At 43.2% G+C, this 72,089-nt stretch overlaps 1 protein-coding gene across 2 annotated transcripts; it reads right to left on the bottom strand.

Annotated features, from left to right (window-relative positions):
• Positions 1–458: 458 nt before the first annotated feature.
• On the bottom strand, positions 459–14,882 carry TP53INP1 (tumor protein p53 inducible nuclear protein 1). Of its 2 annotated transcripts, XM_059042918.2 has the most exons (5): positions 14,646–14,882; positions 8,095–8,355; positions 7,151–7,511; positions 4,663–4,700; positions 459–3,567 (listed from the first exon to the last, which is right to left on the bottom strand). In XM_059042918.2, exons 2-4 carry the CDS (start codon positions 8,204–8,206, stop codon positions 4,679–4,681), a joined length of 495 nt encoding a protein of 164 aa, XP_058898901.1. In that variant the 5' UTR covers positions 8,207–8,355; positions 14,646–14,882; the 3' UTR covers positions 459–3,567; positions 4,663–4,678. The 2 variants fall into 2 exon arrangements, with proteins under 2 accessions (XP_058898901.1, XP_058898895.1); XM_059042912.2 differs by lacking the exon at positions 4,663–4,700 and having other exon boundaries at positions 14,646–14,870.
• Positions 14,883–72,089: the final 57,207 nt, after the last annotated feature.

Genomic DNA, 72,089 nt, shown 5'->3' on the forward strand with positions numbered 1-72,089 from the left:
CCTCTTTTCTTAAAGAGTATATAAGACAATATATTTCCTTGAGGAGGAAGAGAAATAGCAAAGACACCCAGATTCAAGGAAGACATAGAGATTACAAACCAGTGTACTACACAGATCTGAGAAGTAAAAACATTAGGCAATGCTGAATGGCCCTCTCAAGTTTTAAGTAAACTGTCATCCCACTAGAATCAAAGTACTGATACAACACGGAAGGTATGTAAACAGGAACAGTTTGCATGGGAACTGAAAACATGCACAGGAAATGAATGTTAAAAAAGCTCCCTGGAACAGTAAGTAAAAAATCCAATCACTTTGCACCTTCTGCAAAAAATTCCCCACCCACCCAAACATATATTATAAATTGCCACAGAAGATAAATAACGGGTGGTTAATCTTCAACTTACGGTGCAGTACATAATCAAACTAAGTGAAGAAGAAAAAGTAATAAACATAGGATATACATGATAAAATGTTTTATTAACAAAAAACACAAACTTTGAGAAACATGGTGCATTATAAAAACTAAGAAACTCATTCATGAAACACTGCTGTGTGCACCACATATTCCAGACTTTTTCCAAGTAACGTTCTATATTATCAGTTTAGAAACAGAGCACTAAATTCAAAGGGGTCTTATTTCTCACTGCTTAAATTTTTAAGGAATATGCACTAAAGCACGTTGTAAACCACTAATATTTACAACAGGAAAAATAATAAACTTATAATAAGCTGCATTTCAGCCATGTTTCAAAGAATACTTAACAGTCAACATCACTCTCTGTTATTATTGGTCTTATGTCTCACACATAGTAGATCCCTAACAAACATCTAATGACCAAGAACTTCAACTGTATTATATAACCACTTTCTTTAATGCTTACATGTGCCAATTTTAGACAGAAACCTTAGATACTGATACAGAAACGACAGTATGATATCACAGATGGTGTGTGGTAACCCTTACACTGAAAAAACGTCGCAAAGACTGAAATCATTTGTTTTCCAGGTACAAAGCATAAAAAACTTGGCCCAAATAAGGCAAACAAAAAGTCAGTAACTAATAGAGATGTAAATGTATTTAAGGTATTAGGAAATCTGAAAAAATAATAGTAAAAAAAGACCATTGCAGTTTTATATACAAATCTGTTCATGCTGCCAAACAAATTCTCATGGCTGACCTTCTTTAACTCGTGAGGTACTAACAACTTGCATTTAATATATGAAAAAAGAGACCCCCATGTATTCAGAGGCTTACATCTATGCTCAAGTTAGCAACATACGGCCCTTTAACAGTCATGGTAGAAAACATACACACCGTCATGAAAACTCTACCTTATCTCCCAACTCTGGTAAACACAAATAGTAACAAAATAACTTCTAGCTCAGTTTGACAAAAGTTTACAGACTTGGCCTCTTATTAGAAAAATAAATAAAGGGGTAGCTGAAATGGAAGGGGGCTAAGGAGAGAAGGGGGATCTAGACTCTTGTTCTAAAGAGACATTTCTGGCCCTTCAGCACAGCCAGTGGACGAACAACCTAACACCACCATCTAAGCTATTTGAACCTCTTCTGACTCCACATACCCCAGTCTAGTCAGAAAAGAGCACAGCTCTTCGCTTAAAAAAAGTCTCCCATGGTTCCCTGCATCCAACTGCTACAGGGTTACCGAAGAATATACTAACACTTCATATAACTATATGCTGCTTCTGCCCTTGACAACACTGTATAGCCATGTACTTGCTTACTTAGGGTTGCAGAGGAGATGGAAAAATAAGCTATTTGATTATGAAGGTGATCGTACTGCTCTGTCTATGTAGAATGTGCTCTGGATTGTAAATACGTTTGACTTAATTTCAGAGGAAGCTGGTGAGAGTGCAGATGGCTCAGCGAAACCCATTACAGCTGCTAAAAAATAAAGTGAGCGGCTAGAGGTAAGGAAATCGATTTCCTCTGCGCTGAGTTAAGCGGCCTCTGTGAACGGAGCCCTGCCCCGGCCGCATCAGCATCGCCTCTGAGGAGCAGCTGTGGCAGAGGAGTTGCCACGGCCCCACCCCCATCACCAGACTCGGCAGAGAGGCCCCTGGAATTTCACGCAAGGATCAGTTCTCGGCAGTCCCACTTCAAGTCAGTATCCAGTCCTCCCAACAACTGTGAGGGCGGTACGTACCACTGCTCCCCCACTGGTGGAGGAAACAGAGGCCAAAGTGGTTAAAGATTTTGCCCGAAGCCCAAGTTAAAACAAAAATACGAAAACTCAAGGAAGCCAACCTGTCACCCATCATTTAGACGCTATGAAGAGATGTCACCAGGGACCCCCTTCACCCTTGCTTGCCACTCGGCAGGACAGTCTCCGTGGCAGAGGATCTATCACTGCATCAGAAATATAAAGCCTCTCTCTTCCCTTGGGCACATATAAACAGGAAGTCACTCAAGTGCCAGGACAAGTACTTCTGAATTTACAGCTGATGTGAGGTGGCGAGTAGGCAGAGCTGGCGGGAAAGAATCCAAACAACTTAAACAGAAGACCAATGGGTTAGTTATGGACACACATTTTTCCAAATATAATTTCACAGGTCTAATTTAATCCCTCTGCATGTGAGACGAGTGCTGTTGTCCCACGATGCCTGTAATGTCCGTACCATGTCACACAGTCACATCGGAATTACTGAATGTACTGTTCGCTAACACTTAAGGTACCTGAATTCCAAAATGAACTGTATGGCTAATCTGGGAAATAAAAAACCCATACACACAGAAATATATCAAGTTTTCTTCCAAAAGAAAGTTCAGCCATAATTCCATTATATCTGTGGCAACTACATCACTTGTTAATGCTCATGTTAGTGTGTAAAAATGTATTCGCTATATACAGAAAAGATTATCAAGTACTGGTCAATAAAGTGTATGGCTGACCCTGAGAATAAATTTCTGCTTACTCAAAAGATTAATTAATACCTAATAAAATGAAATTGAAAGATGCCTATTCTCGTACTTGGGAAGAAATCTCTTTAAATTGCTAACTTGTATACACCGTAATAGATTTAAAGACATCCCCAAACACTAAACACTGTAATTGTATTGATATGTTTCCAAAAATATTCTGAAAAAATTTACAAAAAAGTAAATGTTAAGAGCAAGGCATTACATGATACACAGCATGTAAATCTGGTCTTCAAGATAGTGTCTAAACATACCGATAAAACTGTGTGACTGGTCATCAGTTGTCTGTGAAGAGACAGCATATTCATCGTCCATACACACCCACGCACACACATATGCACAAACCAAGAGAAACCCACCAAACACACTTGAAATTCTTAGTAATTGTACTGACGTGGGCAGGGCTGATGGACAGCCCAGCCATTGTGCTTGATTTGCCGAGAGTGGCAATCCCTGGTAAGATTTTGGCGACGAAGGCTATTTCTGTTCAGAGACTGTCTTTCACTGTGTTCTTTTATCCACTGGGAAGGGCGAAAGCTCTTGGGTTGCTCCAGAAAAGCTGTATGAGCAGCGAGAGCTGCAACATAGCAATGAATGTGCTGCCCCATTTCATTCTGAGCTTCCACTCTGAAACAGAAAAAAATGGGGATGTATTAAGTAACAGAGTATGTTATTAATGAGACTGAAAAAGCTACCTGGCAATTCAATTTGCGACACTAATTTGTTTATGGTTGAATGAGAGCTTAGTGTCTCATGGCTGACAGACAAGTTTATATTTTGTGACCACACTGACTGATAATGGTAGAAAGGAGAAGCCAACTTTCTATCGAAATATGCCATAGAATCCACAGGTGGTTAATTAAGTGGGCTGTATTTTTTAAAAAATGCTTTATGCTTTGAGTGAATTTCAGTTATACACCAAACACATTTATATAAGCTTACTAGGAGGGGAACTAACGTGTTTTAATTCTCACTACAACCTTAAAAGGAAGCTATTTTAATTCCCAGATTTTACTGGTCAGAAAACTCAGGCTCAGAAAGGTTAAGGTCAAAATTATTAACTGACTCAACCAAGATTCCAACATAGGTCACATCCAAAGACCATGGTTATGAGGCAGGGTTGATACTGATGCACTGTGCCAATAGCACCTTCACAGATGTTTTCTGTCTATAAGTAAAATGTTCTAGGAAACAAGCCTTAAATCTGTATTTACTAGAAACATGCAGAAGGAAATTCTACTCATTTAAAATTCTCAGTGAGAAGCTACCTGCTTATTACAGAAAACAATTCTAAGTTTTAAATTTATATCATAACAGGGCACATTTTGTAATGGCATTTGCATACAATGTTATAAAAACCCTTAGGGAGAACACAATCTTAAAATATGGCTACAAACCATATAATTATGTTTTCTATATTAAAAGCTAATCAATAGATCTAAACTATATTTACACATGATGAAGAACTTCAAGATTTTTAAGGGTTATTTTACATAGGAAAGGCAGTTATATATTCTGCCTATAACCACTAGAGGAAAACACAATGATCTTTTAATATATTGTTTTTATTAAACGGTCAAATTAAAGCAGGTCACATTAATAAACTAATAGAGAGAAGTTAAAATAAAGACAGTGGTTTTTAAAAGGTGGGTGCCTTGAGTCCTTCGCCTCCCTGCTCAGACTGATACACATATCACACAGTCTCAAAGGGAATATACTTACTCTGTGCCAGTGAGTCTTATAAGCAGCTTTTCCTGGCCCTACAAATGTTAAATGGTGAACTATTAAATCACTAGTAAGGTTTAAAATGCTATTTAATTTTACTATAGTATGTGGTCAACTTTTCTTTATTATAACTGGTTTACTATGGGTCATTAACGGCACATGTATTACTTAATTCAAGATTATGATAGCACATAAACCTTCACAAACAATATTTATAAAGGCTAAAATGCAATAAAATACATACTCTGAAGCCCATCTTTAATTATGAAGCACCTTAATTTTATGTGCTTTATGGTAATCTCTTCAAGGATAGACAGGATGGAAACAATCTAACTTTTGAAAGAGATATAACTTATTTCTTGCTCAGAAAACACAAATATTTACTACAGAGCCATCCTCCTAATTTTGGTGACATTTTATTTCTATCTTGATTTAGTGGGCCTTTCTTATAAGAATTTCAAATCCACATATAAAGATGTTAAAAAAATTTTAATTATTATAAAACTATAATTTGCAGTACTTTCTTATGTTCAAAAAGAATTCATGTAAAATTGTGTTCATTTGATCCTTTATTTGTGTTTAACTACCCTATGTGTTATATCAAAACATATAGCAAGATACAGTAACAAACAAGATATAAAAAAATGAACATTCTCACTGCATCAAAATTGCAAACACATAACCAGATGCAGTGCGAGGTCCTGAACTGGATGCTGGTTTGGACAAACTAGATGAAATATTCTGGACTGTAGCGGGCAAATCTGAGAATGGTTTGTGTAGTTGATGAAGTAAAATTTTACTGGAAAAAAAAGGTAGAGATCATTGCCTAAGGAAGCAGATTATAAAATAGTACATACAGCTTGATGCCATTTAGGTTGAAATGGTGTATGTACCTGTGCATGGGCACATTCAGAAAAAACAATCTGGAAGGATATGACGTAGAGCCTAAACAGTATTCATCTCTTGGTAGTGAGAACGTCATTTAAAATTTTTTTGCATTTTCTAATTTTCTGTAGTGCCTATGTACTGCTTCTATAATAAGTTGTCTACAAAGGTGCTGAATACATATATGTATACACACACAATTTAAAAAAAATACTGAAACATAAATATACAAATGTTACTAATTTAAAGGGGCTATTAATCACGCTAAATTCTCAAGTGGAATTCCTCAGAGATGAGATCAAAATCAGGGTGGAAAGAATTTCTAAGAACTGAAGAAATTAATTTGCATCAACTGTAAAGCAATTAAATCAATACCACCTCCAAAAAATTATATTTTAAACTTTTGTTGGAATGCCCGCAACATTAACCTCTTGATAAATTTATAGTATGGAATAAAGTGCCAGTTAAAGTAACATTTCCCATCAAAGATCTTACCCAGTATAAAGCCTGGGTAACTATATAAGCAAATTGTTTTTCAATTTGGTACAAGTGTATGTTTATCCTCATTCAAGATCATCTACAATATTGAGACTTGAGAGTGCAGCAAACTCTGGTAAAGTTAACAAATTAATGAGCTGCCTGGGCTTTGTTTATATTTTGGCAAACAGGAAATAGAAGATATATACAATGGTCTAGTTAGCAGAGTTGGAGCCTGGACAATCCAAAAAGAGGCCTTTTGGATGACAGCACGAACCACAATTCACCTGTTACCTTGACAGGTACTAAGGGAACTAAGCCAGTACCAGCATCCTGCAAATACTTTATTACCATAGGAAACCTTCCACTAACATGCACCACGGACTAGCTGGACTTTGAGCTAATTAACATGGCCATGGGTTTTACTTCAGTGGGTGGGAGCGATCTTGAGTATAGTCTCTGAATAAACGCCACAGACTGTGAGTTTGTTTTGGAACATATCACTGACCAGGCACGCTCCCTGAACCTTTCCAGGCCCTCAACCTATCTGCCATTCGAGCCGAGCCTTTCAGACCACTTGGGACGCCCATATAACAGCAAAACATTGTTTGGGTATGAAATCTTTCCTCTGTAAGGCAGATAACTCTCTGAGCAAAATGTTTTGGTATATCTGCCATTTTACTTCTTGCTTAAGATTCCTCAGGTTTTAAGGTTAAGCGCCATTTGATGTGACCTAGTTAGGACTACTTGGAAGATCGTAAGAGATTTCTTTTAAGATACACTATTCTTGTCTAATTTGATGCCCCAAATAATCCAGTCTATAAAGTGCCAGAGTTATATTCTAAGATACTTAGCAGAAATGCCAGTCTTCTCTTTCCATTCAGTAGCATGATTTTATGAGACAGCTCTCCATTACGTAACTGGGGCCATGCTATAACTCACCTTTTTGAAAATCTAAAATGAATACGTTTTTTTCATACTATCAACCGCCTTGTGCACTAGGCATATACTTTCATGAATCTCTATAAGATTACTTTGCATCTTCTAAAAACTTAGCTTTGAACTGTATTAGAAATAAATAAACTGCATACTAAACAGACTGTCTGTGGAGAGAGCAACGTACCTGGGACTGCTTGGGTTATGAAATTCCTCAGTCCCACAGTGGGCCTCACTGAGGCTGGGGCAGGGGTTATGCACAGCATAGACAGACATGCTGGGGTGTTCGATGAGAAGGTTTTCCATAGGACTGGTTTCCACCTTGATAGTGGTTAATCCACCTGCAGTAAAACATGGGGGAGGGGTGATAAACCAGCTCTCCTCCATCGGACAGGACTCAAACTGGAGGAAGCAGGAATCACTTGTATCAGTTAAGCACTCAAGAGACGTGGGTAAACAGGAAAAGACTGAAGGGTGCTCGGTAGGTGACTCTTCACTGATGTCTTCTTCTTCCTCGTCTTCTGCTGCTGAGAAACCAGTGCAAGTGTCTAGATCGTAGTCCACACACGTCGTTGAAGTCCCAAGGGATAGGAGTATCACATTGATATCACACCAGAGCACAGAAAAAGAAGAGATGATGCTGTTAGCTGATGCTCACATTCCCCCCTTTACGTAGGTCAGAAACAAAACCATTCATATTCACTCATAATGATTATAATTTCTCAGCACCTAGTATGTGTGTGCATGTGTGTGTGTTGGGGGGGTGTGTATCACTGTATGGGATGGATTATGCTGGTTTTGCAGGAACAGTTTTTAAGACTGTTTCTATTCTGCTGAGTAAACACATAATGCGCCAAATGGATTATTGCTTGTCTAATATGAGGATTTTCAATTAAAGTGCCTCTGATTTGATCAGGGTGTAAGAGCTTCAAAACTGCAAAGTCTGACATCAAACAATTTCCCTGACCGATCATCTGGCACAGAATGCTTCCTGCAATTTTTTAAGACAAATTCTTGTTTATTTACTTTTAAGGCTTAAAAACCTTCAGAGTTACTGGTTTACTTATGCAAAAACTAGATGCAAGAGTTTCCACTTTTGCTGTAATGATTAACGGCTAAGAATACCCTTACCTATGAAGTCAACAAGAATCCATTCATCATCTTCTTTCTCACTAAATTCTGGTTCTTGGTTGGAAGAAGTATTGACTTCACCCACAAACATTTTATTCAGTCTCTGAAACATTGTTAAGGCAAGATTGAGACTTTGGCTGGATGTCTTTATAGCTGAGATTTCAAAAACCTGTCTTCTGTCAGCCTGATGGCACTGACAGGGGATTAAAGTGCACAAGTTGCTTATTCAACTTAGGCGAGAAGCACGAAGAGTCATTATCCCTAAAATAAAACAGAAGAAGAAGGTTATTTCAAATCAGCACATTTATGTAATGTGTATGTGGTTTTAAAATACACACACATATCCCCACCCTTAGAAAAAAGCACATGCCTTAGCCTACAGCTATGGCTCTTCCCTTCTTTCCAACACAAGATATGCAATATCTCTTTTTTACAAACATTATCAATCGAGTACTCAAACGCAACCTGTAAATATCTCAAAATGTGCAATAGAAGGGGCTGGTTCTTTTTCACATCTGTGCTTTCATAAGGGATAAATTTGAACAACGTATGTCAACTGAAATACTACTTTTCTGTAAGTAGAGCAAAGACTAGGTATTCATGGTCAACTGGCCAGAAGCTGCCAAATGAAGCCAGCAATAGAGGCCAGTGAGTGACCACTATCACGCCAGGCCCTCACCTTTCCCTGGCACCTTTTCTCCGCTCTGTTCTTGTATATGATCGTTAAGCACACCTAACTACATTTAAAATCTGTAAGTACTTCGACCTTCAAAACAATTCCTACAGCTGGCATGGAGAAAGTCACACTGTAGAAAACTCAGGTGAACAGCAACCAGAACTGGAAACGACCACTGTGCCTGAGTTCAAATGCTGGCTCTGTGGCTTGTGCCCTAAGAGTAAGGAAGTCACACTATTTCAGGAGGCAATGGTTCTACCTCATGGAGTTCTCGTGAGTTCTAAATGAGGAACTCCAGCCTCATCTGATCTTATTCCAGAGTTCCAGATTTATATATCCATTTCTGCCTGCCTACACGATGGGCATATCAAACCCCCCAAATAGCAAAGAGATCTTTTAGTTTTCCCCTACAAACATACTCGGGCACACTTGCCCTTCACCCCCTACTCAGGAAGGAGAGGCAGCAGCATCCAGAAGTTATTCAGGCCAAAAGCCTAGCCCTTACCCTCGACTCCTTTTGATCCTTACCCCCCCGCACCCCACCCCTCATCCAAACTCCCAGCAAGTCCTGCTGACTCTAGCTGCACACTTGGCTCGAATCCACCTACTTCTCTCCACCACTCTCACCCTGGTTGAAGCCAACTGGTGTCTCTCCAGACTTTGCCAATCACCACTCCTAGACAGTCTCCCCAGGTCCTAACTCTTGTCAAATGAGATAGTGCAGGCAACCTACTTAGCAAGGCGCTTGGTACAAAATTCTCAGTCAATGTCAACTATTAGTCACAAATATTTGCTGAGCACCTATTACGGTTCAGGCCGAGTGCTCAGCGCAACGGAGGCAGCAGTGGACAAGGCCCTCCCATGGCAAGTGCAACAAGCCAGTGTGATGAGTGTCACGTGAGAAGTGTACTGGCGCTCCTCAAATCCACACAGGCAGAGATCAGGGAAGGACGCCTGAAATCAATTACTTCAATCGTGAATGGCCGAGAAGCTCAAGAACGGAGGAAGGAGGAGAAAGAACACTATGAAACTGTGCAGAAGAGTGAGAATGTGGCGCCTCCTGTGGCTCAAGATCCAGGTGGATGGTCGTGAGAGTGGGCTCGGGGGCTAAGCGGGGACCAGATCCTGCAGGACCTTGTAAGCCAGAAGTGAAGGGGCGGGAAAAGTCAAGGATGCCCCAGGTTTTTGGCCTGACCAACTGGAGGGATGGTGGGATAGTTCAGTGGAAGAGGGACACTGCGGAGGTACAGCCTGTGCACTCTGGACACATGGAATTGTGGAAATCTGCAGATCCCACACCGGGGATGTCTGGAAGGCAGCCGAGTACAGGACTCTGCAGTCCAAGAGTGTGGTGTCTTCTGGGGGTACAGATTTGGGAGTTATCAACACAAAGGGGATGACAGGAACCCTAAGAGTGGGTGAGACCATCCAGGGAGTGTCAGTCTTGAATCCCTAACTTCAGACTCTTGACATTTCACTTTCAAGACAAACATCTTTAGCTGTAAATGTAGTTCGACTATCTGATGAGGCTCCTAGAGTTCAGTTCTTTATGTGCACACTGAAGGCTACTGCCCATGTGCAGTACTACAAATGTGTGCTCAAATAAACGGCACTGGAATACTTCTGTGGTCACAATCTGTCATCCTCAGACATTCATTATGAAAAGCGGGTAAACAGGAAGTGTCACTTGCATAACCAGTCTTCCTGAAACCCTTCTGGAAAGCAACATGGCCAGAAGTCTGGAGCTCTAGTATGAGAACACAAAGTCAGCTTTATGTTCCATGTAAGAGAATTTAGAAGAAAAGTGGGCTGTGTAATTGGCCTGACATATCCGAAAAGACGACCTATCCCATGTGTAAATAGCTGATGAGCTGATGTGTAAATAAAGGTTTTGAGCATATATGCTAGGAGGGAAAAAAGATATTTTCAAAATGTTTTCCCCGTTTCTCTTAAATTATGGAAGCAGGTATTGGCCCCAACTACAATTCTGTGTCTGCTGACCCGGTTGGGAGAATAATGCCAATTCTCCAGAGTACAGGGCTGGACTCAGCCCCTGCACCAGTGAGAGCTGCTGGGTGGGGAGGGAGCACCCACAGGAAAACCTTGCTCGTCTTGAATGAGCCCTTATCCCCCAAATGTGATGCCACATGAGGTAAGTCACTGGGGCCCAGGCCACTTAAGTGGCAGCTACAAGGCAGAAAACATGCTGGGGCCACTGTGGTTGGGCAGCTGCAAGTTCCCAACTGCAAACTGCACCCTCTGGCTGCAGCTCCAAAACCATAAAATGGAAGCCAGGTTTTGCCTGGAACACACGCAGCTCTGCCACAGGAAAGGTGTCTCTGGAGGAGCTTTCCATGGGATGGTACAAGTCAGTCTTCTTTTGGTTTCCTGAAGTGAGGTTGGTCTAACTTTGCAAAGTTCCTTTGGCCCTGCTTTCTATAGCTGTCACAAAGGACGAGGAGCTGTTGGAGAGACCCCAATACACTAAAATTGTTCAGTGAGGTGGCTGCCAGGAACATTAGGTGAATCAACATTTGAAATGTGACTAGTGTGACTGAGAAACTAAATTTTTAATCTTAATTTGGGATATATTAGGTTAAATAAAATATATAAACAAAATTAATTTCACCTATTTCTTTGCCCCTTTTTAACGTGGCTACTTAAAAATTTAAACATGCATATATATTTTTATTGGACAATACTGTTTTAGAAAAATCTTTCTAATGTCTTGATGGCCTATCCTCTCAATGACCCAGAGACTGTCGCTACCAAAGCACTGCTGCTCTTGACCTTGGCTCCCTCCCAGGAATGGAGGCTTTCCATGGGGCTGGTTCTATGTGGAGCTAAAAGGCAAAGCAGAACTTCAGACTTCATTCCTCACCACATATCACTAACGTTTTCATATTCACAACTCTAGGACAACGATAAAACTAAAGTGAAAAATTCCAGAGAAAGCAAGTGTCCTAAGAGGACAAATTTACAAATACAGCTCTGCAATTTAGGAAAGAGGTAGAGGAATGAAGGCTAGGTTAGGTGGTGCTGCTGTTCTCTGGGGCACCTGCAAGCCTGGCAGTCTCACCCCAGTGGAGAAAAGAGACCAAGCGTCTGGTCCCTAGCCTTTCAAGAAGGAAGCTTTGTCCCTCTTCTGCTTGGCTCAAAATACCTCCATTCCCTCTCTTTTAAAAAATGTCTTTTTCATTATAAAATGAACCAAACCACATTATAGAAAGTTTGGAAAGTAAATAAGGAAACTAGTTATTATTCCATGCTTTGTTGCAATTATTGTTAATATATTGTACATTTTCTTTTACAGTTTCTTTTTATCACAATTGTAGGCTAAGGCATGTGCAGTTTTGTATCCCGCTTTATTACCTAACATTTTATCATTAATTTTTTTTTTTATCATCAATGTTTTCACATTTCATGAGTAGAAATGCTCTGTGGGCAGAGAAAGATGGCTGAGTTTAATACTTATGGGGTACAGCATTCTAGTTTGAGAACTCTGAAAAGGAGTTACTAGTCTGAAGAGCTTGTTCATGTGATTTATTTTCTCATTTTTGAGACAAGCAACCAACCGAGAGGCCGCATGGCTCTGGAGTTGGCCTGCTTTGTTTGAAATCTTGACTCTGCTCCCCGGAACTTGTGTGTACTTAGGATATATGGTAACTTCTTGGTGCCTCAGTTTTCTCAGGGTAGTGCCATTGTGAGGATTAATATGTATCACTTAAAAGCAGGCACAGAGCAGCCACCTAGTAAATATTAACCACAAGTGCACTTCAAACCAGTTGTATGACTGTGAGCAAGTCACTTAGCATCCTTGGGTCTGAGTGTCTTTATCGACAAAATGTTTATATAATAATTAGAGCTACAGTTTACTGAATGCTTATTATATGTGACAGACTTGAGGTACTTATTTGTCCCATTTGACTAATGAGGAAACTGAGGCTCAGAAATTAAGTAACTTGCTCAAAAGCGACAGAGCTGGTCAGGGCTGGGGCCAGCATTAGAGTGTAAGTGTGTCTGGTCCCAAGGGCCTTGCTCCCCCTTGCCCTCCCCCCACCGCCCCAACCCCAGCACAGGATCTCTCTCGGGCTCCTTCCAGCCTCAACTCTGGCTCTATGAACTTCAGAGAACAGCATTTTTCTGTTGGTTTTGGCTGCCAGTAGGCGGCTCCAAAACAACATTTTAAATTTAAAAAAAAAAAAAAAAAAACCTCTGATGATTTAACTTCTATGTGTACAGCTGTGGCTTCTTGACAGTTTTGAAATATCAAGTGGCTAAATTAACACATCATCATCCAAAAGCAGCCTCAAAATGATCGTTCTCTCACTAGTTTAGAAAAATAAACATGCTGATTAGAGTGATTTTAACTAAATTTTAAACTGCATTAAAACCAAGCCAAGAAAGTTGTCTTTGCTTGTTCCACTCTACCCAGCCTATTCAACTGGCTACAAGGGGGTTATTCTCCTCAGGATCCACCAGGTTGGCTCTGAAGGCTGAATGACAGTGGACAAAGATAGCAGCAGTAAGTGGTAATTCCTAGCCTGTTAACCTTACATTTTGAAAGTGGGACCATTCCCAAGAGAATTATTAAGCAAGCGGTGGGGCAGTCACAAAAAGTGACAAAAGACAGGATGGAAAAACAAACGAGACCTTAGTCATAGAAATTAGTAAGGTCCTGGTTCCGGGCAGGAGCCTTTGAAAATTATGCTGCCAATTCAGGATTACAGTGGCTGTGACTTAAAAGCAAAAGCTTCCTAATGCTTTTCACATCTGCAGTGAAACATATATTTCAATTACCAAGCAAGTGATTTCAAGATCTTGGGGCACCTCATTATTACCTCTGTTCAATGATACCATGGGTCACTTTCCACTCCCTTTTCCCCAAAATACTTTGTATTCAGAAAAGTTTCTTTTCCGAATTGTATTAGGAAATACAATAAAAACAAGGAATCCCTAAGTAAAATTCATCTGCAACTTTTTCAAGAGAAAAACCAATTCCTTTTAACTGTCTGTGTGGTCTTGAGTAAGTTACTCAACCTCTCTGGGCCCTCAGGTTTCCTATGCGTAATACAGCCTACTTCAGAGGGTTATTGTGGGAATCAATCGAGACAGCGCAGGTAAAGTCCTCACATAGTATATGGCACATGAGAAGCACCCAATCAGCGCGAGTGATCAAAACGATGAGGGTTTTCATTGTGATGGGCAGAGAAACTGCTCTTTCCACACGTGCAACCTCAAATAGTGAAGTGGAAGATCAAGCAGGGTCAAGGAACATGCAACGGACAGGCGGGCACTCGGCAGGCACCGGTCGCCGGGTAACTGAGCCGCTGCGCTGCCGAGAGCGACCGTGCGCTGGGAGGGCTGCGGGAGGAGCAGCGGCGGCGCCGCGGGCCTGGCGTGGGGGGTGGGGGAGGGCGGGGATGCGTCCCGGGGCGGCGGCCGCGCTCGCTCCTCCGGAGCCGGGGGCTCCGACGCCGAGTCCCGAGCGGGCAGCTCCAGTCCAACGGCGGAGGGCAGGAGGAGGAGTGGAGAGGAGTGAGGAGGAGGAGGAGAGAGAGGAGGAGGTCCCGCCGCGGCCAAGAAAACAGGCCACGCTCGGGGGAGGAGGCAGAAACCGAACACCCAACCGCCGCCCCTCGCCGGGGCTTGGCCGGCCCGTGTCCGGGCGCCGCCTCCGCCCGCACCCCGGGACCAACGAGGGTCCACCGAGCGGGTGGGCGACCGGCCCGCGGAGGCGAGCGGAGGCAGCGGAGGCCGGGAGCGCACTGACCGCGGCTCGCGGGCCGGCCCGAGGGCAGGGCGCGCGGGTCCGGCAACGCTGCGGGGCGGCCAGACGCGAGCGGCCCTGGACGCCGGCCCCGCCCGCACTTACGTGGGCCCGACCGGCAGCCGGACGCGCGGCGAAGGCAGCAGGCGCCCGGCTCGGCGGGAACCGGCGGGAAGCGGTGCGCTGGCGGCGCGGGGCGGCTGAGGTAGCTGCGGCTCCCGGACGGCGGGCGCGGGGCGCGGGGCCGGTTCAGCCCTCCTGTGGCCGCGCCACTGGCCGCCGCCGCCACCGGCCCGTCTCGTTCCTTTTGTTGTTGTGCAGCTTCGGAACAGCTGATCGTCCGCTGCGCCCGCCCGTCGGGCCCGCCCGCCGGGCAGCCCCGCCCCGCCCCGCCCCGTTCCGTCCCGCCCCGGGGCCGCGCCAGGCCCGGCCCACCAATCGGCGGCGCGGGGGCCCCGGGGCCGCCCTGCTAGAGGTTGTCACTAACGCACGTGACCTGGCTCCGAGCCGTGCGACGCTCTCGAGTTAGAAACAAGCCCGGGCAACGAAGCCCGGTCGCCGAGGGTATAGAAGAGGGGCGAGCGGAAGCGGGGGTAGGGGCGGGTGGGGGTGGGGAGCTGGTACCTGGGCGCCTGGGAGAGAGGAGAGGAGGGGCTGGGGGCGAACAAAAGTGGGAACCCGCTGGAGTGTGAGGATGAACTGGAACTGTAAGGGGAGAGGAAGAGCCCTGGCCCCAGCTATCCCTTTGGCCAAGTGAGGGGCCGAGCGTTTGGGGCGTAAAGGGACACAAAGTGTTTTCTGCTCTGAGAGGAAAATTAAGGGCATTGAGGAGGGTGATGGAGGCCAAAGACTGTGATGCAGGCCCACTTAACTTCTTGGTCTTCTTAGGAGAGAAAGTCTGGGCTCCAGATACAGAGATGCCGCCCACCCAACCTCCTTTTTAAGACCTTGAGCCAGGCCCCACCTCGCTGTGGTAACTGACACTGGGAACTGACTGAACTCGCCCACAAGCTCAGGATTCAACCCACAGGTCGACGAGGCAGAAGAGGCCATCAGACCAGACCTGAAGGCAGAGACGCAGGAGCCTGGAGGCCCTTTGCTCCGGAAGACAAGGAGCATCCTGGAGGAAGAAGAGTTAGGAGAGCGGCTGCATCCAGGTTCTCCTGTGACCTAGGGAGCCCATGACCTCTGTTCTGCTGTTTACGCAGTACAAACTGTGGGCATTCACACGATGCCTACCTGCTCACCGGGTTATTTATAGTGAGGGGAAAGTAAGACAGTGGGCTTGAAAATACTTTCCAAACCAAAGCTCTGTACCTGTATAGATGGATTCACTGTCTGGCAAAGGCAAGGGAGTCATTTTGATGTGTCTCCACTCTTAGATGGATCTTGTTTGGACTGAGATGCGGTCCTCTGACGTAGGGTGAAATTTATAGCGACCCTCAACAGGTGTATCATACATTAAGTATCTGAAAGTATCTGACTCTCACATTCTGGCCCTCACAAGTATCCTGTGGTCAATCTGCTTCCAACAATACTGGTTTTAAAGGGTGTAAATCAAGGTGCGGGGGATTGTCTGACACCCAAAAGTAATAACCAAAATTCGGAGGCCATTTGACTTTTTCTCAGAAAGTAGACCAAACCTTTAACTTGGATTTTAGGTTTTGGCTAATCCTAATATTTTCTCTCAAATGTCACTGCTACATTAGGAGCCCCATAATCTCTTGTTTCTTCTTAGCAATTCGTGAAGAGACCATCTTCCCATTCAGAACCCAGGCATGATGATAATTTTAAGGTTCTAATTTTTAAAAGGTCACATTGAGACCCTCCCTTTTTCCAACTTGATAAGATTTATCACTATTAAAGACAATGTGAAAGCATACAATGCCTTGTTATGATAGAGAAAACAATGTGAGGTAGATGATTCCAAAGATGGTCACAACAATATCACCATCATGAAGTGAAGTCTATTTTTTTTTCCCGTTGAATCTGGGCTGGCCCTGTAACTGCTTTGGCCTATAGAATGTGGCAGAAATAATGTCTGAGGTCTCCCAAGATCAGACATTAAGCAAGCCTGAAAGCTTCTGCTTTGCAGTCAGGAAAGCCAGCCACCACATAAGAAGAGCCCACCATGTTGTGAGGAAGTCCAAGCTATGTGGAGGAGAGATGCCTGACTAGCCCCTAGATGTTCAGCCTGTCTCAGCTGAGGTACCAGACTTGTGAGTGAAAAAGCCCTCCAGGAAGGTCCAAGCCCAGCAGACACCGCATGGAACAGAGATGAGCCATCCTCACTGAGCCCTGCCAAAATTGCAGAATTGTGAGCAGGTAAATGATTGTTGTTTTAAGGCACAAGTGTTGGGGGGGGGGTGTTTAAAAGCAGCAATAGGACACCAAAACACAAAGCTAAACAAGAGAAAGGCCCATAGCATACAGATCAACCTTCTGTAAATGTCACAAAGCAGAGTTTTGGGGATAATTTTTTTTATCTTATCTCAGGAGTCATTTGCTTTCTGTTTACTCTCTTGCTGATTTATAATCGTCCCAGTGTTATACCAAGGGTGGGAGGAGGGGGCGTGGGAGAAGTCTGCTTCTATGAGGGAGGAGTATTTTATCACTGTACATTGTTTGGAACTGTTGGAGCATGAAAATAATAAAAAGCAAACTGAATTTTAGTCAGTTTTAAAATTCTATACACACACACAACACCCCCCCACTCCCCCCCCCACCCCGCCACACACACAGAAATTCACTGCTTGTTGCCTGCATGTAGAGTGGGTGGCTCCCATAGCCTTTCTCCTTGGTGTACCACTGGTTTACATACATACATGCAGTGAGACTCAGGAGTAATGTCATCTCCACAGCACAGAGCTGTCTGAACCCAACCAAATTGTCAAATCACACAGCTGCAAACCAGCCTCTTGTCTGTTGGCTGCCAAAGACTCAGCCAGGGCAGACCCAGTGAATCCAACCATCCTTTAATCCACAGGGTAATTCTCAGTGGGTTGCTATAGTACCCACTTCTAGGCTGACCCCCTGCTGTGGGCGTGACCCTTTCCCCATCTGTCAGAGTCCTCCTGTCTGTTTTCCATGGAGCTCAATACACTGCCTTATCTCCCAACAAAAGAGATTCAACCTCAAGTTTTGCTCTGAAGGACCACAGGGCAGGACCACATTTCTGCCAACATCTAGAAACAGTACAGCTAATACCCCTGCCTCCTGTTAACAAAGGGGAGTCTACAGCCATTACCCTGCCAGTTGCATCAAGGCTGCTGAAGAACGTTGTTTCCTACCAAGCTGCAGATGGAGAACCCCAGGCTGGCTGCTCAGGGCAACCTTGGAACAACAAAGCAACAAGTCATTCAGTCTGTACTGAGAAGACTCCAAAAATGAAGTGTGCCTAGGTAATTTTCAGTCCGTCCATCAACACATATGGTCTGCTGGGCTTCTACCATCCGACCAGCATGTTGTCAAGTATCTGGGGAAGACAGAAGGTTTTTTTTGTTTCTTTTGGTGAATTTTGAGAAAACAATCATTCGGAATTCCAGTAAAATCTATTGTCATAAGAGAAAGAAAGAAAGGGTCTGTTTTGGTCTCCGGAAAGCCTGGAACAGAAGGAAGCGAGAGGTTTGGTGAACTCCACTTTCTGAAATAAAAACAGGCAACAGATACCTAACTGGGCTGCCAGTTACCATCTCAGGAAGAAGTCAAATGATACTAGGGCCATTGTGTCCTAGCTTTTCAAGACTCTGGAACCTTTGTAACTGGCAGATTTGTTTTTTTAAACCCCGTATCCACATGATGATTAGAAATAAAATCCTTATAATGAAAAGGGTCTGTGTTCTGGCTGAGGCTCCAGAAAGGAGAAGGGAGGCCAGACCGCCTCACTCAGCAGCCAGTGTTTGCGGAGAAGAGCTCCCAAGAGCTGTGGTGGCATGTGCTGGATTGTGAGTGATTGATGACAGTTCCCCAGACCTAGTGTGCTTTCTCCAGTTTCTGTAATGTCCTGACTTTAAAGGCTTTTTATTTTCTAGGTGAATGCACAGAAAAGCGTCCTGTTATTTAAAATTATATTAAAACTCATCTCTCATCTTTACAGCAGAGCAGAAGGTGAGTCATCCCTTCATGGATGTGGCCTAGATCTATGGTCTAGAATGGCCCTCCATATGCCAGCACACACCCCAGGGAACCATGAAGCTGAAGAGACCCGCTGGGTGAGGCAGTCATGACCAGTCCCAGGGCAGTGGCAGCCGTTATCTGAAGTGTGTGAGCAGAGGTCCTTTGTAGCTTCTGCTGCTAAAGCTACCTCTTCACTCACACGGCTACGTCTGGGTCATTGCCCAACAGCCTGCATGTGCCAGAGGCAGCCCCAGGTGGGGTCTGTAAGCATGAATCATTCTGTTATGGGGACAGCTTGAGCAGAACGTGTCTTGCTGCCTTTCTCAAAAGGGTGACGCAGACAATGTGATTGCTACTTATGTAAGGTGCACACTGCCTGCATAGTCTGCCTGTTTAAGGAAAACTTGTTTATTGGGTTATCTTTTTGCTGGAATTAGCTACCTTAAAGATCCATTACATTTTGCAAGTTTAATTCGTGTTCTTAAATGTCCGCGTTTTTCATGGTTTTGGCCATGGAAATCTTGCTCATCAGAGGCAGGAGGGTTTTTGATTTCTATTCTTTTGGGGTCTCTTTTCCTGTTTACTTCTCTGGCAGGAGTAGTCATATCTCTCCCTTTGTGGCTCAGACAGTAGGGGGATGTGAATAGTTTAGCCCCATAAAGACTGAACATCACCCACCCATTCATTCAGGCCCGCTGTGTTTACAACATCCATCCATCCATTCATTCAGTAATTATTTAATGAGCACCTACTCTATGCTAAGCACTGGAGATACTGCAGTGAACAGTCTCAGCCCTCAGGAAACTTCCCTCTAATGGAGGAGATACAATCAGCTGATAAGTATGGAATGTAATGAGTGCTGTGAAGCAAAACAAAGCTGGATACAGGGTTAGAGAGAAGCTGGTGGGGAGGTAGGATGGACATACGGGCTTCTCTGCGGACAGAAGGACATGAGGGAAGAGGCAGCCCAGGCAGCCAGAAGAGCCAGTGCAAAGGTTGCAAGTAGAGAGTCCTTGTGTTCAAGGAATAGCGTTGTTCTCGTACTAAACAGTGTCACTGAGAATTTAGCACGATCTGGTATCTGACGGTTACCTGAGTTGAAGAGAACTGGCCCAGAACTTTAAATTCCTTTGTAGTCTTTTGGGTTTTGGCCACACTTCCACAAAGGCATATAGGTCCCTGAGAAACAATTTTTCGTGTTTATCATTATATCGTGGAACTAAATTTCAGAGCCCTAAGAACAAGTGTCACAGGATGGCTCTCAGGTAGTCAATTGTGTGGCATCTTGGGAAGGCAAAACCACTTTGGGGCATGTGTTGTCTGGTAAAGGAGGAAGGAACAGGAAATTGCAGATTTCCTGTGCTGTAGTGGGGATAGTTATCTTCTGAGTGCCTCAGTTTCCTCCATCATAAAAGAGGGGAAATAATACCTACTTAAGAGACAGTGAAAGCAGGAAAGTGCCTGGGACATGTAAAAGTTTTCGATAATGTTTGTTCTCATCAGCACATTGACCTTTTTCTAAGGATTTTACTTTAAGGATTTTACTTATAATCACCTTGTAGAAATAAGATTTTCTTTAAAAGAAAAAAACCTAAGCTTAAAAGCATTTAATAGCTTTGGAGAACTTGAGTGCCCCCAAACAACAAAGTTAAGAGCCAAATACCCTCATCTTCTTTAATAAGTCTATAAGCAAGAACCACAGAGGTGGTCTGAACCCATGTTTGAATTTGTCCCTATGAAGCCTGCATTTTGTATTAGCTGAATGTTTAAAACCAGAGTTTGGAAATTAAACCCTTCCCTAGTCCACACTGATACACCAGAGTTACTTTACCTCCTCAGACACAAGTGCAATTGAAACTAATTAATCCTGGAAAGTACACTCCTAGAAGCCATATTGTCCATAATAAAGAAAAGCATTTAAAGAAAGAAGCAACTGAATTTAATGGTTAAGAGCACAGTTCTGGAGTCAGACCTTAGTGCAAACTATATGATGTTGGGTTTGACCTCTCTTCGCCTCAGTTTCCTCTCCTGTAAAATGGGGATGATAAGAATTATTAGGTGGTTCTGAAGATTAAATGAGATCATGCATGTAAAGCATTTAATATAATGCTGGGTACTATAGTATGAGCTTATTAAAATATTATCAGTGTAACCTAATAACATGTTATTAAATGTTATTTGTGTAACATTGAGTTCTACAACCTTCAGGAGAGTGATACTGAGACAGTGGGTCAAGAAAGTCCTCTCCAGAATTTTGAGTCAAGCCCTGAGTGACGTAAAGGACAAAATAGGCTCTGTGAAGCTCTAACCAGTGACCCGTGGGAGAGGCAAGGGAACAGTAGGGGTAAAGGCCACCCCAGCTGTACGCAGAGGGCCAGCAGTGTGGCTGGACGGTGGTGAGGGAAGGAGCAGGGGAAGGAGACAAGGGCCCAAGAGTAATGAGGGAACGTGCCAGCAGGGATGAGAAATTTGGAGTTCATTCTAAATGTGATGGGAAATTAGAGCCTGGAGTTTCAGACATGTTGAGTGTGAAATGCTCTTGGGATATTCAGGAGAAATGTTCCAGACAATTGAATATTTGAGCCTGGAGCTCGAAGGACAGCTGGGGGCTGCTGAGGCAAATGTGTGACATGTCAGCTTTTTACTGATATTTTAGAGCTGAATGGAATGACCTAGGGAAAGACTGTGGACAGAGAAGAAGGCTGAGGCCGGCCTGGGCCTCGGGCATTTAGAAGATAGAAGGATAAGGACTATTCAGCCAAGAAGACTGAGAAGGACCAGCCAATGAGGTGAGTGAAAACTTAGAGTGAAGTATCCTGGAATCCAAGTGCTGAAAACGGTATCGGAAGGAAAGTGCAACCAACTGCAGAGAAGCTGAGTCTGATGAGGACAGTGAAGTGGCCTCTGGAGCCAGCAGGTTGGTGGCCAGTGGTGACCTTGGGTGAGCAGGCTGGTGGATTGGTGGCGACGGAACACTGATTGGAAGAGAAGGCTAATGAGAGAAAGGAAAATCACGAGAGAGAGCTAGGAGAGGAGGAAGCAGAGGCAGAAAGTCTTAAGTGTGTTAGTTTGCTAGGGCTCATAACGAAGTGCCACAGACTGAGTGGCTTAAACACCAGTCGTTTATTTCCTCACAGTTCTTGAGGCTGGAAGTCCAAGAGCAAGATGTCGACAGCAGAACTGGTTTCTCCAGAGGCCCTTCTCCCTGACTTGCAGACGGCTGCCTTCCCCCTGTGTCCTCACATGGTGTCTCTCTGTGTTGTCTGTGTCCTAATAGTCTCTTCTGGTGAGGACACCAGTCATACTGGGTTGAGGCCCACCCAGACTGCCTCAGTTAAACCTAATCACCTCGTGAAAGGCCCTTTTCCAAATGTGATCACATTCTGAAGTGCTGGGGGTTATAGCTTCGACACATGAATTTCAGAGCAGGGGGACACTTAACCCTAAGCAATTCTTTCTTAGGCATTTTGCTGTGAAGGAGAGTGAAGGACTGCACTAGAAGTGACAGGAGAGACAGGGAAATGTTGTCTTTATTTTGGAGTTGTGCTTTGGGAGAAATTCCAGCCTCTGGTACTGCTAGTGAAAAAGGCACGGCAGAGAAGCTGAGACCATGGTGCAGGAGAGAGGAAGGAGGTCATTACAGATCAGAGTCCTCCAATGCTTAGTGTCAGGTCACTAATGTAACCAGGTCACTAACTTGACCCTGAAACTCACTGTCTCACCAACTCCGTTTCAATACCAGCAATTACTGTAATAATTCCCCAGGAAAGAAGCAGAGGAAACACTATCACATATGGAATTACAGCTGTCCTGGCTACCTACTAGAACTGCACTCAGGGCTTTGCTGGGGTGAGGGAAGACTTGGGGCCACGGAAGGGGAGGGAGGAGAAATAGGTGAGAGGTTCTATTTGACTGACTGATGAACTGAAACACCCCCAGGAAGTCCAGTTCCAAAAGTGGTTGAATATTTGGAATCTGTGACCCAGCGTTGGCCTATTTATTTGAACTGAGCTGGGCTTCAGGTCACCACCAGTTTCGACTGGTTACATCATCAACTTTTCACATGCAGATTGCTACCCTCTTTCACCAGGCCAAGGAACACGTGGCTTTGTGATTTTGCTTCTATAAGCTCTCTTATCACAGCCCGTGTGTGTTGGAGCCCAGATGTTAAATCAATCAGTAAATAAACCTTGGCTTCACATTTTGTACAAAGTTAACTGACACATGGACACACAGTCTCTGAGTTGCTCACTGCCTCTGTGTCACAGGGTCTCTGACTGCAAACACTTCATTTTTTAAAAAACTGCTTTATTGAGATACAATTCAGCTGTCATAAAATCCACTCATTTAAATTGTACATTCATTGATTTTTAGTGTATTCACAGAGATGTCAGCACTTCCTTCTTGACACTGTGGTTTTCACCTGAGCAGACAGGTCACGCTCCCAGTGTTGGTACAGCTCTGCTATTTTAGTCATGGCCAGTTCCTAACCTGAGAATGTTATCTGAAGGCAAATGTAGATCTGACTATGACTTCCCTGGGGCCTAGTGAGTAGCTGATGAACTGGCCAAGTTCACCAGTGAAAACCACTCAGTGTCTGTTACATAGGCGACTGCTGTGGAATAAATAGACTGAGTTGAGCAGGTTTTACTATGGTGAGGGATGGACACTCTACTTGGAACTCAGACAATGGGGTCTTAGTATGTTTAATCCAAATGGTAGAACACCAAATCCCTTGTATTTCTTCCACATCTTCTTACCAACCCTTTCCCCTAAATGCTCCATTTCATTATCCTCCAAAGTATTTGTTTTGAAACCGCGTATGTCCTCCTTCCTCTCATGGAAACCACCTGTAGCAGCAACCACTGGGGCTGCTGCAAACATTTGTTTTTGATAACAGTGTATTTTGAACGTCTGTGGTTTCAATTTCTATTTTAGTCCCCTACTGTTGTAACTTCAATCTCTTCATACCTTTTATGGGTAGTTTTGCTTTTCCCAGGCATTTGCAGTCTGCTGAATTTGTCAGCTACATAAACAGTGAACTAAGAAATTTATAATTTCAAAATTAGTATAATTGTCCAATGACTTACAGCTCTCAAGACATTTTCATCTACAATGTTTAAACTGGTCCTTACAACAACTCAGTGATCAGAAAACCAACATTTCCTGGCTGGCCAGTAACAAAATTTATAGTAAAAAAAAATGGGTGATTTGAATTCTAGTCTAGGATTTTTCCCTATGAGACCATATATGACTATGGTTCTCCAACTTCAGCTGAATCAGAATTGTTTAGGGGGCTTGATATAACCCAGACTGTGAGCTCCACCCCCAACATTTCTGCTTCAGTAGGTCTGGGCTGGGGCCCAAGAATGTTCTCATTCACACCCAGGCTCCTCCACTTTCTCCTTCGCCTTCCCCTTCTCAGCTTCCCTTGCAGCTACGGGTGGTCATGTGACATATTATGGCTAGTGAGATGTGAGCAGAAGTCTGGGAAAATCTGTGCTCTCCTGATGAAAAGGGACATAGTTGGCTCTTCACCCTTCCCACTTCTTCTTGCCTAGAACTTATATGTAATGCTTGGAGGTACAACAGCATCTATGACCAACACTTGAAACTAGCAGGATAGGAAGATAGGAAGAGGCTGGGTCTCTGACAGCCCTAGGTTGCTTACCGCCAGACTTCTTTTCGAGTGAGAAAAGTAAATCTTTATTTAAGCCACTGTAGTTGGGTTCTCTGTTACTTGCAGCCAAATTCATGCCTACCTGATACAGAGAAAAAAGGAGGATAGAAAGGTGCAGGAGAAGTGGCACTTAACAAGCATTTGTGAGACCCTATTCTGTAGCTGACATTGTGCCAGGTGAATGAGACATGGGTCCCGCCCCTAGGGTGTTCATAGTCAAGGTGAAAAGGCCACCACGTAGATACACAAATAATAATACATGTGACAAGGACAAAGGTAGAAGCAAAATGTTGTGGAAACCCAGAGAAGGAAACGCTATCTAGGGAGGTCAGGGAAGTTTCCCAGGAGGTCACATTTTGGCAAGGTCCTGAAGGATGAATAAAGTTGCCAGATAGAGAAGAGGAAAAAAGAAGCTTTCTTCACTGTGTCCCTTCTCACTCCTACCCTTGGGGGGCCAGAGGCTGGCCTGGCTGGGGGCATGTTGGGACAAGCAGCCAGCGGAGTCAACAGCTATGCAGGAAACTCTTTAAGTCCAAAGAACCAGGAGGGAAGTTGTGAGGATTGGCAAGAACTCCTTGTAGTGGTCCAGGGAGCCAAAAATCTGGGGCTGAAAGACAAGAGCAAGAGATCAGAGGGCTCATGGGAAGGAGCAGGGCAGTAGTCCAAGAAGATGGGTGGAGACTTGCTTCTCAAGCAGGTAAGGAACTCAGGGCGCTATATACCCCATTTCAGGATTTCTTGTTATTCAACTTCATTTTCGCTCTCAGCTCCGCTTCTGTTAGGCTTGTAGGAAATTCAGTCTTAGTCCTTCCTGGGGCTTCCGGCTGCACCCAAGGTGTGTTACTTAGTCTGCAGGGCCCTGCAGTCCCCTGTGCTGCTTCCTCTGACACAGGAACCCTGGCTGGAGGATCCCATCACCCTGATGTATCATGGCTATTTCCACCAACTGCCTGATATATCTTCAGGTGCTTCTAGAAAGCAGGGCTCAAGTCCCTGCTTCTGGTGGGCCCCAGAGGCCATTCTTTCCTCTCCCCAGACCCAGGCATCTCTTCTTGGTTTGGGGAAATATCTCTCTCTGGTCCTGTTTCCACCAGAGATACATTCTCTCACCTCAAGCCCTAGTCAGCTCAACAAGCTTAGGGCTGGGGAAATACAAGCCAGGAAGGGAAGTGTCTCCAATCCAACTCTGCTGTCCACCTCCCCTGAGACTAGGAACAGATCCTTTTAGAATGGGTGAAGTCAAAAGGGGAAATGCAGGGAGAAAAGTTTAAACTGCTGGGCCACATGTTGGTGATGATGGTATGGTCTCAGGGACGGGGGTCAGCACGCACACATCCCAAGAGGTGTGAAGACAGAGTCAGGGAAGGCCTGATATGTTTGGAGAATGGTGAGTACCTGGGGACGGAGGAGCAGGAGTTGAAGGGGACAGCCTGGAGGATCGTTTGTAGAATTTGGATTTTATTCTGTAGGCAACAGAATTCAGGAAAGGTTGATATGATATGTTTAGACAAGATCCTGTTTTTTTTTTTTTAAGGGGCAACTCTGATAGAGGGTAAGTTGTGAAGAGCCTGTGGTTGATCATAGGAATAAACTGGACAAGGGCTAGTAAGAGTTTAAACCAGGGAGTAATAATGGAGATAGATAGAAAAGCACAGTCACAGTTCTGGGATAAAAGCAACAGAATTTGGTCATTGATTGGCTATGAGGGAATAATGGGGAATGACAGAGAGAGAGGCTGAAGGAGAGTCCAACATTGCTAGCTTGAGAGATAACGGTAGTTGGTAAAGCTATTTACCTGAAGGTGAGAGCACAGAAGGCAGAGGAGAGGGTGGAGGGGGTGATGGGGAGGAGAGAACTAAACATATTTAGCACTGGTTATATGCCAGGCACTCTTTCACATATATTTTTGTCATAAAAACCCTATGAGGGCTTCCCTGGTGGCGCAGTGGTTGAGAGTCCGCCTGCCGATGCAGGGGACACGGGTTCGTGCCCCGGTCCGGGAAGATCCCACATGCCGCGGAGCGGCTGGGCCCGTGAGCCATGGCCGCTGAGCCTGCGCGTCCGGAGCCTGTGCTCCGCAAAGGGAGAGGCCGCAACAGTGAGAGGCCCGCGTACCGCCAAAAAAAAAAAAAAACCCAAAAAACAAAAAACAAAAAACCCTATGAAGCGCAAGAGGGAAGGGATAGGGGATATATGTATACACATAGCTGATTCACTTTGTTATACACTAGAAACGAACACAACATTGTAAAGCAATTATACTCCAATAAAGATGATTAAAAAACTGATAAATTACAAAAAGAAAATAAAAATAAATGTCAAAAAAATACCCCTATGAAGTAGTATTATTATGTTCATTTCACAGATAAGGCTCAGAGACGCTGTTGCTCACCCCAGGTTTCTCGGAGGGTAACAGAGTCACGGTTGGAAACGATATCTACCTGACTCCACAGTCAATGCTGTCCCCTAACGAGCTTTTAAGTGCCACCCAGTGGGGATATCTAGGAGTCACTTTGGGAGCTCGGGAGACAGGCAGGAGGTGCAGGCATCAGTTTGGGTGTCTTTATTATGTAGATGGTTCCTGAAGTTGCGGGAGCAGATGAGATCAGCCAGGAGAAGTGTGTGGCATGAAAAGAGAAGACAAGGACAGACTCTGGGTTTAAGGGTTACATCAGTTACACTACAGGTGACAGAAAAAACAAGGAATAAGCTTAGGACTGGTAATTCTCTCATCACAGAAGTTCTGAGGTGGGGTTCTCAGGGTTAGTATGTTGGCTTCAGTAGAGAGCCAGGCTCTTTTCCTCACCATATTTAGTGTATGTATTTCCTCCTCAAATTACTTTAATCACAAAATGGTCACTTTAGGTCCCACCATTCCATTTCAGGCAGTGGGAAAATGGAAGAGGCCAAGAGAAAAGTGTATCTGCCCTCCAAGTGAGCCTGCTTTTAAGGAAGTATTTCTAGAAGACCCACTCCATAGTTTCTGCTTACATTGGCCAGAATTTAGTCACATGACTGATCTTCAAGGGCGGCTGGGAGATGTAGTTCTTTAGCTAGGCCCCTTACTTTTCCAACGAAATCGTGGTTCTTTTGGTAGAGAAGCAGGGAGAATGGAAACTGGGTTGACAATTGTAATCTGTGCCATAACGGGGTAGGCAGAGGAAACAAAAAGGTAAAGAAGAACATATGGGGGCAGGGGAGAAAATGATGCCATAAAAAATGTAATAGTAGTATGCTTTTAGTTTCAAGTTATTGAAAACTCAGCCCAAGCTAGCTTAAACTTTGCTCAGATGACCAAAAAAATTTGCAGGTAGGGCAGGTGTGTTAGTTGGGGCTCTGGTTTTGCAACTTTGCTCTTTTCCTGGCTCTGCCCCCTCTGTGTTGGCCTTGCTTTCAGGTTGGCTTCAAAACTGGTAGTAAAATGGCTGAAGTAGTTCTGGGACTCAAATATGCAAGCCACATTGTCCAGAGCAAGACAGACCATCTCCTTAGCACAAGTCCTGAAATTCATTCATTCATTCATTCACTCACTGAGAAACATCGCTGGGTAATACTATGTGCACTTTTCTAGATTTGGGGGGTAATGTGAATAAAACAAACCGGGATTCTTCCCCCATTGGACCTTGTTTTAGTCACCTATTGCTGCATAACATATTACTCCAAAACTGAGCAGCTTAAGGCAACTAACATTTATTATTTCCCAGTTTCTGTGGGTCAGGAATTTGGACATGGCCTGACTTGGGGACTCTCCTGAGACTGTAATTAAGATATCAGCTGGGGCTGCCATCATCCCAAGGCCTTCTGGGGAGGACCTGAGTCCCGCTCACTCAGGTGGCTGTTAGCCTCAGGTCCTCACTGGCTGTTGGCCAGAGACATCAATTCACGGCCATGTGGGCCTTACCATTTGGCTGGAGGTTACGGGGAGGTAGGATAGAAATTAGTCCTTCTGTAACCTAATCTTGGAAGTGGCATTCGATCACCTTTTCCAGGTTGCATTTGTTTTGAAGCAAGCTGCCAGGTCAAGCTCACACTCAAGGGGAGGGCATTACATCAGGGCATGTATACCAGGAGGTGGGGGTCATGGGGAACCACTCTGCGGCGCTCTACCCCAGAGCTATATTCTAGTCAGCGGAAACAGACAACAGACCTATCATATGTAAGTGACGATCAGTGCTATGAAGAAAAATAAAGCAGAGTGAGGGAAGGTGTCTCTCATGAGACGACATTTGAGTAGCATCTGAAGCAGGTGAGGCAGTAAGCCATGGGTATGTGTGGAGGAGCATTTTAGGTGGCGCGAAGAGCAGGTGTAAACTCCCTGAGGCAGGAGCTTGCTTGGTGTCTTTAAGGAAACACTCAACCAAAATGGCTGGAGCAGAGTAATCAAGGGAGGAGATAGGGAGGTGGGGTGGGAATCAGATTATGTACAGACTTACAGGACACAGTAAAGTCTTTATTGGAAGGTTCTGAGCCACGGTGTGACATGACCTACCTTACTTTTATTTTTTTTATTTTTTATTTATTTATTTATTTTTTAGCGGTATGCGGGCCTCTCACTGTTGTGGCCTCTCCTGTTGCTGAGCACAGGCTCCGGACGTGCAGGCTCAGCGGCCATGGCTCACGGGCCCAGCCGCTCCGCGGCATGTGGGATCTTCCCGGACCGGGGCACGAACCCGCGTCCCCTGCATCGGCAGGCGGACTCTCAACCACTGTGCCACCAGGGAAGCCCTACCTTATTTTTAAAAGGCTGTGGTGTGGGAAACAGATGATACAAGGGCCAAGAGTGAAAGCAGGAAGACCAGTTGGGATTCTACAGCAGTAGCCCAGGTGAGAGACGATGGAGTCTTGGATTGGGTGGAAGAGAAGGGATTGGATTCCAGACATTTTTTTTTTTTTTTTTTTTTTTTTTTTGTGGTACGCGGGCCTCTCACCGTCGCAGCCTCTCCTGTTGTGGAGCACAGTCTCCGGAAGCTCAGGCTCAGCGGCCATGGCTCATGGGCCAAGCCGCTCTGCGGCATGTGGGATCTTCCCGGACCAGGGCACGAACCCGTGTCCCCTGCATCGGCAGGGGGACTCTCAACCACTGCGCCACCAGGGAAGCCCCGCCAGACATATTTAATAAAACTTGCTGATAGACTGGATTTAGGTATGACGGAGAGGAGTCAAAGACGACTCAGGCTTCTAGTGCGAGCACCTGAGAGGCTGAGGTTGCCATTTGCTGGGATGCGGAGGACAGATCCGGGAGAGTAAATCAAGGATTTGACTCTGGTCTTGCGGCCACATTAAGTTTGAGATGCCTGTTAGATATCCAAGTGGACATGTTGCAGAGGAAGCTGGTGTCTGGAGTTCAGGGGCAAGGTTCAGGTTGGCAACAGAAATTGGGGAGTCATCAGCGTCAAGTTGACATTTAAAGCCAAAGGACTAGCTGAGCTTACTCACCTGGGGAATATGTCTTAATGGGCAAGAGAAGACATCTCTCAGAACTTTTGGAAACGGGAGGAAGAGGAAAATCTGGTGAAGGGGACTGAGAAGGAACAGCCAACAAGAAACAGTGGATGGTGCCGGCCAGGCAGGCAATGGGCTCTCCCTTTGAGGCCGTGGGGAGAGGTGCTCTCCACCTCCCAGATGCCTCCAGGGGCTCTTCTGGGGCTATGGGACTTGAAAGGTGGTAGAAGGTCATCGGTGACACTAGAAAGGGCAGTTTGCAAAGCGTCCTGGAGTCAAGAGCTGGATGATGGTGAATTTTGGAGAGAATGAAGTTTAGAAAGAGACCTAGTGGGTATGGGCCTCTCTTTTAAGAATTTCAATGTTAGAAACAATAAAAGCATGAGGGAAAACACTTATTAAGTTATTTAAAAAATTGGTAAATGTCTGTATCAACAAACACTATAACATTAAAACCCTTACTACAGGGCTTCCCTGGTGGTGCAGTGGTTGAGAGTTCACCTGCCGATGCAGGGGACACGAGTTTGTGCCCCGGTCCAGGGGATCCCACATGCCGCGGAGCGGCTGGGCCTGTGAGCCATGGCCACTGAGCCTGTGCTCTGCAATGGGAGAGGCCACAACAGTGAGAGGCCCGCGTACCACAAAATAACAAACAAACAAACAAAAAACCCTTACTACAGAAAGAGGGAAACTGTTCTTAGTAAATATAGCAAGAGGTAGAATCTTCAGAATGGAAAAAAACTCATGCAAATTGATAAGAAAAATATGAAGACCCGAATAGATAAATGGACAAAGGGCATGAACAGGCAATTCACAAAGGAGGAAATACAACTAGTAAACAAAGATAAAGAAAAATGTTTGGTGCCATTATCCAGGAAAGAAATACAGATTAAAGCCACAAGATTGACGTGTTTTAAACTATGAATTAGCAAAAAGCTGTTCATACCCTTTAACCCAGTAATTCCAGCTCAGGGAATCCTAAGAAACTAAGCCAAAATGCAGATGAAAGAGCTGGCCATAGATTTATTTATAATAGTTAATAAGAGGAAATAATCCAAATGCTGAACACCAAAAGAATGGCTTAGAAAATTTTGGTACATTCATAAATGGAATATTAATCAACCACATATACATATCAAAAATGAGAAGAATTTACAGTAACTGTGTCTTAGTCCATTTGGGCTGTTATAATAGAATACTGGAGACTAAGTAGTTTAATTCTTACATTTCTGGAGGCCGGAAGCCTGAGATCAGGGTGCCAGCATGGTTGGGTGAGGGCCCTCTGTGGTCTCAGACTTCTCATAGTATCCTCACATGGTGGAGGGGGCAAGAGAGCTCTTCAGGGCCTCTTTTATAAGAGCACTAAGCCCTTTCATGAGGGCTTTACCATCAGGGCCTAATCACCTCCCAAAGGACCCACCTCCTAATGCCATCACTTTGGGCATAGGTTTTCAACATATGGATTTTGGGGAGAGGGGACACAAACATTCAGACTGTAGCACACATGAAAATGCCTATATCATGTTAATTGAAAAAAAAAGTAGGATTGTGAATGGTGTCTTTTTTTTTTTTTTTTTCCGGTACGCGGACCTCTCACTGTTCTGGCCTCTCCCATTGTGGAGCACAGGCTCCGTGGCCACGGCTCACAGGCCCAGCCGCTCCGCGGCATGTGGGATCTTCCCGGACCGGGGCACGAACCCGCGTCCCCTGCATCGGCAGGCGGACTCTCAACCACTGCACCACTAGGGAAGCCCATAAATAGTATCTTATATTCTCACCTAAAGGAAAAACATTTATAGACAAGAGGAAACCCATCACAATGTTCCCTGCAGGTCACAGAGGAAGACTGGCTACCTTCTTTCCTGCAGCACACCTTTGTTGAGTTCTGTGCTGATTTCTCTGTGCCAAATCCTGGGACTATATACAAAGATAATTCCAAAAATTCTGCCCTTGAGTTTGCATCTAACTAAAATTTGAAAAACTGTTTTAAAATCTCAAAATATATAAAAATAATTGAGTGAATTCCCTGGCGGTGCAGTGGTTAGGACTCTGTGCTTCTGCTGACAAGGCCCTGGGTTTGATCCCCAGCCTGGTCAGGGAACTAAGATCTCACAAGATGCGTGGCTTAGCAAAAAAAAAAAATCACAGCAAAACTGAGCCCAGCCACAAACTGAACCTCAGCCACACAGCTGGGCCTTTGATGTCCAGACCTGCAGTCCCAGGGTCAAAGGTGACAGGGCCGTCAGTTGGAGACCCTAGTGCTGGAGTTGATGTGGCCTTGACCCCAAAGGAATGAAAGTCAAGGAATAGCTAATGGAATTGGAAAATGAAGCCGGTGTTTCTTAATGGAACTTGTGATCTAACTTCCTGCTGTAAGAGGTTTGGTGCCCAGGAGCACCTGAAACCAAAGGTGAGTCATTCTTCTTCTTCCTTCTGGGGTTGCTTCTCCATCCCACCTATTTGGCAAAGACTGGCTTGGAGGTTCCTGCTGTGCTGGCAGGGTCATTCCTGCTGGGAATGCTTCTGTTTTCAAGTTTCTCACGAATGGAGAAGACAGAGAACCATACCTTCTATTTCTAGAGTCCTTTACATATATTTCAGAGAAATTCTAACTCACCAGCAAATTGAAGAATGGTGTCATTGGCTGTGAAACCAACCGTGTTAATTATTTTCTGGCAGGGCCAACTCAACCTTGAGTCCTTTACCTATCAAATTGCAACTATTTGACAAATGCTAAAGAAGAAAAATAATGGCTCTGATAGCATCAGGGAGAAAACTCTCCTGGAAAGCTGTTTTCTGAAAAGGTGAAAGAGGTTATTTTCAAATGGTTAGGTATTTTAGTGAATGGCATAGCAAGACTGATTTAGAGAGCAAAGCATAATCTTGTAAAGAGATCCTAAAGGTCAACCTAAAGGAAAATGAGTTTTTGATTGTAAAAATAAGTTGTATTTAAAACATTCAATTCTCAGAAGGAACTCTCAGTAATTACCATGTAAGTAGGACTGCAATGTCTAAAGACAAACTGCCTGGGTTCAAATCCTGGCTCTTCCACTTCCTAGCTATGTGACCTTGAGCAAGTTACTTAATTTCTCTGTGTCTCAGTTTTTTCCTGTAAAATGGGGACAATGATAGAACCTACCTCATAAGGTTGTAACGAGAATCAAATGAGTTAGTATTTTGTAAACAGCTCTCAACAGTACCTGGTATGTGACACCCACTGTGTAAGTGCTTGTTAAATAAAACCATTAATAAACTAAAAGTAAATGCTATTTTTTCTTGCTATCACTTGTTTAAAAAAGGCCATCAGGACTTCCCTGGTGGCGCAGTGGTTGAGAGTCCGCCTGCCGATGCAGGGGACACTGGTTCGTGCCCTGGTCCGGGAGGATCCCACATGCCGCGGAGCGGGTGGGCCCGTGAGCCATGGCCGCTGAGCCTGCGCGTCTGGAGCCTGTGCTGCTCTGCAACGGGAGAGGCCACAACAGTGAAAGGCCCACGTACTGCAAAAAAAAAAAAAAAAAAAAAAAAAAGCAGTCACCACAAGTAAAAGCAAGCACATGAAATAGTTTGATAGTGACAATGTATTGAAGTATTCATCTAGGTTTCTTCTTCCTCTAGTGGTCCTGCTTTCCCCCTTTCAAGCAGGTAGCCATGCTGTCTTGTGTCTGTGTCTTGAGGGATTCTTTTGGAGCAGGAAGCCCATGGAAGCAGCAGGTGCCTGAAGCCGGGGGCTCTTTCAGTCTTTAAGGAAAGCCTAAGTCCGTTGAAGTGATGCTGAGTGTCCCAGGAGAGGTGGAGGTGGGTGAGGCCTATGAGTATAAGAAGAGAGGAGAGATGGGGAGCGTTCCTGAGAAAGGCTTAGGGCTGGGAGCCTGTGCAGGGCCCCAAGTGGCGGCAGCCCCTCAGAGGGATGGCTGTGCTGTGTGCTAAGGAAGGTAGCACCCATCTTCCCATGCCTTGCGGCCCAGAAGCAAGGAGCTCCAGGTGGACTAAGACAATGTCAGCCTTGACTATGAGAATGCAATGGATAGAGCAGCACTGACCAACAGGAGTATAATTTGAGCCACATTTGGAATTCCAAAATTTCTAGCTACTAAAGTCTAGTAGCCACATTAAAAAACCATAAAAGGACACAGGTGAAATTAATTTTAATAATATATTTTATGTCTAACATATTATCCTTTCAACAAGTCATCAATATAAAAACTTACTGAGGTATTTTACTTTTTTTCTGTATCAACTCTATGAAGCTTGTATGTAGTTCACACAGCGTTTCTCCATTTGGACTGGCCCCATTTCCAAGTGCTCAATAGCCACACGTGACCGGTGGCTACCATATGGGACAGGCCAGGCCAGAGGCTCTTCTCTTGTTTTCCTGGTTGTACATAGCCTTCCTGGATTCTAGTGTGACGCTGACTGGGAAAGGGGACTCCGAATTTTTTACCCAACAAATATTTATGGAATGCCTACCATGTGTTAGGCCTGTCATTCTCAAAATGTGTGTCAAGGCATCCTAGCAAGCTGCAGTGAACTCACAGAGGCTTCAAGGAGTGTTCTACATTTTTGAGGGAAGCATGTGTCAACCACCAGTCACTGCTAACTCAAGGAGGATCAATTTCAATACTAGGCCAAGCTACATTCCTCTTTAGATGCTGTTCAGCTTTGCGAAGCTGGGTTTGCAGCAGCTGCTGTGATAAAAGCTCAAGTACTACAGGAAAATCAATGTGGAATGGAAAGGAGGGTGGCAACGTCCAATCTAACTCCAAAGTTGGAGGAGTTTGCAGTGCCTGGTTGGTACACATGTCTTATTGGTAATTAACGGTTATAAAAAAGAATGAAATAATGCCATTTGCAGCAACATGGATGGACCTAGAGAATATTATACTTAGTGAAGTAAGTCAGACAGAGAAATATTAATAGTGTATGATATCACTTATATGTGGAATCTAAAAAAATGATACAAATGAACTTATTTACAAAACAGAAACATACTCACAGACTTAGAGAACGAATTTATGGTTACCAGGGGGGACGTGTGGGCGGGAGGGATAGTTTGGGAGTTTGGGATTGACATGTATACCTTGCAGTATTTAAAATAGATAGCCAACAGGGACCTACTATATAGCACAGGGAACTCTGCTCAGTATTCTGTAATAACCTAAATGGGAAAAGAACCTGAAAAAGAATAGATACATGTATATGTATAACTGAATCACTTTGCTGTACACCTGAAAATAATACAACATTGTAAATCAACTATTTTCCAATAAAAATTTAAAAAAGAACGAATTAAAAATATTTTTCTTTTAGTTTGTGTGATGGTTTCTTTCAAACAACTGCTAAGTTTTTAGAATATAATACTTAGAGTTTGGACCTAACTACTTAATAAAACAGAACTTTTGGGTATTTCTTTTGGCCTAGGAACTCCATGAAAAATCTGCTGAAACACCAGGGGTGCTGAGAAGGCCAGGAAACACTGTACCAGGTGCTCATGTCGACTCCCGGGATGCCTGGTGCACAAAACCAAAGATCCTGCTTTGTGGAGCTTATGTGGTGGGTGCACTGGCGGAACAGACAGTAAAAAAATTCGATGACAAGCAAAGCTTGAGTTGGGATTTCCTCTCAACCCAGCGGGACAGGGTTTGGGAATCAGATTTAGATTGATTTAAAGGGGATGTAGAAGGTGATATTTCTTATACACTAGACTTTGTAGACGTTGATTTATTTCTTATACACCTGGGCTGGGCTGTGTGCAGTTATTTTAAAAAATATTTATTTTTTGGCTGGATCCTGTCTTAGTTGCAGTGTGTGGGCTTCTCTCTAGTTGTGGCGTGTGGGTTCCAGAGCTCGTGGGCTCTGTAGTTGTGGCACGTGGACTTATTTGCCCCGCAGCATGTGAGATCTTAGTTTCCTGACCAGGGATTGAACCGGCATCTCCTGCATTGCAAGACAGATTCTTAACCACTGGACCACCAGGGAAGTCTCATGTGTGCAGTTATTTTAATAGAAGATTTCTTTTAAGGGTGTTCATGGAAGTGAGGAAAGCAAATATCTTCATGGGAACTCTGGAAAGCCCTTCCATCAGTCCTCAGGGTTAGAACAGGAACACTGGCGGCTCTGTACCCCGTGGAGACTGGTCATTGGTCAGGAACTGGAAAATCACTTGGGACAATGCTCAGCTCTCTTGACTGGGTCACCTCCTCGCCCCTTTGCACCAGGAGTTGTTGGTGCCCAGCTGGAGCCAAATGCATTTCTTTTCTGCATGTCTTTTGGGTCCTGTTCCCAAGACCAACTGCTCTCTCTACCATGCATGCCTCCTAGCTTCTGTTTTCTCTCTTTGTGTGTTTCTTCACTTCTGCTTCTACTATAGCCTGGTAACTCTTTCCACATATCTCCGGTTTAACTTTCAGAGAGGAAGAATCTACAAGGTTCATTTAGTAACTTGTCCCTACTGGGCAAGGCTCTCATTGGTGCCGACCTCATCAGCCATTGGTTGCCCGGGGATCAGTGATTCTTGTGCCTTCCCTGGCCCAGTCCTCTGTGGTCACAGTTGTAAGCAACGTGTGAGGAACCATCTAAGGATTCTTCTCAATAGAACTGTGGATAGAACATTGAAGACATGCTGAGCCTTACATTCTCAGAACAGTCACTAAGATCTTACCCTCTTCTGGTTTTATTTATTTTTTTTAAGGATTACTCGAATTATTCACCAAAATTAAAAATACAATATATCATTTACAAATGCTCAAGAAAAAAAGAGAGAAATACTTAGAAAAAAATGAACAAAACACGTGTAGGACTTATATCTTGAAAACTACACAATGCTGATGAAAGAACTCAAAGATCTAAATAAATGGAGACACATCATGGTCATAGATTGGATGACTCAACCTAGTAAAGATGTCAGTTCTTCCCAAGTTGACATACAGGTTTAATGCAACCCCTATCAAAATACCAGCAAGATGTTTTATAGATATAAATGAGATTATTCAAACATATGTAAAGGCAAAAGGAAATAGAATAACTACAACGATTTTGAAAAAGAAGAGTCATGTAGGAGGACTCAGTCTAACAAACTTCAAGGCTTATATATGGGTACAGTAATCAAAATTGTATGATACAGGTGGAGGGATAGACACGGAGATCAGTGAAACACAACAGAGAATACAGAAACAGATCCAGACAAATTGGTCTAGCTGATTTTTGTGATGAAGATGCGAAAGCAATTCAATTGATGAATGATCCTTTTCAACAAAGGATGCTGGAACAATTGGACATCATGAGAAAAAAACAAAAACAAAAACACCTGGGTCTATGCCTCATACCTTGTACAGAAATTAACTCAAAGTAGATTATGGGCTTAAATGTAGAACGACAAAACTTTTAGAAAAGAGCATGGGAGAAAAATCTCAGAATCTAGGGTTAGGCAAAAAGTTCTTAGACTTAACACCAAAAGTAAGATCCATAAAGGGAAAAATGGGTAAATCAGACTTCATCAAAATTACAAACGTTCTGAGAAAGACCTGTTAAAACAACGAAAAGAGAAGCTACAAAATCAAAGCAAGTATTTGCAAACCGCATATTGTATAAAGGACTAGTATCTAGAACATATAAAGAACTCTCAAAACTCAACAGTAAAAAATAAAATCTAATTAAAAAACGAGAAAAACACATGAAGATATACCAAAGAGGATATACAGATGGCAAATAAACACATGAAAAGATGTTCAACCTCATTAGCTATTAGGGAAATGCAAATTAAAACCACAGTGAGATATTACTTACTACACAACTTTCAGAATAGCTAAAATAAAAAATAGTGACAATACCAAATTCTGGTGAGAATGCAGAGAAACTGGGTCACTCATACATTGCTGGTGAGAATGTAAAATGGTACAACCACTCTGGAAAACAGTTTGGCTATTTCTTTTAAAATTAAACATACAAAAAAAAAAAATTAAACATACAATTGGGACTTCCCTGGTTGCACAGTGGTTAAGAATTCACCTGCCAATGCAGGGGCACAGGTCCTGGAAGATCCCATATGCCACGGAGCAACTCACTAAGCCCGTGCACCACAACTACTGAAGCCTGCGTGCCTAGAGCCCATGCTCTGCAACAAGAGAAACCACCACGATGAGAAGCCCCCACACAGAAGAGTAGCCCCCGCTCGCCGCAACTAGAGAAAAGCCCGCGCACAGCAATGAAGACCCAATGCAGCCAAAAATTTTAAAAAGACAAAAAACAAAAAACTACCATATGATGCAGCAATTGCACTCCCAGGCATTTATCCCAGAGAAATGGAGACTGATGTTCACACAAAAACTTGGACATGATCCTTTATAGCAGCTTTTTTCTTAATAACCAAGAACTGGAAACTATGAAGATGTCTTTTTTTTTTTTGGTGGTACGCGGGCCTCTCACTGTCGCGGCCTCTCCCGTTGCGGAGCACAGGCTCCGGACACGCAGGCTCAGCGGCCATGGCTCACGGGCCCAGCCGCCGGCATGTGGGATCTTCCTGGACCGGGGAACGAACCCGTGTCCCCTGCATCCGCAGGCGGATTCCCAACCACTGCGCCACCAGGGAAGCCCCTGAAGATGTCTTTTGATGAGTGAACTGTTAAACAAACTGTGGTACGTTCATACCATGGATACTACTCAGCAGTAAAAGGCAACAAACTATTGAAACAGGCAATGACCTGGATGAATCTCCAGAGAATTTTGCTGAGTAAAAAAAGCCAACCCCGGAAGATTACGTATGGTAGCACTCCATTTATATAACATTCCTTTTTAAAAATTGAAGTATAGTTGATTTACAATATTGTGTTAGTTTCAGGTATACAGCAAAGTGATTCAATTACATATATATATATTTCAGATTTTTTTTCCATTATTGGCTATTACAAGATATTGAATATAATTCCCTGTGCTATACAGTAAATCCTTGTTGCTTATCTATTTTCTGCATAGTAGTTTGTATCTAATAATCTCATACTCCTAATTTGTCCCTCCCTCCCACTTTGGTAACCGTAAATTTGTTTCTGTTTTGGATATTGACTCATTTGCATTATTTTTTTTTTTTGCGGTACGCGGGGCCTCTCACTGTTGGGGCCTCTCCCTTTGCGGAGCACAGGCTCCGGACGTGCAGGCTCAGCGGCCATGGCTCACGGGCCCAGCCGCTCCGCGGCATGTGGGATCTTCCCGGACCAGGGCACGAACCCGTGTCCCCTGCATCGGCAGGTGGACTCTCAACCACTGCGCCAGCAGGGAAGCCCTGCATTATTTTTTAGATTCCAAATATAAGTGATATCATATACTATTAACATTTCTCTGTCAGACTTAAACTTCACTAAGTATAATATTCTCTAGGCGGCTTCCCTTCCCTGGTGGTGCAGTTGTTGGGAATCTGCCTGCCAATGCAGGGGACACGGGTTCGAGTCCCGGTCCAGGAAGATCCCACATGCTCCCCACACGCAGCAACCAAGAACCCAATGCAGACAAAAATAATAAAATAAATAAAATTTTAAAAAATTCTCTGGGTCCATCCACGTTGCTGCAAATGGCAATATTCCATTCTTTTCTATGGCTAAGTGATATTCCATTGTGTGTGTGTATATATATATATAACGTATACTACATGTTCTTAAGCTAATTGTCTGTTGATTGGCACTGGGGTTGATTCCATGTCTCGGCTATTGTAAATAGTGCTGCTATGAACACTGTGGTGCATATATCTTTTCAAATTAGAGTTTTCATCTTTTTTGGACATATGCCAAAAAGTGGGATCGCTGTATCATATGGTAACTCTTAGTTTTTTAAGGAACCTCCATACTGTTTTCCATAATGGTTACACCAATTTACATTCCCACCAACAGTGTAGGAGAGTTCTCTTTTCTCCACACCCTCTCCAGCATTTATTATATGTAATTTTTTGATGATATTTATAAAACATTCCTGAAATGATGAGAATGAAATTATAGATATGGAGAACAGATAAGTGGTTGCCAGGGGTTAAGGAGGGGATGGAGGTGGGTATGGATTTAAAAGGACAACAAGAGGGACCCTTACTTATGGTGATGGAAATGTTCTGTATTTTGACTGTCTCAATGTCACTATCTCAGTTCTGATATTGTACTATAGTTTTGTAAGATGTTACCATTGGGGGAAACTGGTAAAGGGTACCTGAGATCTCTCTGTATTATTCCTTAAAACTGTCTGAGATCTCAAAATTTAAAAGTTTAAGTAAAAAAATTATTGCAAGGAATGTCTGCTATACTTTCAGATAGAAGTCTCATGCAGATTAATAGGTTATCAGTGAGGTCCCGGCCCAGGATCCCCCAGATGCAAGTTTACTGGTGGATGGAACTATCTTTTTCAGAAGGTCTTGGTAGATTGAAAGTGCTAATGGCCTTCCAAAACTAAATTTACTGCTTTTATCATTGGCTAAATTACACCCAAAAATATCTGGAGAAAGTTGAATAAATTCAGATGATTTTACAGCCCTAAAAGTGGGTATCAACAGGGTAGTGGTAAATATGCAAAGTATATGTATGTAGCAAGAGCGCATGTTTATAAAATAGTTTGGAGAATATATCACCTGTGAGTTTCAGCTCTCAGTTCCTAGAGGGAGAGAGAGCAGCTTCTGGTTAGTAACTGAGACTTGGTCTTAGTGGCTTGTTCCTTTAGGAGGGCAGATGGAGTGACCATCTGTTGAGCATCTCCTCTGCACTAGGGGCTTTACATTATCCAGTTTAATCTTTAGCCCTATACTAGGGGGTGGGTAATATTACTCCCAGAGCAGACACTGAGTCTCTGAGTGCCTCAGTGAAGACATTTGCCTCAAGAATTGACCTGAGATTCAAACCCAAGGCATTATAGGCTAAAAAGAAGTAAGTGCCAGCCAGGAAGTCAAATCTAGGTCTGTCTCCAAAATGCCAGCTCCTTGCTGCTACACTTCCTGGCCCACCAAGATCACCACGTGCGGTGTTTGCCAGCCCCAGCTTTGTCATCCAAATGCTGAATTGCCCCTAGGAGAGGGCAAGTCTTTCCCTGTCCTCGCATAGCTTCTGGGGTCAGGCAGAGACAGGAAGACGGGTGGGATGGAGGGCCCCTTTCATTCACACTCTGCAGGTGGCTTTCTTTTGTTTTTTTTTTTTTAACATCTTTATTGGAGTATAACTGTTTTACAATGGTGTGTTAGTTTCTGCTTTACAACAAAGTGAATTAGTTATACATATACATATATCCCCAAATCTCCTCCCTCTTGTGTCTCCCTCCCATCCTCCCTTTCCCACCCCTCTAGGTGGTCACAGAGCACTGAGCTGATCTCCCTGTGCTATGCGGCTGCTGCCCACTAGCTATCTGTTTTACATTTGGTAGTGTATATATGTCCATGCCACTCTCTCACTTCGTCCCAGCTTACCCTTCCCCCTCCCCATATCCTCCAGTCCATGCTCTAGTAGGTCTGTGTTTTATTCCCGTTCTACCCCTAGTCTCTTCATGACATTTTTTTTTCTTAGATTCCATATATATGTGTTAACATACGGTATTTGTTTTTCTCCTTCTGACTTACTTCACTCTGTATGACAGACTCCAGGTCTATCCACCTCTTTACAAATAACTCAGTTTCATTTCTTTTTATGGCTGAGTAATATTCCATTGTATATATGTGCCACATCTTCTTTATCCATTCATCTGTTGATGGACACTTAGGTTGCTTCCATCTCCTGGCTATTGTAGATAGAGCTGCAATGAACATTTTGGTACATGAATCTTTTTGAATTATGGTTTTCTTGAGTCGACTTTTCCTTTGAAAGCTGTCCAAATGGATCGTTTCAGCCAGATTTTACCTTCCTAGGGGGGAGTTGGGGAAGGAAAAGAGAGAAGAAGAAGGCACAGTGAGATGTCTACTGAACTATTCCTTCTTCCAAGTTCTCCCTCTCCAGGTGTACCCTCATACAAAGTTCCAGGTGTGCCTCCCAGGCCCTGAGTTCAAATCCTGCCAAGGCTCAGGCTGGATGAGCCAGGGCAGTCAGAAGGAGCACATTCACAGAACTCCCGGGACCTGCAACTGCTGGTCTCCTGGAAAGTTTCTTTTTTGATCTTTTCTGTAGACTTTTGTATGGTGCTCTCTGACTACATTTACAGGTTATAGGGCTGGGAATAGAGAAAGTGAGGGAGAGAGGGCATGTGGGAGGAAAGAAGCTGAATGAATTCTGGGAAGTGACACATCTGAAGAGACTGCCTTCAAGGTCATGTCCAGTCTGATATTCAGGCCATTATCAATTTTTTTCTGTCAACAATGATTTATATTTTACTTTCATCATCTTTAGCTGATTCTTTCTTAGGATCATGTATTGTGTTATAGCGTCTTGTTTTCCTTTCATGGAAACGATTCCCGACTGAAGAGCTGAAATCAATCTTGGCTGCACACTGGAATCACCTGGGAACATTAAAAAGACTGATGCTTGGATCCTATCCCAAGAAATTCTGACTTAACTGGGGCTAGTGAAATCTGGGGAGCAGTCTGGTCTGGGGATCAGAGGGCATCTGACTTGTGAAAGCTCCCTGGTGATTCCAGCATGTGGCTAGGACTGAGAACCATTGTCTCTGAGGATCTGAAATCCCTAATTTTCCAGTTCTCATTGATCTGGTAAATGTCTTCTCAGGTGCAAATTCCTCCTTGTGCTGAGATTTTTGGATGGTGTTGGCCTTTTTCAGAGGCTGGGTGAGCTCACCTTCTGCCACCTGGGCTACACCTCTACCTACACCCAGGCTTTTCCTGTGGCCTGGCTGCACTTATTCCCATGTGGATGCTATGACACGGGGTGTCTCGGCTTACCACATGGTTTCCGTCTCCAGCCATAATGGAGAGTGCCCTTTCTCACTTTCAAGAGTGACTATATGATCTTTCAGTTTTCTCCCTTCTCTTCCCTCCCTCCCTTCCTGCCTTACCTCCTTCTTTCCTTCCTTTTCATATCTTTAAAAATCTCTTCTCAGGGTCTTATGAGGAAGTGGATTTCAGCATGAGTTTAGTCCACATTCTTAAAATCTGGTGGTTTTACTTTTTAACCATACACACTTCTGTGTTATGTGAATTATTTTCCCACATATGTATTACTCTTGTAATATTTAAAAAAATATTTTTTATGGGGCTTCCCCGGTGGCGCAGTGGTTAAGAATCCTGCCAATGCAGGGGACACGGGTTCGAACCCTGGTCTGGGAAGATCCCACATGCCGCGGAGCACCTAAGCCCGTGCGCCACAACTGCTGAGCCTGCGCTCTAGAGCCCATGCGCCACAGCTACTGAAGCCCGTGTGCCTAGAGCCCGTGCTCCACAACAAGAGAAGCCACCGCAATGAGAAGCCTGCACACCACAGTGAAGAGTAGCCCCCCACTCGCCGCAACTAGAGAAAACCTGCATGCAACAACAAAAACCGAATGCAGCCAAAAATAAATAAATAAATTAAAAATTTTTTAAATGAAAAGTTATTATATTCCTAAAGTCTAGGTAATAATCTGGAAAAACGTTTATGATAAATGCTAAGGAAAAAAGTAGAAATATATGCAGGAGGATGCCAACAGTGTAAAATAAGACAGTGACAAAAAACAAACTATTCGTGGAAGAGAGAGTGAGATGAAATACATAAAAATAGTGGATTTATTTACATGGTGAGACTGTATAATTACTTTTTTGTTCTTCATATTATATATATATATATATATATATATATATTTTTTTTTTTTTTTTTTTTTTTTTTTTTTTCGGTACGCGGGCCTCTCACTGCTGTGGCCTCTCCCGTTGCAGAGCGCAGGCTCCTGACCCGCAGGCTCAGCGGCCATGGCTCACGGGCCCAGCCGCTCCGCGGCATGTGGGATCTTCCCGGACCGGGACACGAACCCGTGTCCGCTGCATCGGCAGGCGGACTCTCAACCACTGCGCCACCAGGGAAGCCCTATATATATATTTTTTAAAGAGCATACTTTTTTCATAATGGGTGGGAAAATTGAATCACTCATGTTAAAGGACTTTAGTCAACTGCAGAAAATGCCCACGTTAAGAAATTGTTTGTGGGAGACACCCAATCTCAAAGAAGCTGACTGGGGTGTGCCTGGAAGAAGAAGAAGCGCCTGGAATGTGGTTATTGTTAGAAGAAAACGAACACTGTCACCAGTACTGTAATATATCAGTCATGAAGCCCTGGTTTAGATATTTGTTTACGTCTATTCCCCATTTTTTCCAGCAAGAGTGACTTTTATGTGTTTGGGCATCCAACCCCTCAACAACCCATGAAGTGTCTGGGCTCCACCTTTGCCTCAAGAGCCACAGCACATGATCTAGGCCTACAGCAGTCAGCACATTACATTCCTTTTGCCTCATGATTGGCCAAAAGTGAGCAAGTAATTAAGACAGTTAAATTGAAGCCACTACCAAGAGGCTCTTTTTTTTTTCATGTTGTACTTGAACTTACACCTTGTTGCCTGGTGTGGCTGTAGCCGTCTTGCTTTCCTGTGGAGCCTGAGAATTCAGCAACATATGGAGAGGAGCAGATGATCTGAACCCCAGGCTGGCCTTGGTGAGGCCAGGTCCTCTGCCATTAGATTTTTCATTTATGTGAGCCAACACACTTCCTAAGTCAGGCTGAGTTGGGCTATTAGACACTTATAACCAAAATAGTTCTACAAGCTGTGCTTATGGACATTCACTTTAAAAAAAATAATTTATTATTTTGTTTTATGTTTTTGGCTGCGTTGGGTCTTCGTTGCTGCGTGCAGGCTTTCTCTAGTTGTGGATAGCGGGTGGTACTCTTCGTTACGGTGCGCAGACTTCTCACTGTGGTGGCTTCTCTTGTTGCGGAGCACGGGCTCTAGAGCGCAGGCTTATTAGTTGTGGCGCACGGACTTAGTTGCTCCGCGGCATGTGGGATCTTCCCGGACCAGGGTTCGAACCCGTGTCCCCTGCATTGGCAGGTAGACTCTTAACCACTGTGCCACCAGGGAAGTCCCTGGACATTCACTTTAAAAGGAGGACTAGGGAATAAGAATGTGTTGCCTTTTATCCACTGCTTTCTTAATAGAGCTGATGCTCTGATTCCTGACCTCCACTCCTATTCATTGGGCAGATGCATTAATATCTCTCCCATGGAGAAACAGTCATACATTCGGTTAGTCTAGCTTGATGAAAATGTATCACCATAGCACCCAACTCCTATTTCTGATTCCAGGTTTACTAAACTGTCCTCTGACCTGTCCTTTAGCCCCTTGACTGGGTTGATGACTAGGTAGGCACCCTCCCATTGTCCATGAACACACTGGCATGACGTGTGCTTGGTCAGCCTCCTGTGAGTTTGGTTAAGTAATTAGTTGCTTAGCCTTGAGTTTCTGACTACAAAGCTAAGAACAGTTCCAGGTCCATGGTGTCCCACCATGACACAGAGAAGCCAATCAACTTAAGTCTCCTTATATCTACTGTATAGCACAGGGAACTATATTTAACATCCTGGGCTAAACCATAATGGAAAAGAATATAAAAAAGAATGTATATATGTGTATATAACTGAGTCACTTTGTTGTAGAACAACAAAGTAGAAACAAAGTAGAAATCAACACATTGTAAATCAACTATACTTCAATAAAAAATAAATTTTAAAAAAGTCTTTTTATATTTCTTTTTAACTTTGACAAGGTCATTCACATAAAAAGAGGGTTAATAAGGGCAGACTGTGCACATCCAGTACGTGGTCCTGACAATACCAGTGAGCTCTGGGACATGGTAGACCTGGGTTTGATTGCACCTGTTTTGGGTATAGTCTTGGGCAGGACACCGTCCCCCTAAACCTCTGTTTTGATTCCTCTACTATAAAGTGGAGACAATAATACTTTTCTCAAAGGGTCATTGCAAAAACTAAATCGAGCGATATACACAAAGCCTGAGCACAATAAAAGAACAGCTACTCAGCAACCGATTTTCTAGGAAGCTAATAAAACTTCAGGGCCCTGGGAGGGACTCTGGTAATGCGTTCACATGGTCATATGTTTTCGTAAAATTTGCAAATTTAAGATATGTTTGCAATTATTTATCTTAAATCAGGCACCCCAAATCTTGTACTGGTATTATCCCATTTAAACCTCACCCCAATGCTATGAGAAAGGTACTGTTGTTATTATCATTTTACAAATGAAACTGAGGCTTATGGCTATTAAATAACTTTTCTCAGACCACACTGTGAGTGGTGGAGCCAGGATTCAAACCAGGCAGTCTGCATCCAAGGGTGTCTATGGTCCCTGGCTTAATGGTTTTACCTGGTTTCCCAAACTTGCCTGGATTGAAGAACCACCAGGAAACCCTATTAAAGTGCAGATTCAGGGCTCACCACGGAGCTACCAAAATAGGATCGATCTCTAGGGGAAGGACTTGGGAATCTTTTTTTTTTTTGAATTTTATTTTATTTATTTTTTTATACAGCAGGTCCTTATTAGTCATCCATTTTATACACATCATTGTATACATGTCAATCCCAATTGGGAATCTACTTTTAATATTCCTCCCAAATGAATTTGGTGAGTAAGCAGATAATTGCTTTTCAATCTGTTGCCTCCATATAATAAGGGTTCAATACAGGTTGGCTAAGATTGTAATACAAATAGTTTTTATTATAACAGCAACCTCAACCTTGAAGGTTTCACAAAGGAGGCAGAATTTAAACTAAGCCATGGAGAACAGACAGAATTTTTCAAAGAGGAAACAAGGGAGGAAGCTCCACTGTGTATATCTTGTACAAAAGAATGTGATAAAATGCAACCTCTGCAGTTCCCTGTTTATGAACTGAAAATGCATTTTACTGAGAGCACTGGAGCAGTTAAGGTATCTCACTAAAACAATTTTGCTTAATTTCGCTACTGGTGAACTACTATTGCCAAATTTTGGTGTCAGCTGAGTCAAAGTTATTATTAGTTTTAAAAATGATTGTTCTCTGGCTTATTTGAGCAAATGTGGAACCCGCCTGACAAAGACCCAAATAGCCAAGGAAGTATTGAATATCTAATCAAAGAAAGTAAGGGCATATCAAAAATGAACTTTACCATCACTGATGAGCTAAGTTCCCCCACTACATTGGCACTCTTTTGTCCAAAGTAAATGGAAGACTGAGGCTTCATTGAGTCTGGGGAAGCAAAGAAGAAAACCGTACTAAAGGGCCTGCAGATTTTGTGTCTAGATTGAGTGGAAATTAATTTCCCATATGTAACATCCCATTTGAATGTTTACTGTGCTTTCTCCTAAATTCATAGCGTTGGCTTCAAAGTTTCTGAACATGGAGAACCATTCATTTTTTATTTTATTTATAGAAATGCTAAACATAGACAAAAATAGAATAGTGTAATGAATTCTCATGTACCTTTCACCCAGCTTCAACAATTATTAACATTTTACTAATTTTGAGAAGCAGTTTAAAAATCCATAAAGATTTAAAACAGTTGTTCAAATAATTGGGGAGAGGAAAAGTAATGATTTTTAGGTAAATTTCTTTCATGATTTGGGTAAGAAATCTTTTTTATAGTTAAAACAGTGTAAAATAGAATAAAGATAATGTTAACCTTTAGGACAGCTCTTTTGTAGAATATCACTTTATTCAAATCCCCCCAAGTGAAGAGAAATGTTTTCTATTACACTTCCTTCTGCAGCCCAAAGGGCAACATGGTTCAATTCAATTCACCAGACTTGAGGCTTTGCAGACCCTGTGGTAGACCCCGTGAGGAGTTTCCTAGCTATAGGAGACTGAAAGAAGAGTTGGGAAGTTTGACAAGTTATTGGGAGGCTCTATTGAGACAGTGGTGTTTGAGTGGCATCTTCAAGAGTAGGCTCTACATCTAGATGCAGATGTGGAAGGAGACAGAATCCCAGGCTAAGTGAACTGTGTGTACAAAGATGGGAGGTAGGAAAGTTCAGGGTGAGTTTGAGGGTGTAGTTATATTATAGTGTTTGCAATGGAAGGCAATTTAGAATTGGAAGAATCTTAGAGTTGACATCATGGGACAGAGGTTAAAGGCACAAGTTCTGTCTGCAGACAGACCTATTTGGTTACCTTCTGCCTTGCTTGACAGTGCTGGTTGCCAACCCAAGAGTCATTCCCAATATGTTTTCCTTGCTAGTAGAACTGCCTGCCTTTCTAGAGGCTGAAAATGCCAGCTATTCATTACCAGACTCTCTTGCAGCTAGGGCATGGTCATGTGATACAACTCTGGCCAAAGGAACCCAAAGGGAAATCTGCAGGGAGACTTCTGGAAAGAGTTTCCCTCTTAATAAAAAAGACTCTAAAGAAAAAACTTTTTTTTACCTTTGAACACAGTTGTATGACAGTGTGAGCTTTGGAGCTATGGCAGCCATCCTGTGACCAGGAGGGCACAAGTCGTGGATGAAAGCCAAGGTACTGAGGATGGCAGAGGAGAAAGATGAAAAGTGACTTAGTCCTTGAAGACATCATTATGTCACTCTGGCTATGCCACCCTATACTTGGAACTTTATGTTGTATGAAATTAACACATTTTCCTTATTGCTTAAGCTATTTTGATTTGCTTAATCCCTGGGTTAACATCAGCCCAGAAATCAGGAAAGAAAATACAGTTGCCCTTCGTATCTGTGTGGGATTGGCTCAGGACCCTGCCACTCCCCCACCCCCCCCAATCACAGATACCCAAATCTGAGGATGTTCAGATTGTGTATAACCTACACACATCTTCCTATGCACTTTAAATCATCTCTAGATTCCTTATATTACCTAATACAATATAAATGCTGGTGTATGGCAACTTCAATTTTTGCATATCTCGGTGGACATATAGTTAAACATTTTTAAGCCAATGCAGTAACTTTTATTGGTTACTCTTGGTTCGTTCACCCTTACAGGTGCCCTTGGTCATTCATCCCTCCCAAATCAGAGGTGCAGTTCTTACCAGTACTTAATTAGCATGTGAAGTCTTGCTTCTAGTTCCTTTCAGAAATTACAGTGGAACACTGTGAGATAATGGAAAATATACAATGGTCTGTGCTCCTGGCTCCTGACACAGAGCTCCTGAAATATTATAGTTTCTTGGGTGAAAGGAGTATTTTTTGCTATAATGAGGCAAGTCTGGATAGGCTCCTGGATGGCTCCTGGTTGAGGGCTCGCCACCAGAAAGACCAAGTCCTGATTAGAAGCCTGGAAGTTTCAACCCAGCCCACCTCCCACCCCCATTCTCTTGAGAAGGAAGAAGGGTTGAAAATGGAGTTAATGATCCATCATGCCTACATGTTGAAACCTCTATAAAATTCCAGTAGGACAGGGTTCAGAGAGGGTGACATACTCCAACTCCACAGGGACAGAAACTCCTGTGCTCAGGGCCCTCCCAGACCTTTTCCTACGTGTCTCTTCATTTGGCTGTTCATCTGTATCTTTAATAAACTGGTTAACATAAGTGTTTCTGAGTTCTGTGAGTCACTCCAGCAAATTAATTGAACCCAAGGAGAGGGTCATTGAAACTTCCAGTCTACAGCCAGTTGGTCAGAAGCACAGAAAGCACCTGGACTTTCAATTGGCTTTCAACTGGAGTGTGGTATAGGTATGTGTGTGTGTGTGTTTGTGTGGGTGGGGAAGGGGGGGCAGTCTTGTGAGACTGAGCCCTTAACCTGTGGGATCTGATGCTCTCTCTGGGTAGATAGTGTCAGAGTTGAGTTAAATTGTAGGGCACCCAGCTTGTGTCGGAGACTTTCTCATTGTTGTGGAGAAAACCACACACACATTCGGTGACCAGAAGTGTCAGAAGTGAAGTGTTTTGGGTGAGTAGTAAGAGAAATACACAGGAGACAGACTGAACTGAGATTTTCCCTTAAAACAGGAGGAAAAGACTGGGATTTTCATTTTAGACACGCAAACCTCCCCATAACCCCCCACCCATACATACCGTTCTCTCCTCTTCCTTGGAGTTTTCCTCCTGAAGGAGGTCCATTGTCCAGAGGTGCTTATCTGTGGGACGCAGGGTGTCCCTAGCCATGCCAGGACAGAGCATTACATTAGGAGACGCACTAGAATCAGAATAGGTGTAAAATTAGATCTTGGTACACACATTTTCACAAAAGGAGCAGTGGCCACCGTTGACTGGAACAGTCCTGGCTGGTGGATCTGCCTAGTTTTAGGCTGGTTAGCTAACTGGGGTCCTCAAAGAGGAAGCCCCGATCTCTCCGATGAAGAGAGGAAAGCTGGAAGCAAAAGAGGAAGTGAGAGATGAACTGCAAAGAACTCAATGAGGTTGAAACCTCAAACTGGTATTCTGCATAATAAGGTCTGACAATGTTTTCTTGTTTAATTTATCAGTCTCCTTCTCTTAGCCTGGCTTACTAGGTTGGTATTTAATACTGAATCTTCTGTGTTAATTTATTCACCTTTATTAGCCTTAGTATATGGTATAGACTGACTGTTTGTGTCCCCCCCCCCCAATTCATATGTTAAATTCTAATTCCCAATGTGATGACATTTGGAAGTGGGGCCTTTGGGAGGTGATTAGGTCACGAAGGTGGAGCCCTCATGAATGGAATCGATGCCCTTATAAAAGAGACCCCAGAGAGTTCCCTTGTCCTCTTCTGCCAACTGAGGGCACAATGAGAAGATGGCCATCTATGAAGCAGACAGTGGATCCTCATCGGGCACTGAATCTGCCAGCACCTTGATCTTGGATTTCTTAGACTCCAGAACTGTGAGAAATAGATTTCTGTTACTTATAAGCCACAGAAAATAAATTTCTGTTATTTATACCATAAGTCTATGGCATTCTGTTACAGCAGCCTGAACATATCTGCATAGTGCTGTGATTAATGCATCCAGATTGTTTTCTTAGTATTTGCAGGTTAGAGCCTGTGGATTGTTTCATTTATATATAGATTGGTTTCCATAACATCCAACATTGGTTAACTGTTTACAGAAGACTCATCACCAGGCTAAACATTGCTGCATGTTACAGTAAAGCTGTCTGGAGAGAACACAAAAATGATTTTGGCACACCGTTGGAGAAACCATTTGTAAAACTCAAATGACCACATAAAGCTTATCAAGGACTCTAGGTTGGTTTTGTTTTATACCATATGGGATGAAGAAAAAGAAATGTCAGTAGAGCTCATTGTGTGCTCTTGCCAGCTGCTGAAAAACAGGAGTTGGCTGCTCTTGGAATTTGGTTTAAAGATGGATTTGCTTTGTTTAAAGTCATTTTCTTTTAAAATTGAAAAAAAATCTCTATACAGAAAAAAATTATTATATTATAGTAGCCTCCTTTAGGATATCCCCCTGCTAAGGGCCTTATCTAAGTGTGTAAAACTGTTAGAGAGGCAAAAGTAATCAGGATGAATTTCATAATATTTGCATATGGCCTGTGGATTCTGGAGCCTGTGTGTTAGCAACTGAAGCTGAGTGGTGATGGTTGTCAACTTCTGGTGTACTCCTTTTACTTTTTATTTATTTTTTTAAAATTTATTTTATTTTTTTTTTTGCGGTACGCGGGCCTCTCAACTGCTGTGGTCTCTCCCGCTGCGGAGCACAGGCTCCGGATGCGCAGGCTCAGCGGCCATGGCTCACGGGCCCAGCTGCTCCGCGGCATGTGGGATCCTCCCGGACCGGGGCACGAACCCGCGTCCCCTGCATCGGCAGGCGGACCCTCAATCACTGCGCCACCAGGCAGGGAAGCCCCCTGGTGTACTCCTTTTAAATGAGGACCTTACTCTTCCTCTCTCGGCTCCCACAAGTCTGTACTAATGACCCATGACTGGTACACAGACAACAAAGAGAGACACAGAATCAGAGGAAGGGACAGGGGCATCGGCTGGGGTTAGGTTCTACAAAGAACCATTTTTTATTGACTTCTTTTTCACTCTCAAAATTCTTTTTTTCCCTGTAAAGTGGGAAAAAGCTTTAAATAGCAATAGCAAATAATGAGGAGACTTCCTAGATTTCCTAGGAGGCAGTTAGTTCTAGAAGCCATGTTTCATTTCTTAGGTTCATTCCCTGTTCTAGAATTTCTTAGGTAAGTGTATTTTTTTTTTTTTTTTTTTTTGCTGTATGCGGGCCTCTCACTGCTGTGGCCTCTCCCGTTGCAGAGCACAGGCTCCGGACGCGCAGGCTCAGCGGCCATGGCTCACGGGCTTAGTTGCTCCGCGGCACGTGGGATCTTCCCGGACCAGGGCACGAACCCGTGACCCCTGCATCGGCAGGCGGATTCTCAACCACTGCGCCACCAGGGAAGCCCAGTAAGTGTATTTTGAAAATAGAAATGAGCATGTACTTTTTAGTTATGGGACCCAGTGGATTTAATAAAATGAGCACTGGATCAGGAGCCAGGAGACCTGGCTTTGAATGGTCTCAACTCAGCCATTTTTTTGGCCTTAGTTTCTTCAAATATAAAGTGAAATACAGCATCTGAAGATGAATGGATAAATAAAATGTGAAATATCCACATAATAGAATATTATTCAGCCATAAAAAGGAATGAGGTACTCACACATTCTACAACATGGGTGAGCCGTATAGGTGAAAGAAGTCAAACACAAAAGATCGTGTATTTTGTGATTCCATTTATGTGAAATGTACAGAATAGCTAAATCTATAAGGACAGAAAGCAGATTAGTATATTAGCTAATGGGTATGGGGTTTCTTTCTGGGGTGATGAAAATGTTTGAAAATGGATTGTGGGGATGTTTGCTTTCACAACTCTGAATATACTAAAAACCACTGAATTGTACACTTTAAATGGTAAGTTGTATGGTATGTGAATATTTCAATAAAGCTGTTATTAAAAAAAGCAAAAAAACCACAATAATTTCTACCCAACTCAGATATATTGTGAGGCTCAAATGAGTTGTTTTATAAATAAGAAAAGTATGTCAAACTATACAATGATAATTAATTTTAGACTTCATTATTTCCTTAAGTTAGGAGCTGATATACTAAAAGAGTTCTCCAGTGATACCTGGCATTTATAGAGACCAGAGAGGCAGAGCTGCTTACAGCTCTGTGCATGAAGATCAAATAAAAGGAAGCAGTTTACAGTTCATGAGAGTGACAAGGTGAGGGAACAATCGCTGGACTGTATGCTCCTTGAGGTCAGGCATTGTTTCTTGTTCTCTGTTGTAATTCCAGTGTCTAATACAATGTCTGGCTCAATAAGTGTGAATAAATGAATAAATGAAGAATAAATGATGAAACTAATGAACTGAGGGTCACTGAATGAATGATGAGACACCTTCACTCAGCCAATAAACCATTTTACCAGGCAGCACATTCAGCTTCTTGCTTTGATACTGACAATGACTGGGGATTTGGGTATTGTATTTATTCCATTGTCAAAGGAGTGTTCATTCTCTTTCAAGAGTTACAAATCACAATAGTTCTTGTTTCTCTTCAAGACTTCAGAGAGGGAAAGTTTTACTCTATAAAGATTTTATCAGTGTCATCGCTGAGATTCACTTTATCTTCTATTAGTTGTGATGAGCCAAGGAGAGGATTGGTCTCCAGAACAAAAGCATCATAAGGTCTGGTCTATTATGCTGGGAGCACCGAGGCTTATGGGGCAATTTGGGAGGCCTGCTTTGCTGCAAGACGAGGGCAAGGCATTTGCAAGGTGGGTTGGAGTTAGGACAACAATTTTGGGTGGTCCTGGCATTGTGAGTCACTGTGATGGGGACAAGAGTCACCAGCCTTGGGAAGAAGCAACTATTCTATTTTTCCATTTTTACCAGTTGGGAAAAGGCTTGTGAGTTTGGCCCAAGTTGGCCTCATGGCAAACCAGTGTCCCTTGCAGCTGAAATCAAGGGGGAAAGTAATCCAAGGAGAGAACTCTCCATTTCCTGCTATGTTTTCTCAAGACTCCCCTCTCTCTTTCTCATTAGAACTCCCAAAGTTCCAGTTAGAACCTCTCTGAAGGACCACTCAGGTCTTACACAAAAATAACAACCATGAACATGTAACTGAAGGACTTTAGGATCTGGACTGCTCAGAGCAAGAGCCACTACATTCAAGGCCTGGACATTTCCATTTAGAAAATAAATCTAGCTTAAGAGAATTTCCTTATAACAGGGCAAAAAAAGATACAGTTAGTTAAGAAAAGATCTAGAACACACAGTGTAAATTAACTGGGTGCCAGAGCCTTCTCACAGATAGATGAACTCCAGATTTTTCCCTTTATACTCAGATCCAGGAGACTTGGCAGCAGTGATAGCAGAAGCCTTATCCAGGAAGGGACTTTCCTTCATCTTTTATTTCCCTTCCTATACCTCTAGTCACTTTCTTGGACAATATGTCCAGGAACTAAACAGCATAAATCCTGAACTTCAAAAGCCTCAACAAAAAATCACTTGCCTAAGGAAACTGTATGTACCTCATAAAGTAGATCATCTTCCCATCCCCTCCCCTCCACTTATTTATTCCAAAATAGACATCTGAGAATCCAGGAAGCCAACAAAGGAACAAACAAACACAAACTGCCTGGAAAACCGTTACACTTAATAAAAAATCTCTCCCCATCTCTAGCCCCTTATATTTGTAGAAACACCTTAAAATATGTTTGGCTATGACTTTTGATTATCCTGCCTTAGATGTCTTTCATTTTAGATCATACATCTGAAGATGGGGGGGCCCATGTTTATTCAGGGTACAGTCTGAATGATGTTATAGCATGGACTTTGGAGTTAGGCAGAGCTATGCTGGAATCAGCCTCCATGTTTACCAGCTGTGTAAGTTGGTAACTGGGCAAGTAAGTGACTTAGTCTTTCTAATCTTCATCTGTAAAATTGGGATAATAATACTTGCCTCAGATCTAAGGACACTGTGTGTAAAAATGATAAAATAATCTAGAATAATCCCACCTCTGTTCCTGTCTACACCCTTCTCTCCAGATAACCAATTCTGTTTGTTTCTTATCCCTCCAGAGTGTTTTATGCAAATATATGCAAATGTAAAATATATGCATAAGTGTATTCTTTTTTTGCCTCCTTGCTTACATAAAAGGAGCATACAACTGCTCTGTACCTTGTTTTGTTTTTTTTTTCACTTAATCTATCTTGGAAATCTTTCCATATCACAACAAGGAGATGCTCCTCATTCTGTTTCATTTTGTTTTCTAAACTGCAGCATGGAGATTCCATTGCGTGACTATAGCACAGTTTATTTAACCATCCTTTATTGGAAGACGTTTGGATTATTTCCAGAAATTTCCCGTAACAAATAAAGCTACAGTGAATATCTTTGTACATAGTGTCATTTTGCATGTGTGTGAGTATATCTGGAGGGTTTATGCATTTGTAACTTTTTAAAAGAACTTTACTCAGGTACAATTATTATTATTATTTTTTGCCAAATTGCCCTCCCAGGGGCTGTGCCAATGTGCACTAAGCTCCTAGAAATGAGTACTTGCAGAAAGTAGGGGTGGAAAGTCCAGAGAGCATTTTGACTTTCTTTCTTTCTTTCTTCTTTCTTTCTTTCTACATGTTAAAGTTTTTTCACATATGATATATCTTCATGGTAAAATATTTTAAGAAGTAGAAATATACAGTAAGAATGTAAAGTCCTCCTTGGCCAACACTCTTTTCTTCCCTGCAACCAATGGCCATTTCTCAGTCCCCAACCTCCTTGAGATTTCCAAAGATCTCTTCCTAAGATTCTCTCCTCCTTTGGCTTCTGTGACACAAACATTCTTCTGGTTTTCTCATATTTCTCTGATCTTTCACCACCTTGTCTGGCTTTTCTTTCTTCTCTTGCTTTGAAAAACAGCCTAAAAATAGGGAATATTTATTGAATGTTGATGATGCAGAAGAACAAAAGAATCCCAAGCCAGAGGGAGCTTAAGGTCTTGGGGGTGGGGCAGATTGTCAGAAAAGGTAGCTGCTGCAATTCCTCCTTTCTTTTTAAGTGTGTGCATCTGCTAAAGCTGCCATGACAAAATACCACAGACTGAGTGGCTTGAAACACAGAAATTTAATTTCTCACAATTCTGGAAGCTAGAAGTCTGAGATCAAGGTGTCAGCAAGCCTGGTTTCTTCTGAGGCCTCTCTCCTTGGCTTGCAGATGGCTGTCTTCATGTTCACATGGCATTCTCCCGCTATGTCTCTATGTATGTCTGGGTCCTAATCCCTTCTCCTTGCAAGGCCTCCAGTTGTACTGGGTAGAGCTTACCTTGATGGGAAGGACATCAAAGTCACATTGTAAGCGAGCATGCTTACTGTTATGGGCTAAACTGCGCCCCCATGATTTATATGTTGAAGTCCTAACCCTCAGTACCTCAGAATGTAACTGTATTTGGAGATAGTCTTTAAAGAGATAATTCAGTTAAAATGAGGTCTTTGGGCTGGGGGCTCTAATCCAATGTGACTGGTGTCCTGTAAGAAGAGGAGATTAGCACAAGACATACACAGAGAGAAGATCATGTGAAGGCATGGAGAAGGTGGTCCTCTACAAGTTGAGGAGAGAGACCTCAGAAGAAACCAACTGTGCCTACACCTTGATCTTGGACTTCTTGCCTCCAGAATTGTGAGGAAATAAGTGTTTGAGTTTAAGCCATCTACTCTGTGGTAGTTGTTATGGCAGCCCTAGCAAACGAATACAAAGAATTATGCCATTTGCTTTACAATAAATCAAGAAAAGAACTTATGTTCAGAAACACGGACCAAAAAGGGCCCATCTCAGGGACCCTGTTTGAAGTTGAACTCTGTTTAGAGTTCATCCTCTGTTCTGAGAAGAGGAACATGGCAGATGCAGCAGAAGGGAGTAAGTTCCCCTGTGTTTTCACACACTGCCTCAGGGAAGGCCCCAATCTGGGGCCAAGATCACCCTTGCCAAGATTTCAGGGAGCACTTCAGCAAAAAAAAAAAAAAAAAAAAAAAAGAAAAGAAAAAAAGAAAGAAAGAAAGGAAGGAAGAAAGAAAAAAAAAGAGAGAAAATGCAAGAGACAGATTTTGAACATACAATGTAAAAGGGAAAACGATCTTTTCTTTCACTAACAGACATACTTGGAACATATATTTTGACTTAGAATCATTTCAGTGACTTTAACAGAGGACGTTTTGCTGGGTTTTGAAAAGTTTGCAGATCTCCATAGCCATTCTTGTTACAACATGTAGGGTACCTGGCTTTCAATTAGTTGTCTTATTAAAAGGATTCACAGGGCTACCTATTATTAGTGTATATTATTTTTCTCAATGCCTCAGACACTTTGGCATTTATTTTACTGTTGCCATAGAAACCCAAGTCTGTAATAAGCAGCTTTTACAATTCTGACAATTAGGCTTATATAAAAGAATATTTTAATGAGATGAAGAATTTGGAGAGCCCAGCCAGCGGACTGGCGGAAGAACCTTGTTCTCCAGAGGGTTACAAAATTAGGTTAGATTATCCTTTGTTACAATTGCGTTCTTTGACAATGGCTGGGTGTTTATCAGTCAGGCCTTCCTAGGATCTGCATATTCCATAAAGATTGGAGGCTTGCTTATTTCACAGAAACTGTAATTCCATCCGCCCCAGGTTCCCTCTTACATCCTGGCTGCTCCCCTGGTTAGGGGAAATGGCAGTTCTCCTTTTCGCTGTAAATCAGAAGATGTCTAGGTTTATTCAGCTTCACAGAAGAATAAAGGCTTTTTTAAAGAATCAGTCAAGAAAAAACAATTATGCCTTTCTACATTATGAAATATTTGGAAGCCATAAATCTTGTCTTTCTCATATTCATTGCTTATAAAGAATTTTTGGAGTAACATTTATTAATCAATTTTAGTGCTCTGTAACCCATGCACATAGCACAAAAAACAAGAGGCAGACAGTGAAGTATGTCTCCTTTCTATGCCTGTCCCGAGGTGGCAACAATTGTTACCACTTTCCTTTATATTCTTCCAAAGCCATTCTCTGTGATCACACACACACACACACACACACACACACACACACACACGGGCAGTATATTATGCATACTGTATTACACCTTGTTTTTTTTTCACTTACTCACTTTCACTTCACTTACTTACTACTGAAAATCTGGATGCTATTTTATTTTGTTAAATGAAGAGCTGCCTTGTTCCTCACAAAGGCCTTTCCCCGTAATTATTTTACAGTCATGCACTGAGTGTTACAGGCATCGTGTAGGGCCCTGTATCGAGGTGAAGACCACAAAGTCCATGCCTTCAGGAGCCTGCACTAGTAGAAGAGGCGGCCACCTGTGGACGTGATCAGTGCCCGGTGCGCAGCACTGAGTTGTGTCAAGTGGAAGGGGAGGTGGAAGTACTCAGTAGGGAGTCTGGCTTGGCTCAGAAGGGGGACAGAGGGTTCATAGACAAGATACTTGAACAGCATCTTGAAAAATAAGCCAGGGGCCCCAGGGAGACAAGGAGGGCAAGTCCATTTCAGGTAGAGGGAAAACTAAGTGCCAAGTCCTCTAGAATAGAAAATGGCCTGGTGTTTTGGGGACCTGACAGTGCTTTGTTATCACTGGACAGCAGGGTGTGTGTGTGTGTGTGTGTGTGTGTGTGTGTGTGTGTGTGAGAGAGAGAGAGAGAGAGAGAGAGTGTGTGTGTTAAACTAGATCAGTGGCTCTCAAACTTTTTGACCACAACCCCAAGTTAAGAAACATGTTTTACATCATCACACAGTGTGTGCAAAATGGAAACAAAACTTCATGAAACAATACCCTTATTATATGTACTCTGTTTTTTCTACTGGATTCCATTCTACTTTTTTTATAATGCCAGTCATGACTCACTACACTGATTTCACAAACCACTAATAGGCACTATCTGCAAGTTGGGAAATTATGGAGTATTTAGTGTCTAAAGACTCTGATAGTCTATAAAGTAGTCAGCCTTTCCCTGATTTCCGTGACTGTGACCACTTTTTAAATAAGACTAGATTGATAAGAGTCAAGAAGCTTATTTGGATATTTATTCATCACCTACAATGTCTTAGACGTTGCGATACATGCTGGAGGTACGGGGCAAGGCAAAACAAAGCATGGTCCCTACCCCCACAGAACTAAAAATTGGTCTCACAGATGAATTATTTGCTGCAATAATTTAAAAATGCATATTTTAGTATAAAAGTAAAACATACCTATTGTAAAAAAGCTCAAAGTATGTAAAAGCATATAAAATACAAATCCCCTATTCTTTATCTTTTATGAATCCCCTGTGCTGATAAGCAAAAAAAGAAAAAGAAAAAAGAAAAAAAAAACCCTTACTTTTTCATGCATATAATTTCTGTATTTATTTCATTAGGAAAGAAGGACTGAATTTCAGGTTGGTTGAATCTCTGACCCTTTGGGAAATGTTTTGGGGAACACAACTCCATTTCCCAGAGCTTGACTACCCCTACAATGACGGTTAATTTTATGTATCAACTTCACTGGGCTAAGGGATGCCCAGGTAGCTGGTAAAACATGGTTTCTAAGAGTATCTGTGAGGATGTCTCTGAAAGAGATTAGCATTTGACTCAGCAGACTGAGAACAGAACAAAAAGGCAAAGGGAGGGTGAATTTGCTCTCTCAACTGGAGCTGAGACAGTCATCTTTTCTTGCCCTCAGATATTGAGTATATTGGTCTCTGAGCTTTCTGATTCCGATGGGGACTTAGCCATCAGCCCCTCTACCATATTCTCAGGCTTTTGGACTCAGAATTATACCACAAGCGTTCCCAGTTCTCCGGCTTGCACTGCGGAACTTCTCAGCCTCCATAGCCAAGCGAGCCAATTCCTATACTAAATCTCCTCACATATTTCTGAATATCCTGTGGGTTCTGTTTCTCTGGAGAACCCTGAGTAATACACCTATCTTGAAAGAGTAGGTCTAATCAAGTTTTTGATCCAGAAAAGTTGAGGTCCTGAGCCTTTGGTGCCTCAGCTTGGTAATGTCACTTTGTGATGACATCCTACTAGGCGGCCAGCCAGCTGGTCGCTCCACATCTTAACTGCAACCAGAAAGCTTTCAGGCGACTGAGGACACTGAACCACACTATTACTACTGACATGACATGATCACTTTGGGTGTATTTGCCCAGATGCCTTTTGCTTGATTTCCCCAAGGCTCTCTAGAGATTAGACTAAGTAAGAGTCCTGGATTCTTGCATAAACTTTTGCTTCCATTTGGCTGTCCAGGGCTGGACTCTTAAACCTCTAAAGGGGGCAGAAGAGGAAACAATGTGAGGAAGTTGGATATGATCCCATCTCGGGGGAGGAGATTTGGTTTGAGTCATCCACAATTCATTCACCACACATTGCCAGAGCATCTGCAGATTGCAAGTCTCTGTTTGGGGAACCAAGGGGGCCTCCAAGTGGAACAAACTTCTGCCACCATATTTAACATAGAGCTGGAATAGTTGGAACAATGTCAGCTTCATCAAGTGTTCTCTGAAGGAGCAGAGCATTTTATAGCCATTGTGTTTACACAGGGTTAGACATACACAGAGGATCAGATTAACCTACCCTTATTTAGCTGCAAAGAAATTTGGAGACGGTGGAAAGAGGATTTAGTGACTTCCACACTTGCTAAATTATGTTCAGGGAAATGTTGCGTTTGACTTTATTTATGAGTGGTTTTATATTTCCAGTATATTTGGTCCCTGATCTATTTATAAATGTTTCCGAGCTTGTTCCGCATTGTTTTGACACTTCCTGATAAAAATATCTTTTGCTCTCAGCCTAGAGCTTTGTTTCTCCGTAAGGGATATATGTTACTTCCTTTCTTCTCTATTCATTTTCTATTCAGGCCAAGGCAATTCACAACCTTATTTGTTGAACATGTGCTGTAAGCTCCTCAGAGCAGAAGCTGAGTCTCACCTTTCTTTTTTCCTCTGCACAACAGCTGGCACATAGGAGTTCAATTTTGAACAGTTAACTGTTACTGAGTTACTTCACAGACTTAAGTCCTGCACCCAACTCACTTGTTATCTGGGAGGGAGAGATGGCCAAGAACACAACTAAAATTTGAAGCAGAATCTATAAAGTGCCAGCAGGAGTCAACAGGCAATCGCTTTAGGGTCATGAGAGTGATCAGAATTGATTTGGGGGTTCAGTAAATTTTTTATAGAAGTAAATGAAATTTAAATTGAACCTGGAATGATTGTTAGGATTTCAACATTTGTTTCACATTCTTGAGCACTCTTTAAGCCAGGTGCTGGGATACAGCCTCTGCATCTAGCTGACAGCCTATGGTCTAGCACAGGAGATAACGTGTATTCATCAAGACCTTGTCGGGGGCAAGTCAACAAAACCAGCTCACGCCAGCTTAAACAAAAGAGGCACTTGAATGGCTTGTACAACTGCGAGGCCCAGGAGGGCATCAGGCATAAGTGGGTCTCAGAAGTTAAATAATGTAATCCCTGTTCGGGTCTCCTCTTTTTTCGCCATTACAATTGGGCTTCCTCTATGTGGTAATGGTTAGAAGTTCTGGTGTGGAAATTGGCCACAGGTAACTTTGGGCTTATGTCATCTCAGCTAGTAGACCTAAAGAAAGAGAGATCTTTTCACTCTCCACGGATACCATCTTGAGAAGAGATGCTGATTGGCCCCGTTGGGTCAAGTGCCTATAATTATAGCCAGGCAGTCCTGGAGCCACATTTGGGAGCCACACTAGATCCACAATGCGTGAAGGAGGGTCAGTTCTTTAACTGCAGGGTGAACTTGCTGTCAAAGGAAGGGAGGGGTCAAGGAGGAAGGGATATTGGGCCGATGAGCACAACAGATCAACTCTGCAAATGTAAACAAAAAACTACAGATGTGACACGGGCTGTAATAGCGATGTGCATTTACTACCATAAGAGCACTGATAAAGGAATGACATGTCACGGAGAGGGCAATCCTGAAGGAGCAAAATACATAAGCAAAGGCACAGAGGTGAGAAAGCAATGGAGATACTTATGGTCCGATTTGGTTCAGCACCAGGGAGTTATACCAAGAAGAATAAAAGGGGTAGAAGGTGATGGAGGAGGTTTTGGAGATATGTCTAAAGTGGTGACTTTAAGCCCTTCCGGGGAAGAGCTTTTTGTTGCGTTACGCGGGCCTCTCACTGTTGTGGCCTCTCCCATTGCGGAGCACAGGCTCCGGACGCGCAGGCTCAGCGGCCATGGGTCACGGGCCCAGCTGCTCCGCCGCATGTGGGATCTTCCCGGACCGGGACACGAACCCGTGTGCCCTGCCTCGGTAGGCGGACTCTCAACCACTGCGCCACCAGGGAAGCCCCGGGGAAGAGTTTTAAAGCAAGCTCAGTCAAGCTCAGTCTAGACTTAAGTTGGTGTGTTCAAAGGGAGGGATGTGATTGGAATCATAATTTCAAAACGCTCCCCTGACAAGTGTGTGTGACACACAGCAATGCTCTGTGTTTCCTAGCTGCTGACCTCTGCCTGCCACTCCTCCCCCACCTCCAGAACCCTGGGCCCCCCAGGAGCCTCGCTGAGGTCTCTGCCTCTTCAGCCTTAAACTCTCCTGCACCTCCAATTCCATACCACCTGGGAAAACCCTAACCCAGGGTGAGCCCTTCCTTCTGTGCTTTCCCCATATCTGACTCTAGCAGCTGAGCGGTGCTCCGGGGCAAACCTGTACAAGATAAATTCAGGATGGCCAACTTTCAATGAGCCCTCTGCCTGGCCAGACAACCCACCCTTGCTCTTCTGTTCATTTTCTCACATGATGATTTCAGATCTCTTCCACTCTTTTAAACCTCTACCCTCCTTTCTCACCCTGCTGCTACCTCCAGCTGGTGGATCTCACCTTCCAGTCCAGAAAACTGAATCCTCTCAACTTCCTACCGCCCTCATCTACCCTTCTCTTCATCTGGCTTTAGCAGTGGCTTCCTCTGGCGGTCCCAGGCCAACCCCTGCTCCCAGGCTTTGGACTCTGTACCCCACCTCAAGCGCCTTACCCTTAGCCGATCCCTTCATTCTTATGTAACTACTCTTTTTAAACTCTTTCCCATCAACATCAAACATATTCAACTCTTTTCTTTTTTTTTTTTTTTTTTTTTTTTGCGGTAACGCGGGCCTCTCACTGCTGTGGCCTCTCCCTTTGCGGAGCACAGGCTCTGGACGCGCAGGCTCAGCGGCCACGGCTCACGGGCCCAGCCGCTCCGCGGCACGTGGGATCCTCCCAGACCGGGGCACAAACCCGCGTCCCCTGCATCGGCAGGCGGACCCCCAACCACTGCGCCACCAGGGAAGCCCAACTCTTTTCATCTTACAAAGGAAAAGTCCCAATTCCTCAGCCCCCTCCAGCCACTACCCCATCTTATTTCTCTTCACCACCAAGCTCTTTGAAGGACTTGCCTACAGACATCCTCTTGCACTTATTTTCTCCTCTTTCACTTATTCCTCAACCCACAGCATCTGACTTCTGCTGCCTTCTTTCCATTGAGTAGCTCTTACGAAGTGAATCAGTCCCGTTATTCGCTTTTCTTAACACTCTTAGCTGCTTTCTCCTTCTGCAAACTTTCTTTTCTTTGCCTCCACAATGCCACACTCTCTTCCTTTCTTCCAACCTCTCTAGCTATTATTTTTTTATTATGGTAAAACATATGTAACCTATAATTTGTGTTTTTAACCTTTTTTTTTTTTGTGGTACGCGGGCCTCTCACTGTTGTGGCCTCTCCCGTTGCGGAGCACAGGCTTCAGATGCGCAGGCCCAGCGGCCATGGCTCACGGGCCCAGCCGCTCCGCGGCACGTGGGATCTTCCCGGACCGGGGCACGAACCCGTGTGCCCTGCATCTGCAGGCGGACTCTCAACCACTGCGCCACCAGGGAAGCCCTTAACCATTTTAAAGTGTACAATTCAGTGGTATTAATTACATTCATGATGCCGTACAACAATCACCACTAACTCTTTTTATAACTTTTTTTTTTTTTAATGGAAACTCTGTACCCGTTAAGCAATGACTCCCATCTCTCCCTCCCTCAGCCCCTGGTAACTTCTAATCTACTTTCTGTTTCAATGAACTGGCCTATTCTAGACACCTCATATAAGTGGAATGGTACAATATTTGTCCTCTGTGTCTGGCTTATTTCACTTATCATGATGTTTTCAAGGTTCATCCATGTTGTGGCATGTAGTAGAAACTCATTTCTTTTTATGGCTCAATAATATTCCGTTGTATGGATATATCACATCTGTTGATGACCACCTTTTGGCTATTGTGAATAACACCGCAAGGCCTGCCGGCATGCTAGTAGCTGTTTGAGTTCTTCTTTGCCATTCTTTTGGATATATACCTAGGAGTGGAAATTCCAGGTCATATGGTAATTATATTTTTAGCTTTTTGAGGAAGCCCCATAATGCATTCCACAGTGGCTGCACCATTTAACAATCCCTCCTGCAATGTATGAGGGTTCCAATTTCTCTACATCCTCACCAACACTTATTATTTTCCATTCTTTAAATTACAGTAATTGTATTAGTTTGCTTGGGCTGCGATAACAGAATGCCACAGACTGGGTGGCTTAAACGACAGAAATTTATCACAGTTGTGGAGCCTGGAAGTCCAAGAGCAAGATGCCAGCAGGGTTGGTTTCTGATCAGGCCTCTCTTCCTGGCTTGCAGACAGCACCTTCTTGCCATGTCCTCATATGGCCTAAAAGGCCTCTGTGTAGGTAGAGAAAGAGATCTCTGTTGTCTCTTCCTCTTCTTATTAAGAACATCAGTTCTACGGGATTAGGACTGTATCCTCATTACTTCATTTAACTTTAATTACCTCCTTAAAGGCCCCATCTCCAAATATAGTTGCATTGGGGGTTAGGGCTTCAACATATGAATTCTGGGGGACACAAGTCAGTCCCTAATAGCCATCCCAGTAGGTGTGAGATGGTATCTCACTGTGGTTTTCTTTAGCCATTTTTCTATCTCTTTTGATGATTCAACCACCTCTACTCAGCCATTAAATGTTGGAGATGTCAAGACTTGGCCAGAAGCCCTATCCTCTTCTCAATCCCACACACTCTCTCTAGGCCATTGTGTTCTCCCTTACAATTTCAGTTACACGCCAGTGATCCCAATTTTAAAATGCAGAACTCTCTTCTGAATTCCACGCTCCTGTAACCAACTCTATTCAATATGTGGATGCCTTATGTATTTATAGTATACATTTAAATAAACTCCTCTATAGTGCTTACTTGTGCCAGGCACTGTTTTAAGTGCTTAACAATCAGCTCATTTGCTCCTCAAAACAACTCTATGAGAAAGGTAATATTATTCCTAGTTACAGATGAGGAGACCGAGGCTAAAAGATTTACGTTAACTTGTGCATGCTCCCACAGCTGGTAGATAGCAGAGAGAGGTTCACACTTAAGTAGATGGTTGCGTAGTCCATGCTTTCAACCATTTTGCTATACTTCTTCTCAAATAATCCCCTAAACTCCGTTTGTACAGGGTCAAATTTCTGATTTCATCCTTGTATTAGTTTGCTAGGGCTGCTATAACAAAGTCCCACAAACTGGGTGGCTTAAACAGTAGAAATTTATTATTTCATAGTTCTGGAGGCTAGAAGTCCAAAATTAAAGTGCTGGCAGGGTTGGTCCCTTCTGACCACGATGAGGAATAATCTGTCCCATGCCTCTCTCCTAACTTCTGGTAGCCTCAGGCATTTCTTGGTTTATAGATGGTGTTCTCCCTGTGTTTTCACATGATCTTCCCTCTGCACATGTCTGTGTCCAAATTTCCCCTTTTTAAGAGGACACCAGTTATTTTGGATTAAGGCCCACCCTAATGACCTCATTTTAACTTGGTTATCTCTGTAAAGTTCCTATTTCCAAATAAGGTCACATTCTGAGATACTGGGGTTAGGACGTTAATATTTATTTATTGGCTGCATCAGGTCTTAGTTGCGGCACGCAGGATCTTTTGTTGCGACACGTGGGCTTCTCTCTAGTTGTGGTGTGTAGGCTTCTCTCTAGTGGTGCGTGGGCTCCAGAGCACATGGGCTCTGTTGTTGCGGCATGCGGGCTCTCTAGTTGTGGCCCTTTGGCTCAGTAATTGCAGCATTCAGGCTAAGTTGCCCTGCGGCATATGGGATCTTAGTTCCCCAACCAGGGATTGAACCCACATCCCCTGCATTGGAAGGCGGATTCTTAACCACTGGACCACCAGGGAAGTCCTCAGAACTTTAACATATCTTTTTTGAGGGGACACAATTCAACTGATAACAATTCCGAAACCTGGCCTACCATGTTTGCCTAGCTCAGTGAATACTTTAATCATTTGTTCAAGTGAGAAACCTAGGAGTCATCCTGGCACTTCACTTTCCCCACTCCCATGCCCAATGCACAGCCAAGTCCTGTTATAGCTCCTGAATCACTCCTGATATCTTCACTGCCCTCCATCTCCATTGCCACCATCATAGGTCATGACCTCATTCTCTCTCACTTGGACTTCCACAATAGGCTAGAGCTGGTCTCTACCTCCCTCCAATTCAGGCGCCATATTGTACTCAGAGTAATCTTCCCAAACAGTTCTGACATCTGACTGCGTCCACTCCCATCCTCATTCCTTCCCTGAATGAAAACTCTGTTGGTTTCCCACTTGCTGTTAAGATATAAACCAAAATCCTTAACCTGGCCCACAAAGCTTCCCCTGATTTGCCCTGGTCCCCCTCCTGGCTTCACTAAGGTCCCTGTCCTTCCAGCATTCCAGTCCTCCACACTACACTTCTCTTGGTTCCTTTGATGAGCCTTGCTCCCTCCCACCATGGGCGGGCACTTTGCCCTACGGTGCCCTCTGCTTAGATGTGCTCTCCAGTTCCTTCTCTCCTTTCTAATCTCCTCCTTCATTTCTCAGCTACTATCCCTTTCTCAAGGAAGCCTTCCTGGCTTTCCAAGTTGATTCGGTTTCCTTCACTATACTCTCTTATTGAACTGGGTTCCTTTTCTTCACAGCTCTACTTCCATTTGAATTAGGCTCATTTGTGTTTTATTTGATTTTTCTCAGTGTCCTTCACCAAACTGTAAGCTCCACGGAGGAAAGATCCATTCTGCTCACTATTGTAGCCACCATGCCTGTTGTGGACTACACATTCTGTACATATTTGTTGAGTCAATGAATAGATAGAGAACTGGTTATTCTCCACCTGCTGCTACTTGATTCACTCCCCACTTCTCTGCACAGGGAGTCTGACTCCTGCAGATTTCAGACCTGGGGCTGGCTGGCTTCAGAGTTTGGACAGAGGGTAGCACCAGCAGCTCAGAGGGAAGGAGAAAGGCTTCTTAGCCGCCCCCCTCCATGACTATAGCTCCTAAGGGGTGGCAGCTCTGCAACAATTTAGCCCTAGATGTGGTCACTGCTTCCTACTGTTGCTAGTTTCTGAATGGCTCCCCATTACTTTTACTTTTTTAAATTTTATATATTTTTTTAGTTGAAGTAGAGTTGATTTACAACGTTGTGCCAGTCTCTGCTGGATAGCAAAGTGACTCAGTTATACACATAGAGACATTCTTCTTTTTAATATTCTTTTCCATTATGGTTTATCACAGGGTATTGAATATAGTTCTCTGTGCTATACAGTAGGACCTTGTTGTTTATCCATCCCATATATAATAGTTTACATCTGCTAACCCCAAGCTCCCAGTCCTTCCCTCCCCACACCCCTCCCCCCTGGCAACCACAAGTCTGTTCTCTATGTCTGTGAGTCTGTTTCTGTTTTCGTAGATAGGTTCATTTGTGCCAAATTTTAGATTCCACATGTAAGTGATATCGTATGGTATTTGTCTTTCTTTCTGACTTAACTTCACTTAGTATGATAATCTCTAGTTGCATTCATGTTGCTGCAAATGGCATTATTTCATTCTTTTATATGGCTGAGTAGTATTCTATTGTATATATGTACCACATCTTCTTTATCCATTCATCTGTCAATGGATATTTAGGTTGTTTCCATGTTTGGGCTAGTGTGAATAGTGCTGCTATGAACATAGGGGTGCATGTATCTTTTTGAATTATGGTTTTGTCTGGGTATATGCCCAGGAGTGGTATTGCTGGATCATATGGTAATTCTAGTTTTAGTTTTCTGAGGAACCTTCACACTGTTTTCCACAGTGGCTGTACCAACTTACATTCCCACCAACAGTATAGAAGGATTCCCTTTTCCCCATACCCTCTTCAACGTTTGTTATTTGTAGACATTTTAATGATGGCCATTCTAACTGGTGTGAGGTGGTACCTCACTGTAGTTTTGATTTGCATGCCTGTAATAATTAGTGATATTGAGCATCTTTTCATGTGCTTACTGGCCAGCTGTAGGTCTTCTTTGGAGAAATGTCTATTAAGGTCTTCTGTCCATTTTTCGATTGGGTTGTTTGTTTTTTTGTTATTGAGTTGTATGAGCTGTTTGTATATTTTGGAGATTGAGCCCTGTCTGTTGGATCATTTGCAAATATTTTCTCCCATTCCATAGGTTGTCTTTTCATTTTTTTCTATGGTTTCCTTTGCTGTGCAAAAGCTTGTAAGTTTGATTAGATCCTACTTGTTTATTTTTGTTTTTATTTCTGTTGCCTTGGGAGACTGACCTAAGAAAACATTGGTATGATTTATGTCAGAGAATGTTTTGCCTACGCTCTCTTCTAGGAGTTTTATGGTGTCATGTCTTATGTTTAAGTCTTCAAGCCATTGTGAGTTCCCCATTACTTTAAAAAATTCTTCACTGTGCTCACAACTCTGTGAGTAGTTCTCCTGTGACCCTAGCTAATAACAGATAGAGACCATTTATAAGACTATTGTCCAAGCAGCAGGGAGTGAGGGCCTGAGCAGGGGGAGACACTCAGAAAAGAAAGATGGGAATAGATGTACGGTAAATGAACTTTACAATGTTTAGTAACTGATTCAGTGTATGAACTGCATACTTTCTGAGAGCAGGCATTATATTTCATTCATTCTTTATCCCAATGGCTAGCTTGGAGTAGGTACCCAATAAATAATTGATTGAAAGGGTCAAAGATGATTCCAAGTTTCATGTCTGGGTGATTTCCCCTTAAAGAAAGGAGCAGTCAGGTTAATTTGCAAGCAGTAAAGTAACAGTGAGAGTGACACAGAATGTCACTGAAGAAATAGCATCATTTTTAGGGTCAGAAAAATCTAAAGCCCAACTTTCCCACTCGATCTTGAGTAAATGACTTGACATCCCTCTTTGAGATCGTTTCATCATCTATAAAATGGGAATAAAAACCTCCAACTCATAGTGCTGCTATGAGGAATACTTGAGATCACATATGTAGAGCATATACCCACCCTGAGAGAGACCTTCACCAAGTTAGACATTGTGATGTGACACAGAGACCCAAAGACATCAGGGACCATTCACAGAGTTTTCCTTTGAAGTATATTTCTTGTCACTATAAAACAAGCCGGGCTTCCCTGGTGGCGCAGTGGTTGAGAATCCGCCTGCCGATGCAGGGGACACGGGTTCGTGCCCTGGTCCGGGAAGATCCCACATGCCGCGGAGCAACTAAGCCCGTGAGCCATGGCCGCTGGGCCTGCGTGTCCAGAGCCTGTGCTCTGCAACGGGAGAGGCCACAGCAGTGAGAGGCCCGCATACCGCAAAAAAAAAAAAAAACAAAACAAAAAAACAAGCCATTAGTTACCTGTGTCTGCTACATTCTTTCCTGTACTATCACTGTGGATTTTAAAATCTCCCCTCCACCTGCCTTTTGTGGAATTCTAGAAAGTTACAACTTGTGCCATCATTACTCAATAGATTCTATTTTAGCATTTAGAACTCTGGACTCCTCAGGGTGTGGCTAATGATATGAGCCTTCCTCTTTTTTATTGTGTTTTTACTTTAAGCACTTGAGTTAAGACCATTAGGCATACATTAACCCTATAGCAGAGATGGAATTCAGACTCAAACCCTCCGTTCACCCTTGTGCCCTTTGTATCATTTTTTCCTCTATTCTTCTCTAAGTGTCCTTAGACCAACTCCTATTGGTCTCAAAGATATAATTTCCCCACCCCAGCTAGGCAGCTGGCTTCATATTTCAGTTCCCAAATGGTTGTCTCCAGTACTCTGGATTGCAGCTGTCCCCAACCTTTTTGGCACCAGGGACCAGTTTCATGGAAGATAATTTTTCCACGGACAGGGAGTGGGGGTGGGGAGGTGGAGGGGTGCGGATGATGGTTCAGGCGGTAATGTGAGCGATGGGGAGTGACCCGGAGCGGCAAAGGAAGTTTTGCTCGCTGCCCACCGCTCACCTCCTGCTGTGCGGCCCGCCCGGGGGCTGGGGACCCCTGCTGTACTGGATTTGCTGAAATAACTATGAATGCTTCCCCAGGAAACAATGCAGTTGTGGGAACTGGGCAGATGAGAGGAAGAAGTTCCCTTCCAAGATATTTATAATTCAAATAATGACCTCTGTTGACCTGCTACCCAGAATTAACCTTCCCTTCTAACTCATGAAAGTTGACTTTCCTATTGTTTTAATCGTCACCCCTTTCTCCTTTAATGCATCTCTGTAAGACTTGTGTTTCAAAGAATCTTACATATCAGTTTTTTTTTTTTTTTTAACATATCAGGTTTTATTTTAGCACTCCAGGCCTCAGTGTTCAAGAATACTTTCCATCATGCAGTTTACTCTGGTTGAACATTCACAACTTCACACACATGCCATTTCTGTAAGATTACCAAGGCTAGTTGTGACTTCAAATTGAGAAAGCATGCTTTAAAGGTGTAAATATTGTGTGTTTTTTTTTTTTTTTTTTTTTGCGGTAAACGGGCCTCTCACTGTTGTGGCCTCTGCCGTTGCGGAACACAGGCTCTGGACGCGCAGGCCCAGCGGCCATGGCTCACGGGCCCAGCCGCTCCGCGGCATGTGGGATCTTCCCGGACCGGGGCACGAACCCGTGTCCCCTGCATCGGCAGGCGGATTCTCAACCACTGCGCCACCAGGGAAGCCCTGTATATATTTTTAATACGCATTAATAGGTGGAATAGTAAGACTTCTTGAAATCCATAAAATTCAGCATAGAGGAAAAACAAAAAGGTATGCATTGAGTTTTCATTTGATACATATAACTCATTCTTTCCTACAATCTCCGTATTTCCAGATTTCTTCGTCACAGTTCCTTAGGCTTATATGAATATGCTCCTGCTACCTCATGGAAATATTTGCATTCTAACCAAATAATTTCAAGGCTTCTCAAAGGCTCAGGGAGATCCAGGATGCCTCCATTATTTTTGAGGTTCCCAGTATATTAAACTTTTAAAAATACTAAAATGAAGTTTTAAAAATTGGTGGTGTTTTGAACGTTTAAATTTTAACAATTGATACCTTTAACACAAAAAACTTACAACACAAGACAGCTGTGCTAGTCAGAAGATAATTAAAAGATTTAACTTAAAAGTCTGTAGTATACTAAAGGTGATGTAGTTTAGTTAAGGAATCTCAGTTTTGAATTTGGATGGAGGTATCTTCTTTCAATACCATCAGAATATTTTTTTGTTCCCTCCTTTGGGGGTGAATCAAAAGCCTAACTTCCAGGCTATCTGAGCCAGATAGCCTTCCAGCTCTGCGCTCTCTCCTCCTCCTCCTCTTCCTCTCCCTCACATTATTATTTAGTAATACATCATGAATTAAAGATGATCATCATCAAGTCTTATCCATTCCAGTGGTGTAAAGAAAAACTTTGAATAATCCTAGCTTGGGTAAACGCAATAAAGGGCAAATTCTAAGGCCAGTTTCTCCCCCAAATGCGGAAGCCTAGGTTTTCCTTAGCTAATTTTTACAGGTATTGGTTTGCTATGTCTTATTTAGATCACAAGCTCCTTACAGAGAAACTCTATCTTACCAAAAATGGCAATTAATACTATTGGGTAATTCCCATTTAAACTGTTTAAGATTTAAACAGAAAAACAATTTTCTATTTATTATATGGGCGACACTAAGATTTACACACATATATTTACAGATGTGGGAATATCCTGAACCCCACGCTTCTGAACACAGACACCATCACTGTTAGCCTGCATATAATACACATGTACATACATACACATACATACATATATAAGTAAATATCATTCACTCAAGTGATTGCCTTTGATTTAAAAAAATTCTGTCTCAATTTTAGTAGCACAGAAAAGATACTTGACCGTCTGGATGTAACTTGTAGCTGAAACCACCTTTTTGTGTAGACAAGTTGGCTGTTCCATGGTGTCAATAGAAACCAGATATAGTTGGACTTAGACCATCAGCCATTTTGCCCTGGGAACTACTAGGTCAGTGGGTCATAGAAGAGAGAGGGTGGATGGTGCAGCAGGATCCTCAAAGCAGCAACTGAAAGGTCTAGGGACTGTGGTCTTCCTAAGA

Source organism: Kogia breviceps, chromosome 17, assembly GCF_026419965.1.
Source record: "Kogia breviceps isolate mKogBre1 chromosome 17, mKogBre1 haplotype 1, whole genome shotgun sequence".
In the NCBI taxonomy this organism is placed as follows: Eukaryota; Metazoa; Chordata; class Mammalia; order Artiodactyla; family Physeteridae; genus Kogia; species Kogia breviceps.

What these genes read in the sequence shown, in the direction of transcription:
- TP53INP1 (XM_059042912.2), bottom strand. Translation starts at nt 8,206, where the DNA reads ATGTTTCAGAGACTGAATAAAATGTTTGTGGGTGAAGTCAATACTTCT. An exon ending in GATTCTTGTTGACTTCATAG is followed by an intron (nt 7,512 to 8,094) that starts GTAAGGGTATTC and finishes ACTACGATCTAG; the next exon opens with ACACTTGCACTGGTTTCTCA. An exon ending in CATAACCCAAGCAGTCCCAG is followed by an intron (nt 3,568 to 7,150) that starts GTACGTTGCTCT and finishes TTTCTGTTTCAG; the next exon opens with AGTGGAAGCTCAGAATGAAA.